The 72089-nt window shown below is 45.9% G+C and overlaps 1 pseudogene; it reads right to left on the bottom strand.

Moving 5' to 3' along the window:
• Positions 1–29330: 29330 nt before the first annotated feature.
• On the bottom strand, positions 29331–61386 carry LOC136611585 (amine sulfotransferase-like; annotated as a pseudogene).
• Between the last annotated feature and the right edge of the window lie 10703 nt (positions 61387–72089).

Here is a 72089-nt window from a genome sequence, read left to right as displayed (position 1 = left end):
CACCTCATCGTCCAGCAGCTCTTCCTCCGAAGACTCTGTGCGCTCCTCCCTCGGACTTACTAGCCTTACTACTACCTCACTGACAGACATCTGTGTCTCATCATCCTCACCCAGAAAAAGCTCTTGAGACAGTTGCCGGAAGTCCCCAGTCTCATCACCCGGACTCCAGGAACTTTCAAAAGGTTGGGCATCAGTCACAACAAACTCCTCAGGTGGGAGAGGAACCGTTTTTTCCCACTAAGGGCAGGGACCCGAGAACAGTTCCTGGGAGTCTGCCTGCTCAGAATCTGTCATTTTCCAGGAGTGACGAGGCTGGGAGAAAGGAGGAGCAGCCAGAGGATTCAGAGGTGCAGTCCCTAGGCCGGGAGAAGTGAACTGCATAGAAGACTGGGGGTTCGATACATTGCTGGACACGTTATCCGTAGAGATGAGCGAGCACCAAAATGCTCGGGTGGTCGTTACTCGGGACAAACTTTTCGCGATGCTCGAGGGTTCGTTTAGAGTAACGAACCCCATTGAAGTCAATGGGCGACCCGAGCATTTTTGTATTTCGCCGATGCTCGCTAAGGTTTCCTTGTGTGAAAATCTGGGCAATTCAAGAAAGTGATGGGAACGACACAGCAACGGATAGGGCAGGCGAGGGGCTACATGTTGGGCTGCATCTCAAGTTCACAGGTCCCACTATTAAGCCACAATAGCGGCAAGAGTGGGGCCCCTCCCCCTCCCAAAAACTTTTACTTCTGAAAAGCCCTCATTAGCATGGCATACCTTAGCTAAGCACCACACTACCTCCAACAAAGCACAATCACTGCCTGCATGACACTCCACTGCCACTTTTCCTGGCTTACATGCTGCCCAACCGCCCCCCCTCCCCCCACAGCGCACACCAAACTGTCCCTGCGCAGCCTTCAGCGGCCCTCATGCCACACCACCCTCATGTCTATTTAGAAGTGCGTCTGCCATGACGAGGAACCGCAGGCACACACTGCAGAGGTTGGCATGGCTAGGCAGCGACCCTCTTTAAAAGGGGCGGGGCGATAGCCCACAATGCTGTACAGAAGCAATGAGAAATAGAATCCTGTGCCACCGCCATCAGGAGCTGCACACGTGGGCATAGCAATGGGGAACCTATGTGCCACACACTATTCATTCTGTCAAGGTGTCTCTGCATGCCCCAGTCAGACCGGGCTTTTTAATTCATAGACACAGGCAGGTACAACTCCCTATTGTGAAGTCCCTGTCGACCGACAGCATGGGTGGCTCCCTGGAACCCACCGGCGATACACAAAAATATCCCATTGCATTGCCCAACACAGCTGAGGTAGTAATGTCGTGCTTAATGCAGGTGGGCTTCAGCCCACACTGCATTCCCCAGTCAGACTGGGGTTCTTTACAAGTGGAAACAGATGCATTTATAATTCCCTGTGGACCCACAGCATGGGTGGGTGCCAGGAAGCCACCGGCGGTACATAGAAATATCCCATTGCATTGCCCAACACAGCTGAGGTAGTAATGTCGTGCTTAATGCAGGTGGGCTTCGGCCCACACTGCATGCCCCAGTCTGACTGGGGTTGTTTACAAGTGGAAACAGATGCATTTACAACTCCCTGTGGACCCACAGCATGGGTGGCTCCCTGGAACCCACCGGCGGTACATAAAAATATCCCATTGCATTGCCCAACACAGCTGAGGTAGTAATGTCGTGCTTAATGCAGGTGGGCTTCGGCCCACACTGCATGCCCCAGTCAGACTGGGGTTCTTTACAAGTGGAAACAGATGCATTTATAATTCCCTGTGGACCCACAGCATGGGTGGGTGCCAAGAAGCCACCGGCGGTACATAGAAATATCCCATTGCATTGCCCAACACAGCTGAGGTAGTAATGTCGTGCTTAATGCAGGTGGGCTTCGGCCCACACTGCATGCCCCAGTCTGACTGGGGTTGTTTACAAGTGGAAACAGATGCATTTATAATTCCCTGTGGACCCACAGCATGGGTGGGTGCCAGGAAGCCACCGGCGGTACATAGAAATATCCCATTGCATTGCCCAACACAGCTGAGGTAGTAATGTCGTGCTTAATGCAGGTGGGCTTCGGCCCACACTGCATGCCCCAGTCAGACTGGGGTTCTTTACAAGTGGACACATGTAGGTTAAACTCCGTGTGCACCTACAGCATGGGTGGCTCCCTGGAACCCACCGGCGGTACATAAAAATATCCCATTGCATTGCCCAACACAGCGGATGTAACGTCAGCTATAATGCAGGTGGGCTAAAAATTCATTTGATTACACTGTAGGCGAGGGCCCACAAAAATTGCTGTATCAACAGTACTAATGTACATCCAGAAAATTGGCCATGGCCAACCAAGAGGGCAGGTGAAACCCATTAATCGCTTTGGTTAATGTGGCTTAAGTGGTAACTAGGCCTGGAGGCAGCCCAGTTTAACTAAAAATTGGTTCAAGTTAAAGTTTCAACGCTTTTAAGAGCATTGAAACATATAAAAATTGTTTAGAAAAATTATATGAGTGAGCCTTGTGGCCCGAAGAAAAATTGCCCGTTCGGCGTGATTACGTGAGGTTTCAGGAGGAGGAGCAGGAGGAGGAGGAATATTATACACAGATTGATGAAGCAGAAATGTCCCCGTTTTGGATGGTGAGAGAGAACGATGCTTCCATTCGCGGGTGCAGCCTACGTATTGCTTAGGTATCGCTGCTGTCCGCTGGTGGAGAAGAGAAGTCTGGGGAAATCCAGGCTTTGTTCATCTTGATGAGTGTAAGCCTGTCGGCACTGTCGGTTGACAGGTGGGTACGCTTATCCGTGATGATTCCCCCAGCCACACTAAACACACTCTCTGACAAGACGCTAGCCGCAGGACAAGCAAGCACCTCCAGGGCATACAGCGCGAGTTCAGGCCACGTGTCCAGCTTCGACACCCAGTAGTTGTAGGGGCCAGAGGCGTCACGGAGGACGGTCGTGCGATCGGCTACGTACTCCCTCACCATCCTTTTACAGTGCTCCCGCCGACTCAGCCTTGACTGGGGAGCGGTGACACAGTCTTGCTGGGGAGCCATAAAGCTGGCAAAGGCCTTGGAGAATGTTCCCCTGCCTGCGCTGTACATGCTGCCTGATCTCTGCGCTTCCCCTGCTACCTGGCCCTCGGAACTGCGCCTTCTGCCACTAGCGCTGTCGGATGGGAAGTTTACCATCAGTTTGTCCACCAGCATCCTGTGGTATAGCATCATTCTCGAACCCCTTTCCTCTTCGGGAATGAGAGTGCAAAGGCTCTCCTTATAGCGTGGGTCGAGCAGTGTGTACACCCAGTAATCCGTAGTGGCCAGAATGCGTGTAACGCGAGGGTCACGAGAAAGGCATCCTAACATGAAGTCAGCCATGTGTGCCAGGGTACCTGTACGCAACACATGGCTGTCTTCACTAGGAAGATCACTTTCAGGATCCTCCTCCTCCTTTTCTTCCTCCTCCTCAGGCCATACACGCTGAAAGGATGACAGGCAAGCAGCATGGGTACCGTCAGCAGTGGGCCAAGCTGTCTCTTCCCCCTCCTCCTCATCCTCCTCATGCTCCTCCTCCTCCTCCTCCTGAACGCGCTGAGATATAGACAGGAGGGTGCTCTGACTATCCAGCGACATACTGTCTTCCCCCAGCTCTGTTTCCGAGCGCAAAGCGTCTGCCTTTATGCTTTGCAGGGAACTTCTCAAGATGCATAGCAGAGGAATGGTGACACTAATGATTGCAGCATCGCCGCTCACCACCTGGGTAGACTCCTCAAATTTTCCAAGGACCTGGCAGATGGCTGCCAACCAGGGCCACTCTTCTGTAAATAATTGAGGAGGCTGACTCCCACTGCGCCGCGCAAGTTGGAGTTGGTATTCCACTATAGCTCTACGCTGCTCATAGAGTCTGGCCAACATGTGGAGCGTAGAGTTCCACTGTGTGGGCACGTCGCACAGCAGTCGGTGCACTGGCAGATTAAACCGATGTTGCAGGGTCCGCAGGGTGGCAGCGTGCGTGTGGGATTTGCGGAAATGTGCGCAGAGCTGGCGCACCTTTCCGAGCAGGTATGACAAGTGGGGGTAGCTTTTCAGAAAGCGCTGAACCACCAAATTAAAGACATGGGCCAGGCATGGCACGTGCGTGAGGCTGCCGAGCTGCAGAGCCGCCACCAGCTTACGGCCGTTGTCACACACGACCATGCCCGGTTGGAGGCTCAGCGGCGCAAGCCAGTGGTCGGTCTGCTCTGTCAGACCCTGCAGCAGTTCGCGGGCCGTGTGCCTCTTCTCTCCTAAGCTGAGTAGTTTCAGCACGGCCTGCTGACGCTTGCCCACCGCTGTGCTGTCACGCCGCGTGACACCGACTGCTGGCGACGTGCTGCTGACACATCTTGATTGCGAGACAGAGGTTGCGTTGGAGGAGGAGGAGGAGGAAGGTGCTTTAGTGGAGGAAGCATACACCGCCGCAGATACCACCACCGAGCTGTGGCCCGCAATTCTGGGGGTGGGTAGGACGTGAGCGGTCCCAGGCTCTGACTCTGTCCCAGCCTCCACTAAATTCACCCAATGTGCCGTCAGGGAGATATAGTGGCCCTGCCCGCCTGTGCTTGTCCACGTGTCCGTTGTTAAGTGGACCTTGGCAGTAACCGCGTTGATGAGGGCGCGTACAATGTTGCGGGAGACGTGGTCGTGCAGGCCTGGGACGGCACATCGGGAAAAGTAGTGGCGACTGGGAACCGAGTAGCGCGGGGCAGCCGCCGCCATCATGCTTTTGAAAGCCTCCGTTTCCACAAGCCTATACGGCAGCATCTCTAGGCTGATCAATTTTGCAATGTGCACGGTTAACGCTTGAGCGTGCGGGTGCGTGGCGTCGTACTTGCGCTTGCGCTCAAACTGTGGCACTAGCGACGTCTGGACGCTACGCTGAGAGACATTGCTGGATGGGGCCGAGGACAGCGGAGGTGATGGTGTGGGTGCAGGCCAGGAGACGGTAGTGCCTGTGTCCTCAGAGGGGGGTTGGATCTCAGTGGCAGGTTGGGGCACAGGGGGAGAGGCAGTGGTGCAAACCGGAGGCGGTGAACGGGCATCGTCCCACCTTGTGGGGTGCTTGGCCATCATATGCCTGCGCATGCTGTTGGTGGTGCCTCCCCAGCTGATCTTGGCGCGACAAAGGTTGCACACCACAGTTCGTCGGTCGTCAGGCGTCTCTGTGAAAAACTGCCACACCGTAGAGCACCTTGACCTGTGCAGGGTGGCATGGCGTGAGGGGGCGCTTTGGGAAACAGTTGGTGGATTATTCGGTCTGGCCCTGCCTCTACCCCTGGACACCGCACTGGCTCAGCCTGTGCCCACACCCTCACTTGGCCCTCCGCGTCCTCGGCCGCGTCCACGTCCTCTAGGCCTACCCCTACCCCTCAGCATGCTGTATTAGCAGTGATTTGATTTCACAGGCAGGAAAGAAATTGGCGCAAGGCTGCACTCAACCGTAGCTGGTTGCGTCTGATTTTTTTACGTTCTCCACGCAGCACACACGTACCCAGAGCCCTTAGGACTGACAGAGGCAGGGCAAATATACTTTCTTCCCTTTTGTTTAAAAGGATAGGCCCACTGCGTCTATTCACTGAATAATAAGTTTAATAACTGACACTGTGTTGCGGCCCTGCAAAAGTGTCACAGAACTTTACTGTTGCAGAGTTATTAACTGTGGCAGAGCAGATATTTCCCAGGCAGGAAAGAAATTGGCGCAAGGCTGCACTCAACCGTAGCTGGTTGCGTCTGATTTTTTTACGTTCTCCACGCAGCACACACGTACCCAGAGCCCTTAGGACTGACAGAGGCAGGGCAAATATAATTTCTTCCCTTTTGTTAAAAAAGAAAAGGCCCACTGCGTCTATTCAATGACTAATATAACTGTGTTGCGGCCCTGCAAAAGTGTCACAGAACTTTACTGTTGCAGAGTTATTAACTGTGGCAGAGCAGGTATTTCCCAGGCAGGAAAGAAATTGGCGCAAGGCTGCACTCAACCGTAGCTGGTTGCGTCTGATTTTTTTACGTTCTCCACGCAGCACACACGTACCCAGAGCCCTTAGGACTGACAGAGGCAGGGCAAATATACTTTCTTCCCTTTTGTTTAAAAGGATAGGCCCACTGCGTCTATTCACTGAATAATAAGTTTAATAACTGACACTGTGTTGCGGCCCTGCAAAAGTGTCACAGAACTTTACTGTTGCAGAGTTATTAACTGTGGCAGAGCAGATATTTCCCAGGCAGGAAAGAAATTGGCGCAAGGCTGCACTCAACCGTAGCTGGTTGCGTCTGATTTTTTTACGTTCTCCACGCAGCACACACGTACCCAGAGCCCTTAGGACTGACAGAGGCAGGGCAAATATACTTTCTTCCCTTTTGTTAAAAAAGAAAAGGCCCACTGCGTCTATTCAATGACTAATATAACTGTGTTGCGGCCCTGCAAAAGTGTCACAGAACTTTACTGTTGCAGAGTTATTAACTGTGGCAGAGCAGGTATTTCCCAGGCAGGAAAGAAATTGGCGCAAGGCTGCACTCAACCGTAGCTGGTTGCGTCTGATTTTTTTACGTTCTCCACGCAGCACACACGTACCCAGAGCCCTTAGGACTGACAGAGGCAGGGCAAATATACTTTCTTCCCTTTTGTTTAAAAGGATAGTCCCCCTGCGTCTATTCAATGACTAATAACTGTGTTGTGGCCCTGCCTACACAATTCTGTGCCTGTAGTATCAATGGAGGGTGCAATGCTCTGCACCGCCGATTTTGAGAAAAAAACAAAAAAACAACACAGCTAACAGCAGCCTGCACAGTACTCCACACAGTTAAATGTGGCCCTAGAAAGGACCGTTGTGGTTCTTGAAGGCTACACTCACTCCTAACACTTTCCCTGCCTAAGCACCACTTCTGTCCCTAATTCCGGGTGCAATGCTCTGCACTGCCGATTTTGAGAAAAAAAAAAAATTAGCAACACAGCTAACAGCAGCCTGCACACACGTAGATGTGGCCCTAAGAAGGACCGTTGGGGTTCTTGAAGCCTACACTCACTACAAACACTCTCCCTACAGCAACTCCAATAGAACAGCACTTTCCCTCAGCTAACTCACAAGACATCTGAGCCGAGCCGCGGGAGGGGCCGACTTCTATACTCGGGTGACATCTGATCGCCCCAGCCACTCACAGCAGGGGGGTGGTATAGAGCTTGAACGTCACAGGGGGAAGTTGTAATGCCTTCCCTGTCTTTCATTTGGCCAGAAAAGCGCGCTAACGTCTCAGAGAGGAAACTGAAAGTAACCGGAACACCGCGTGGTACTCGTTACGAGTAACGAGCATCCCGAACACCGTAATATTCGCACGAATATCAAGCTCGGACGAGTACGTTCGCTCATCTCTAGTTATCCGCAATCCACGACAAGACCTGCTCGTACTGCTCTGCTTGCAATAAAGGTCTACCATGCGGACCCGCAAATTGTGGTATGAAGCTGGGGAGCCTAGAAACTTGCCTCTCTCCTAATCCCTCAGCAGCTGGCTGTGATTCACCCAGCCCAGGACCTTGGCCTGTGCCCACACCCTCACTTGAACGCCCGCATCCTAAACCCTTTCCCCTACTCCTCATCATGGCGGATTAAGGATAGAGCAGGGCCCAAATGAATTACCCCACTGTACAGCGCTGACAACTGTGCCTAATTCAACGCACACAGAGACTTGTAGATAGCGGAGGCTCCATGCTGGGACTCGAAAAAGTAAACCGCTGTCTTGTGCTGATACCTAGGGGTAATTTACAGATCAGAGAGACTTGTAAACAGGACAGGCTATATGGAGTGGGAGAAAACTCTAAAGCCAGTCAATACTGCTGGTAACTACAGCTACTTGACCGCACCCAAGGAAAGGGTATTGTGCGACGCTCTGCACAGAGGGGCAGAAAACTATACAGCCAGTGGACAGTGCTAAAAACTGCGGCTACATCACCACACCCAAGGAAAGGGTATTGTGCGACGCTCTGCAGAGGGACAGAAAACTATACAGCCAGTGGACAAAACAAATTACTGCCGCTACATGACTGCACCTAAGGAAAGGGTTTTGTGTGATGCTCTGCAGAGGGGCAGAAAACTATACAGCCAGTGGACAGTGCTAATAACTGCAGCTACTAGACCGCACCCAAGGAAAGGGTATTGTGCGATGCTCTGCAGAGGAGCAGAAAACTATGCAGCCAGTGGACAGTGCTAATAACTGCGGCAACTTCCCCGCACCCAGGGAAAGTGTATTGTGCGACGCTCTGCACAGAGGCAGAAAACTATACAGCCAGTGGACACATCTAATAACTGCGGCTACTTGACCACACTCAAGGAAAGGGTTTTGTGCGACGCTTTGCACATAGGGGCAGAAAACTATACAGCCAGTGGACAGTGCTAATAACTGTGGCTACTTGACAGCACCAAGGGAAAGGGTATTGTGCGATGCTCTGCACTCAGCAGCAGAAAACTATACAGCCAGTGCACAGTGCTAATAACTGCGTCAACTTCACCACAGCCAAGGAAAGGGTATTGTGCGACGTTCTGCACAGAGGCAGAAAACTATACAGCCAGTGGACAGTGCTAATAACTGCGTCTACTTGACCGCATCCACGGAAAAAGTGTATTGTGAGACGCTCTGCAGAGGGGCAGAAACCTATACAGTCAGAGGACAGTGCTAATAACTGCATCTACTTGACCGCACCCAAGGAATTGCTATTGTGAGACGTTCTGCACAGAGGGGCAGAAAACTATACAGCCAGTGGACAGTGCTAATAACTGCGGCTAGTTGACCGCACCCAAGAAAAGGGTCTTGTGCGATGCTCTGCAGAGAGGCAGAAAACTATACAGCCTGTGGACAGTGCTAATAACTGCGGCAACTTAACCGCACTCAAGGAAAAGGTATTGTGCGACGCTCTGCACAGAGGTGCAGTAAACTATACAGCCAGTGGGCAGTGCTAAGAATTGCGGCAACTTCACCGCACCAAAGGAAACGGTATTATGAGATGCTCTGCACAGAGGCAGAGCTGAAATGGTATTATCGATGAGACCTCTGCCTAATGCACTGCACACATAGAACGGTATAACTGAAATGGTTTGCAGGGTCCCAGGACATATTAGAGAACTGTTTCCCAGTGAGACCTCTGCCTAATGCACTGCAGACTGAGAATGCTATAGTTGTAATGGTCTGCACAGGGCTAGATGCTGGGCGGGTCCACTTTAAGTACTCGGTGGTCACCTGATCGGCCCAGCCACTCACTACTGTGGGGTGGGATAGGGCTGGCACGTCACAGCAGGAAGTGGTAATGCCTTCCAGCATGTTTATTGGCTAGAAGATGGCGCTAAACAAGGGGGGAAGGGAAATGAAATTGACTCGAGTACCGCGTGGTGTTCGTCTCGAGCATCTCGAGTACCCTAATACTCGAACGAGTAGCAAGCTCAGACGAGTGTGCTCGCTCATCTCTAGTCGGAACCCCTTTCCGTTTGTTACACACACAGTCAGTATCCATCTTTTGCTGCCACACGGTTTGGTTTTCCACCGATGATTCAGAGTAAATGGAGATGCGCCCCCCGCTGTTAACCCCTTCCCTGCCGCGATCTACGTAGATCGCGGCAGGGAAAGAGATCACAGAGGAAGCGCGCTCTCTCTGTGTCTCCGGCCGGCTCTCGCGATGTTATCGTGAGAGCCCGGCCTGTCGCCATGGTAACAAGGATATTATCCTGTAATCAAACTGGGTTTTGTCTAGACTAGGCCAGGCTTTTATTTTGTGACCAGCCAGCACTTAACCTACTCTGGATATCATAGCGGAGGGGAGGGTCTGGTTCACAAATATTATGACAACACGGCGTGATTAACATCAGGGACTTTATCTTTGACTATATCAGTCCTATCTGATTGAGAGGGAGATTGATTTGACTCCTTTCAGCATTCAGCTGCATCTGATTGTGATCTGTTGTAGGATCTATCAGTTGATACATACATATATTTTTTTTATCAATCTTCTAAGCCACTATTCGGTCTATCATGACTGGAACTATCTAAACTATTTGTCGCCCCTGAAGAACCCATACGTGGGGGAAACGCGTAGGGATAAAATCCATCGCTCAGGTCTTTTTGTAGTAGTCACCCAGTTACAGGGGTGACACCTGTGCTATTATCACTGTAACTACCTCTTTCAATTGAGGTATTCGTTATGTTCTAGACCGAAACAAATTGGATGAGCATCCATTATTGGAGCTCTGCCAAATCAGTCTAAATCTTTGCACTCTAGTGGTTCTAACAGAATTATTCGTTATCTTTCATTCTATTTATATTTGTTTGTCCTTCTAGACTCTTTTTAAAATTGAAAAAATAAAAGTTATATTTTAGAATTTTTGAAAGTCCAATTTAGTAAGCCTCTCGAGATATATAATTTTGGACTTATACTGCCGCTGTGATACTTTATTCACAAAAGCAATTGCTTCATAAGTGCCTCTACATATTTTATAAACTGCCATTCCTGCCGTGTATTTAGCCTCCTGCACAGAAAATTAGATCACGTGGGCAATATATGTAGGAGAGAGAACACTCCACTCTCCAACCACATGTGGGCAGTACATGATGGCAACTCAGAACTAATTAAGTTCCATGGTATAGAGCAGATCAGGACACAGAACCGTAGAGGAGATGTTGACCAAAGGCTGCTCCAAAAAGAATCCCTGTGGATTTATCATCTGAATTGTCTGAAAGCTTATCTTTCACTTCCTTTCCTTAATTCGATTCATGATATTGCTGACTCTGACCATTGCTCTTTTCCTGTATAATCAAATATGGAGGTTTTTGCCCCCTCTTGAGGAGAGGTAGCCATGACCCCTATCACACCCATGGAAAGATTGATTTCAATTCTATAATTATATAGTTCTAATTGATAGAATTTGTCTCCAATCCAAAAGAAGAGATACTTCTCATCTAGTATATTTTCTAATGTTACTTATCCTTGGGATCCTACGTACATCTTATTATATGGACAATGACATTGTTTTTCTGATAATGTATGGATGTATAACTTATCCATAATTAATTCCTGCTAAAAACAAAAACAATGAGTAATAAAAAATAGTGGCCTGAGATGTGACCAGGTCTTTTCATAAATAAGAAACTATTAATAAAAATATGGACTTTGGTCTCAGATAATTGTCAAGTCTGATGAGACCGGAAGAGTTATGGTGTTATACAAACCAGTTTGTCCTATCCAATAGTGCGGCCAAATGACGCTATATGAGGTTGCTGTTAATCATCATGCAGCCCACTGATTACAATATTAATAAATAACGCCGTGATAGAGTAAGGGCACCTGCACACGAGCGGAAATTCTGCCGCTGGAAGCCTGCATAGGATTGCGTTAACAAAAGCAATCCAATGCAGACGCCCGCGGTTTAGCCGCGCGAAATCTCGCGTGGCAAACAAACCGCGGCAATGTTGTATTTCTGTGCGGGACTCTGCCACTCACCCGCCGCCGCCTCCGGTCTGCGCATGCGCCGGCTGCCCGGCAAGCCGGAAATCAAACCGCCGGAGCCTCGGCCGCGGGTGAGTACGCGCTGCTCTCTGCAGGCGCTTGGGTCAGGTCCCGCTGTGAGAATCCTCGCCCCCGGATCCGACCCGCCCATCTGCAGGCGGCCTAAAACAATGATATTGCATTCTGTAACCTTATTTATTGGACACTGCTAAGCATCATGCAGTCTACCAGATACAATAAGAATAAAAGATGCCCTGACATTCTGTAACTTTATTGCATGGACACCGCTAAGCATCATGTAGTTGACCTGATACAGCAAGAATTAAAGATGCCATTAAATAGGAACAGCGAGACCGTATCCCGCAACTCCACTCCCCCTGTTGTAAGCTGCGACATAAGCATGCCACCTTCAATTGTTAGTATCTGTGGAACGCTGCCCACATGTGTGACGAGGTTGAAGATCCTGGTCACATGAGGGCGGGGACGACGTGATGATGTGGATGTGTAGAGCATGCCCCTCTAACGTACAAGATAGACTCGCTGTCATATGGGCTCCAGGACAACGAGACGCTACTTGAAGGTGATATCACAACACCCCCCTTGCTCACCACCAATGCAATGAAAGGTGAAGGAAGGCTATAAACATGAACTACGGTAGGTGTAGATATAGGGCAACCATAGTGCTTTAGATATCAGGATAAGATATAAACAGAACGAGATGAAGATATTTGCTGAAATGGAGGAGGTATGGATTAACATGACACCTAGAGCACTCCCATGTATGGTTTGGATTGCACAAGAGCACTTGGATCCTCCCGTTGGGAAGGGCTGGGTGTACCATATAAGCAGAGCTCACATACCTGACGTGCATATGCCTGTGGTCTACCATCAAGGCCACGGGTCACATCTCACTGTTTGGTATTTTGAATATCTTTATCAAAAATCACATTGGCAGCGCTACCGGGCTCTACTACGGCTGAAAGGGATTAGGAATAGGGATGGATATTTACTTAAGAAACCTACATAGGATCTCCTCAAAAGAGCACTGGGGCCACAAGAACAGCTTTTTGCCTCTTTATCGGTTGCAGAAAACTGAACAGGGACTGGTGCAGCTCTAAGGCAGAATCAAGATATTTAGCAAGAATCGTGAACGTGAATAATCTAAACTATGGGAATAGATATGTGTCTTTACAGTGAAAATTAGAAGACTGCAATTAGCCCTCTTGGATTCCTAATATGATACTGACAGATATCTAATCATTTAGTATAGGACTATAGCCAGTCTTCCTTTATCTAACAGGGACTTTGAGTAAGAGCACAGAACCTTTGATATTTGTGTACATGCACTATTAGAGAGATTCAACAATTCAAAAAGAATAAGCTAATATGTAATAAGAATTTGATAGTCCGTAGGCCTATGATATTAGGTAATCAGACTAATACGTATGTGTCCAGAATTGACACTCATACTGATCAGTCCTTTTCACCTCATTGGCGCAGTACATGTCCTGTATATTGATCTAGGATAAGTTCATAGGGTTCCTGAGGAACTACTTTAAGGAGTGGAGAAAGCCGTCGAGCCGTGAACTACATTATTGGATAAACTCACCATTTGAATAGATCAATTGAAGTGAGAAAAAAAATTATATACCTACTTATTTGAAGCTGAACAATAAAATACATTTTGAATTCATTTGTGTAAATAAAAAGGACCCGGAGGATTGAGAATAAAGAAGAAAACTGTGAATCAATCGTTTTATAAACTACATTTATAAGGACTGGAATTTAAGGTCTCTAAATTCAAAGAAATTCACAGTGGGCCTGAACATAGTATAGCGGTGAAATCACTGCACACTGCTTACTATAGTCCCACTATTGATCTTGCATTCCCCTGTGCCTTCTAATCATGGACCAAGGGGACTGCCGAGGAATACTGTAAATGATTCCTTTTTTTGTATGTCTGAGTTTTTTATGTTTGATGTTTAGTCACTTGCGGTTCCACACTCACTACACAATATACGAGTGAGATATATGTCTATACTGTGAAAGGGCCTTCAGTTTTTGGTTATAGACTTCTTCCTGCCACGGTGAAAAAGCATTCCATAGGATAAAATGGCCTGCAGCGGATTTAAAATTCTCACTGGTCAGTTTTTGCAGCATGTGGGTAAGATTTAATTAAATCTGATCCGGTCTGTTGGTAGTATAAGGGCTCACTCACATGGGCGTATGGGGCCGTTGTATTACGCACATATTTTTCACACACGTAATACACTGTCCTAAAAGCCTACTGGTTTACATTGGGCCATTCAGACATCCATATTTTCATGCATGTGGTATTTTGGTAATATGCCCAATTGCCCATTATAGGATATGAGGGTTAAAGGATCAGTATATATGCATATTACATAAGTATTTAACTGTGTACTGTATATTAGGAGCGCATAATACGCAGCCCCATATGCTTGTGTGAGTGAGCCCTAAAACACTACAAGTTTTCCTCAGCAAATTAGGGTATGTCCACATGTAGAGTATATGCCGGGTATTTTCCAACATGGATTTGTACGCAGAAATCCACAGTGTGTTATTGTTCAAGCAATGTGGATGAGATTTTAATAAATCTTAGGGCTTATTCACACAGGCGCATTTTTCCTCAGTATTTTGAGAGCCAAAACCAGGAGTGAATATGAAAAGAGAACGTATAATGGAAAGTTTTGCATTTCTTCTGTATTTTGGACCCGCTTCTGGTTTTAGCCCACAAAATACTAAGGAAAAATACACCTGTGTGAATACGCCCTTATCCACACGCCGTGGAAACAATCTGCAGCGGACACTAACCTTTAGTGAGGATTTTAATTCCAAAGCAAGTCAATGTATGCTGTGGATTTTCACTGCAGCTTTCACTCCTTCAAATAAAGGGATGAAATTTGCTGAGAAAGTACACCAAAATCTGCAGCACATGTAAGGTGGATTTTGTGCAGAATTGTGGAAATAGTATTCCATGTGTGGATGTAGCCTTCTGGTGCATTCACATGTCTCTGATTTGCTGCTGATTTTGTTGCAGATCTGCAGCAGATATCACATCTTCAATTTCAATTCTATTGTGGGGATAAGATCTGCTGCAGATTTTGCACCAAAGTCCACTACAAAATGCACAGGAAATCAGCGACCAGTGAACACACCCTTAGACCAGGTTCATACGGGCGAGAAGCTGGCCAAAGGGCGTGAGATTTGTGTGTTAGGAGAAGCATGAGGTCATGCACTTGAGCAATGTTTTCCTGCATTGCAGTGGGATGTTATGCTATGCATGAAACAAATGGCTTCATGTCCTATCTTTCTGAGTGCTCTCGCATTGCAGCGGCCATTGTTTTCAATGGGGCTGACAGCAGCATCACCCCCACGTGAAGAGTCTGTAATAATTTAAAAGGAATGCTACATTTTTTTTTTTACTACTTAAAACCATTTTTCTAATCTATTTTTATTTTCTGTACATAGATGGGGCTTCCATTTTGCCTGAGTTGCAGTTAACAGCATTTAGAATTATGCTTAACGGGATAGATAACCAATTTATTATTATTATTACTTAAAACCTGAAAAGAAACATTCAATTTTTTCTATTGTGTTTATTTTCTGATTGTAGAATTATATATTCTGTTGTCTATTTGTAACTATTGGAACTGCCCTCTTGCCTAAGCTGCATTTAAGAGCATTTAGAAGATTTAGAAGAGACGCCTGTGATATAAAGAGATTAATAGTGTCCCCCTTGCTGCCCAGTATCAATCAGCTGCTGTTCAGGACACTAGAAAAGTTGAGCTGACATCCTTCCCCCTTGAATTCCCACTTACTAGGTGATAGGGAAGTGATTTGTAGAGCTTAAGAACCATTGCCCATCTAAAAAGGGAAAATGTGATAATAGATAGATAGTAGAGATGAGCGAACGTGTTCGTCCGAACTTGATATCCGTGCGGATATTAGGGTGTTCGGGATGTTCGTTATTCGTAACGAACACCATGCGGTGTTCGGGTTACTTTCACTTCCTTCCCTGAGACGTTAGCGCGCTTTTCTGGCCAATTGAAAGACAGGGAAGGCATTACAACTTCCCCCTGCAATGTTTAAGCCCTATACCACCCCCCTGCTGTGAGTGGCTGGCGAGATCAGGTGTCCGCCTAATATAAAAGTCGGCCCCTCCCGCGGCTCGCCTCAGATGCCTTGTGAGTTAGATGAGGGACAGTGCTGTTTGTACCGGAGCTGCTGTAGGGAAAGAATTGGTAGTTAGTGTAGGCTTCAAGAAGCCCAAAGGTCCTTATTAGGGCCACTGATAGCTGTGTGTTGGCTGCTGTTAGCAGTGGCAATTTTTTTTTTCCTCAAAATCGCCTCTGCAGAGCGTTGCACCCGGCATTAGGGACAGAAGTGTTGCATAGGCAGGGAGAGTGTTAGGAGTGAGTGTAGCCTTCAAGAACCTCAACGGTCCTTTCTAGGGCCATATTTAACCGTGTGCAGTACTGTGCTGGCTGCTGTTAGCTGTGCTGCATATTTTTTTTCTTCTCAAAATCGCCTCTGCAGAGCATTGCACCCTCCATTGATACTGCAGGGAAAGAATTGTGTAGGCAGGGCCACAACACAGTTATTATTCATTGAATATACGCAGTGCGGCCTTTTGCTTGTAAAACAAGTGAAAAAAATTCTATTTGACCTGCCTCTGTCCGTCCTGTGGAGTGTGGACACGTGTGAGCTGCGTGTACAACGTTAAAAAATCAGACGCACCCAGCTACGGTTTACTACTGGCTTCGCCATTTGCTTTCCTTAATTGGGAAAAAAATACCTGCTCTGCCAGAGTTATAATAACTCTGCTACCCTCACGTTCTGTGACACATTAGCAGGGCCACAGCACAGTTATTAAACTTCTCATGTTCATTGAATATACGCAGTGCTGCCTTTTGGTGGAAAAAAACTGAAAAAAAAACTATTTGTCCTGCCTCTGTCCGTCCTAAGGGCTGTGTGTACGTGTCGGCTGCGTGTGCAACGTTTAAAAATCAGACGCACCCAGCTACGTTTTACTGCTGGCTTCGCCATTTGCTTTCCTTAATTGGGAAAAAAATACCTGCTCTGCCAGAGTTATAATAACTCTGCTACCCTCACGTTCTGTGACACATTAGCAGGGCCACAGCACAGTTATTAAACTTCTCATGTTCATTGAATATACGCAGTGCTGCCTTTTGGTGGAAAAAAACTGAAAAAAAAACTATTTGTCCTGCCTCTGTCCGTCCTAAGGGCTGTGTGTACGTGTCGGCTGCGTGTGCAACGTTTAAAAATCAGACGCACCCAGCTACGTTTTACTGCTGGCTTCGCCATTTGCTTTCCTTAATTGGGAAAAAAATACCTGCTCTGCCAGAGTTATAATAACTCTGCTACCCTCACGTTCTGTGACACATTAGCAGGGCCACAGCACAGTTATTAAACTTCTCATATTCATTGAATATACGCAGTGCTGCCTTTTGGTGGAAAAAAACTGAAAAAAAAACTATTTGTCCTGCCTCTGTCCGTCCTAAGGGCTGTGTGTACGTGTCGGCAGCGTGTGCAACGTTTAAAAATCAGACGCACCCAGCTACGTTTTACTGCTGGCTTCGCCATTTGCTTTCCTTAATTGGGAAAAAAATACCTGCTCTGCCAGAGTTATAATAACTCTGCTACCCTCACGTTCTGTGACACATTAGCAGGGCCACAGCACAGTTATTAAACTTCTCATGTTCATTGAATATACGCAGTGCTGCCTTTTGGTGGAAAAAAACTGAAAAAAAAACTATTTGTCCTGCCTCTGTCCGTCCTAAGGGCTGTGTGTACGTGTCGGCTGCGTGTGCAACGTTTAAAAATCAGACGCACCCAGCTACGTTTTACTGCTGGCTTCGCCATTTGCTTTCCTTAATTGGGAAAAAAATACCTGCTCTGCCAGAGTTATAATAACTCTGCTACCCTCACGTTCTGTGACACATTAGCAGGGCCACAGCACAGTTATTAAACTTCTCATGTTCATTGAATATACGCAGTGCTGCCTTTTGGTGGAAAAAAACTGAAAAAAAAACTATTTGTCCTGCCTCTGTCCGTCCTAAGGGCTGTGTGTACGTGTCGGCTGCGTGTGCAACGTTTAAAAATCAGACGCACCCAGCTACGTTTTACTGCTGGCTTCGCCATTTGCTTTCCTTAATTGGGAAAAAAATACCTGCTCTGCCAGAGTTATAATAACTCTGCTACCCTCACGTTCTGTGACACATTAGCAGGGCCACAGCACAGTTATTAAACTTAGATTATTCATTCACTAGAGGCAGTGGGGCCTTTCGTTTTCAAAAAAGGGAAAAAATTATATTTGGCCTGCAGTCTTGCGCCAATTTATTTCCTGCCTGTGAAATCAAATCACTGGTAATACAGCATGCTGAGGGGTAGGGGTAGGCCTAGAGGACGTGGACGCGGCCGAGGACGCGGAGGGCCAAGTCAGGGTGTGGGCACAGGCCGAGCTCCTGATCCAGGTGTGTCGCAGCCGACTGCTGCGCGATTAGGAGAGAGGCACGTTTCTGGCGTCCCCACATTCATCGCCCAATTAATGGGTCCACGCGGGAGACGGTTATTAGAAAATGAGCAGTGTGAGCAGGTCCTGTCCTGGATGGCAGAAAGTGCTTCGAGCAACCTATCGTCAACACGCAGTTCTGCGCCGTCCACTGCTGCAAATCCGAATCCTCTGTCTGCTGCTCCTCCTTCCTCCCAGCCTCCTCACTCCACTACAATGACACCTGCTCAGGAGCGGGAACACTCCCAGGAACTGTTCTCGGGCCCCTGCTTAGATTGGGCAGCAGCGGTTCCTCTCCCACCAGAGGAGTTTATCGTGACTGATGTCCAACCATTCGAAAGTTCCCGGGGTCCGGGGGAAGAGGCTGGGGACTTCCGCCAACTGTCTCAACAACTTTCTGTGGGTGAGGAGGACGATGACGATCAGACACAGTTGTCTTGCAGTGAGGTAGTAGTAAGGGCAGTAAGTCCGAGGGAGCAGCGCACAGAGGATTCGGAGGAAGAGCAGCAGGACGATGAGGTGACTGACCCCACCTGGTGTGCAACGCTTACTCAGGAGGACAGGTCTTCAGAGGGGGAGTCAAGGGCATCAGCAGGGCAGGTTGCAAGAGGCAGTGCGGTGGCCAGGGTTAGAGGCAGGGCCAGACCGAATAATCCACCAACTGTTTCCCAAAGCGCCCCCTCGCGCCATGCCACCCTGCAGAGGCCGAGGTGCTCTAAGGTCTGGAAGTTTTTCACAGAGACGCCTGACGACCGACGAACAGTGGTGTGCAACCTTTGTCGCGCAAAGCTCAGCCGGGGAGCCAACACCAACAGCCTCACCACCACCACCATGCGCAGACATATGATGGCCAAGCACCCCACAAGGTGGGACGAAGGCCGTTCAGCGCCTCCGGTTTGCACCCCTGCCTCTCCCCCTGTGCCCCAACCTGCCACTGAGATGCAACCCCCCTCTCAGGACACAGGCACTACCGCCTCATGGCCTGCACCCACACCCTCATCTCCGCTGTCCTCGGCCCCATCCAGCAGTGTAGTTCAGCGCACCATCCAGCCGTCGTTTGCGCAACTGTTGGAGCGCAAGTACGCCGCCACGCACCCGCACGCTCAAACGTTAACCGTCCGCATAGCAAAATTCATCAGCCTTGAGATGCTGCCGTATAGGGTTGTGGAAACTGAGTCCTTCAAAAGTATCATGGAGGCGGCGGCCCCGCACTACTCAGTTCCCAGTCGCCACTACTTTTCCCGATGTGCCGTCCCAGCCCTGCACGACCACGTCTCCCGCAACATTGTACGCGCCCTCACCAACGCGGTTACTGCCACGGTCCACTTAAGAACGGACACGTGGACAAGCACAGGCGGGCAGGGCCACTACATCTCCCTGACGGCACATTGGGTGAATTTAGTGGAGGCTGGGACAGAGTCAGAGCCTGGGACCGCTCACGTCCTACCCACCCCCAGAATTGCGGGCCCCAGCTCGGTGCTGGTATCTGCGGAGGTGTATGCTTCCTCCACTAAAGCACCCTCCTCCTCCTCCTCTGTCTCGCAATCAAGATGTGTTAGCAGCAGCATGTCGCCAGCAGTCGTTGTGGCGCGGTGTGGCAGCACAGCGGTGGGCAAGCGTCAGCAGGCCATGCTGAAACTACTCAGCTTAGGCGATAAGAGGCACACGGCCCACGAACTGCTGCAGGGTCTGACACAGCAGACCGACCGCTGGCTTGCGCCGCTGAGCCTCCAACCGGGCATGGTCGTGTGTGACAACGGCCGTAACCTGGTGGCGGCTCTGCAGCTCGGCAGCCTCACACACGTGCCATGCCTGGCCCACGTCTTTAATTTGGTGGTTCAGCGCTTTCTGAAAAGCTACCCACGCTTGTCAGACCTGCTCGTAAAGGCGCGCCGGCTCTGCGCACATTTCCGCAAGTCCCACACGGACGCTGCCACCCTGCGCACCCTGCAACATCACTTTAAGCTGCCAGTGCACCGACTGCTGTGCGACGTGCCCACACGGTGGAACTCTACGCTCCACATGTTGGCCAGGCTCTATGAACAGCGTAGAGCTATAGTCGAATACCAACTCCAACATGGGCGGCGCAGTGGGAGTCAGCCTCCTCAATTCCTTTCAGAAAAGTGGGCCTGGTTGGCTGACATCTGCCATGTCCTTGGTAATTTTGAGGAGTCTACCCAGGTGGTGAGCGGCGATGCTACAATCATTAGCGTCACCATTCCTCTGCTATGCATCTTGAGAAATTCCCTGCAAACCATAAAGGCAGCTGCTTTGCGCTCGGAAACGGGGGCGGTGGAAGACAGTATGCCGCTGGATAGTCAGGGCACCCTCCTGTCTATTTCTCAGCGCGTACAGGAGGAGGAGGAGGAGCATGAGGAGGATGAGGAGGAGGGGGAAGAGACAGCTTGGCCCGCTGCTGACGGTACACCGGCTGATTGCCTGTCATCCTTTCAGCGTGTATGGCCTGAGGAGGAGGAGGAGGAGGATCCTGGCAGTGATCTTCCAAGTGAAGACAGCCATGTGTTGCGTACAGGTACCCTGGCACACATGGCTGACTTCATGTTAGGATGCCTTTCTCGTGACCCTCGCGTTGCACGCATTCTGGCCACAACGGATTACTGGGTGTACACACTGCTCGACCCACGCTATAAGGAGAACCTGCCCACTCTCATTCCCGAAGAGGAAAGGGGTTCGAGAGTGTTGCTATACCACAGGACCCTTGCGGACAAGCTGATGGTAAAATTCCCATCCGACAGCGCTAGTGGCAGAAGGCGCAGTACCGAGGGCAAGGTAGCAGGGGAGGTGCGGAGATCGAGCAGCATGTACATCCCAGGCAGTGCAACAGTCTTTAAGGGCCTGGACAGCTTTATGGCTCCCCACCAAGACTGTGTCACCGCTCCCCAGTCAAGGCTGAGTCGGCGGGAGCACTGTAAAAGGATGGTGAGGGAGTACGTAGCCGATCGCACGACCGTCCTCCGTGACGCCTCTGGCCCCTACAACTACTGGATGTCGAAGCTGGACACGTGGCCTGAACTCGCGCTGTATGCCCTGGAGGTGCTTGCTTGTCCTGCGGCTAGCGTCTTGTCAGAGAGTGTGTTTAGTGTGGCTGGGGGAATCATCACGGATAAGCGTACCCGCCTGTCAACCGACAGTGCCGACAGGCTAACACTCATCAAGATGAACAAAGCCTGGATTTCCCCAGACTTCTCTTCTCCACCAGCGGACAGCAGCGATACGTAAGCATTACGTAGGCTGCACCCGCGGATGGAAGCTACGTTCTCTCTCACCATCCAAAACGGTGCTTCATCAATCTGTGTCTAATATTCCTCCTCCTCCTCCTGCTCCTCCTCCTGAAACCTCACGTAATCACGCTGAACGGGCAATTTTTCTTAGGGCCACAAGGCTCACTCATCTAATTTTTCGAAACAATTTTTATATGTTTCAATGCTCTTAAAAGCGTTGAAACTTTAACTTGAACCAATTTTTCATTAAACTGGGCTGCCTCCAGGCCTAGTTACCACTTAAGCCACATTAACCAAAGCGATTAATGGGTTTCACCTGCCATCTTGGTTGGGCATGGCCAATGTTTACTGAGGTACATTAGTACTGTTGGTACACCAATTTTTTGGGGCCCTCACCTACAGTGTAATCATAGCAATTTGTATGTTCTTCGCCTGTACTCATGGTACAGAAGTGTGTGTGGGGTTGGCCTACACTTTAGCTACATAAATGTAACTTGGGCCTTGGCTATACTAAGGCTACTGAAATGGAACTAAGGCTGCGCTCCCACTATACTGCTGCTTCAGAATTGTTACTGGGGCCTGTCTTGAGTGCTACTATTGCTGACATGGAACGAAGACTGCGCTCCCGCTATACTGCTGCTTCGGAATTGTTACTGGGGCCTGTCTTGAGTGCTACTATTGCTGACATGGAACGAAGACTGCGCTCCCGCTATACTGCTGCTTCGGAATTGTTACTGGGGCCTGTCTTGAGTGCTACTATTGCTGACATGGAACGAAGACTGTGCTCCCGCTATACTGCTGCTTCGGAATTGTTACTGGGGCCTGTCTTGAGTGCTACTATTGCTGACATGGAACGAAGACTGCGCTCCCGCTATACTGCTGCTTCGGAATTATTACTGGGGCCTGTCTTGAGTGCTACTATTGCTGACATGGAACGAAGACTGCGCTCCCGCTATACTGCTGCTTCGGAATTGTTACTGGGGCCTGTCTTGAGTGCTACTATTGCTGACATGGAACGAAGACTGCGCTCCCGCTATACTGCTGCTTCGGAATTGGTACTGGGGCCTGTCTTGAGTGCTACTATTGCTGACATGGAACGAAGACTGCGCTCCCGCTATACTGCTGCTTCGGAATTGTTACTGGGGCCTGTCTTGAGTGCTACTATTGCTGACATGGAACGAAGACTGCGCTCCTCCTATAATGCTGCTAGTGATATGTTAGTGGGGCCTGTCCTAATGCTACGGCTGAAATGTTACGAATTATGGGCTCTGCCTATACCGCTGCTAATGGTATGTCTCTGGGGTGTGGAAACAGAGGCTTCCCAAAGACATGATGGCGGCGAGGCCATTTCCCACCAACGCGGTTACTGTTAAGGTGCATATAACCACAGACACGTGGAGAGGACACGTAGTGCCTCAAAAACATCCCCCTCCTCCTCCAACAGGGAAAACATTCTTGGCAAATGCCTTTGCATTGGTTCGTCTGGTGGCAGTCCAAGAATTTCACCTTTACCGACACTACAAGAGAGCCCCCCCACCATCCCCCCGCCACGGCCCACTTAATCCTGGCCACATTCCGAAAACCAACAAAATAAAACCGCGCTACTAGGTCCGCAGTCACCACCACATTACCACCAACGCGGTTACTGTTAAGGTGCATATAACCACGGACACGTGGAGAGGACACATAGTGCCTCAAAAACATCCCCCTCCTCCTCCAACAGGGAAAACATTCTTGGCAAATGCCTTTGCATTGGTTCGTCTGGTGGCAGTCCAAGAATTTCACCTTTACCGACACTACAAGAGAGCCCCCCCACCATCCCCCCGCCACGGCCCACTTAATCCTGGCCACATTCCGAAAACCAACAAAATAAAACCGCGCTACTAGGTCCGCAGTCACCACCACATTACCACCAACGCGGTTACTGTTAAGGTGCATATAACCACGGACACGTGGAGAGGACACGTAGTGCCTCAAAAACATCCCCCTCCTCCTCCAACAGGGAAAACATTCTTGGCAAATGCCTTTGCATTGGTTCGTCTGGTGGCAGTCCAAGAATTTCACCTTTACCGACACTACAAGAGAGCCCCCCCACCATCCCCCCGCCACGGCCCACTTAATCCTGGCCACATTCCGAAAACCAACAAAATAAAACCGCGCTACTAGGTCCGCAGTCACCACCACATTACCACCAACGCGGTTACTGTTAAGGTACTTATTACCAGTCTGACTGGGGCATGCAGACACCTTGACAGAATGAATAGTGTGTGGCACATAGGTTCCCCATTGCTATGCCCACGTGTGCAGCTCCTGATGGCGGTGGCACAGGATTCTATTTCTCATTGCTTCTGTACAGCATTGTGGGCTATCGCCCCGCCCCTTTTAAAGAGGGTCGCTGCCTAGCCGTGCCAACCCTCTGCAGTGTGTGCCTGCGGTTCCTCCTCATGGCAGACGCACTTCTAAATAGACATGAGCGTGGTGTGGCATGAGGGCAGCTGAAGGCTGCGCAGGGACACTTTGGTGTGCGCTGTGGGGGGGAGGGGGGGCAGTTGGTCAGCATGTAACCCAGGAGAAGTGGCAGCGGAGTGTCATCCAGGCAGTGATTGTGCTTTGTTGTAGCTAGTGTGGTGCTTAGCAAAGGTATGCCATGCTAATGAGGGCTTTTCAGAAGTAAAAGTTTTTGGGAGGGGGGGGGGCCCCACTCTTGCCGCTATTGTGGCTTAATAGTGGGACCTGTGAACTTGAGATGCAGCCCAACACGTAGCCCCTCGCCTGCCCTATCCGTTGCTGTGTCGTTCCCATCACTTTGTTGAATTGCCCAGATTTTCACACATGAAAACCTTAGCGAGCATCGGCGAAATACAAAAATGCTCTGGTCGCCCATTGACTTCAATGGGGTTCGTTATTCGAAACGAACCCTCGAACATCGCGGGAAGTTCGTTTCGAATAACGAACACCCGAACATTTTGGTGTTCGCTCATCTCTAATAGATAGATAGATAGATAGATAGATAGATAGATAGATAGATAGATAGATAGATAGATAGATAGATAGATAGATAGATAGATGTTATAGATTGGTATAACTTATATAATTGTTATACCTAATATACCTAATGATAAATATCTGCCCCCCTTCCTGATTAGAAGGTCCAAGGCCTGAGGATTGTGCATGCACGGAAGAATCACACTGAAACCTGCTGTTCAGCTAAATGAAACTTCTTTATTCTAATCAAGCTGCATTAGGTTTTATAGACAGTGTGCATGGTTAATACGTCATGAAGTACGAATCTGTAGCTGATTGGTTATTGCTTTGAAGGGGTTTCTCCCTCCAGGGAACTAAGGTCATCATCTCGAAATTCCTGTAGTAGGAAGTCACCATACTGAGTAAATTGTTAGGAACATGGTGGGAGGGGAGCGAGTAGTCAGCACTTTCAGACAGGAAGCTGTGTTAGTAGTAGAGGAGAGGCACATATTTGCAATAGGCATTTTACTTAGTTTATTACAATCCTCCCTTAAAATGACTATTTTATCTGTCCCTAATTCTAAAGACCTATCCACCTCCCCCGATATGCCTTTCTTGAACACTTCTGCGGCCCTTTTGACAACCCATGGCTTATCCATGGGCTCGCAGAATCACTGTCTTGGCATATCAAATGATCAGGTGCTTTCCTTAAGGTTTAAATGTATTATAATTGCTTAGGGGAAAGAGTTTTTAGGATTTCTCATGATCCTCTGGACTCTCCATGTTCATCAGTGTCGGCGAAGCATTGTCCACAGCCTTCTCAAGGAGTTTCTTTAGGCAGAGTAGTACACAGCAGACTATGATGGCAAGGACAATCAGAATTACAAGTATGGTTATACCTACCTGAGCCAGCATTCTCTGCCACCAACTCATCCAACTAAAGTATTGGTCCCGTGGGTCATTTACACCTCAGTTTTTCTTTAGCTCCACTGACACGTCCTTTAGCTTTCTGATGGCTAAAGTTACTTTACCGTTTGGTTCTGTGTTGTTGGGAATGTATGTGCAGCAGGAACCCCCTATCATTTTACATACCCCTCCTTTCTCTGCTATGATCATCTCTAAGGCCATTCTACATTGGAAAATCATGGAGGAGGTCGGTCCTATCTGGTTCACTAGTCCCTGTAGGGCATCTTTGGTGACCTCAAAGGTAGGGTCAGCTATAACTATCATGCTATTCGAAGTCTGCATCCTACTGCGTAGGGTGTTGGCTACAGGTGTAGCACTGGGGGAAGGTTTCCACTCGGGGGTGTCCGTCATGTTCCCTAGTTTTCATTTCCTGAGGGGATAGTCTGAGCCCACCCCTATATTGGTTCCAAACAAATATATTCCGGGATCCCCAAGGCTCGAAATTTCTATTGTTAGAGTGAGGGGCATGCTGAAGTCGGATCTTCCGATGTGGAGGCATCTGACAGTCTTGAGTAGGGTCATGCGACTAATTAAGGATTTCCCATTTCTGTCTTTCTTGTTAAGGCACCTTGTGGTTTGTAGCCCCAGTCTGTCCCAAATAGCTACAGTCCTGTCCCCAGTAAGAATCCATGATGCATATGCATATTATACCAGCATATCCGTTATACTGTCACGAAGCATGAGGACAGGGGCTAGGTCACAATAATCAAAGGAGAATGTGGCTACATGGGTGTTGGATGAATTGTACCAGAATGTAACCGTACCCTCGTATGCCATCGACCAGGTGTTCCAGTTCCTATCCTTTTCTCTTGTGACACCTGGTCACAAGAGAAAAGGATAGGTCGATGGCATACTCCCTGAACAGCCCCAGTAGTAGAAGGTAATATAGCATAATTATGCTTGCTCTTCAGGAGGCAGAACCTTCTTGCAATGGGAGGCGTGGATCCAGGAGCTCTTTCCGTCTAGTTTCACTGACATGGCTGTTCCCTACCAGGTGCTACTCACTAGAGATGAGCAAGCACGCTCGGGAAAGTCAGTTACTCAAGCGAGCAACGCTCTTCTCGAGTAACTGCCTTCTCCTCTGAGCATGCTCAGGGGGTGAGCGGGGGGGGGGGGGGGTAGCGGGGGAGAAAGAGAGAGCTCTCTCACTCTCCCCCCCGCTCCCCTCCTGCCCCCCGCTGCCCCTCAAGCACGCTCAGAGGAGAAGGCAGTTACTTGAGAAGGGCGATGCTCGCTTGAGTAACTGACCTTCCCGAGCATGCTTGCTCATCTCTAGTTGCTAGCACCTGGTAGGGAACATCGTATTTAGGTTCAAGGGAGTGCTTTCTAACAAATTTCTTCACATAGACCCAATCGCTGGGGAGCAAGTCATGGGTCCCCGTGTCAGTCTCTGGATCTGGAAGGGAAGTAAACACTCCAAAATATACATTAGTTAAGTGTTTTCTGAGAGCAATAACAGAGTTTGTCAAGCTACCATGCTGCATCTGGAGTTATCACGGTAATTCTAACCTTGGAGCTGAGTGACCCAAAAAGTACCTCATATGGGCTGAGGCCTATTCTGTCAGGTCTGTACCTTACAGAGAAGAGTACCAGGGGGAGGCACTCGGTCTATGGTCTATTCAGCTCTGCCTTGGCCTTCTGGATCGTGGTTTCTAAGGTATTATTTAAACTTTTCTGCTTTACCACTGCTTTGTGGATGGTACGGAGCATAAAAGGCCAGTTCTACCCCCAAAACCTTCATTATGTTCTGTATCACTTCTCCCGTGGAGGGATTACCTCTGTCACTCTCAGTTGTCTCCAGTACTCTGTACCTGTTTACCACCTCAAAGATCAGTTTTTGGTGGTGGCGCTTGTGAGCGGGTATGCCAGTCTGGCTACCCTGAGAACGGGTCTAGGCAGACCAGAACAAACTCGTACCTGCGCACCGTTGACAGTTGGAAGTAGTTTACTTGGAGACGCTGAAAAGGGTAGTCAGCATGAAAGGTGAACTGCATCAGAGCCTATACAGACCTACCTACGTTGTTCTGTGCACAAATCAGGCAGCCCTGTGTGTGTTTGGCTGTTGTGACGCTAAATCCTGGTGCAGACGAGTGACTAGCAACCACATCTGTCATAGCTGTTTTTGACCGGTGTGTATTTTCATGGGGCTTGGACCCATGATAGGATTGGTGCCTGTGGGAGACAAAGCTTGCTGGATACCATCCATTTATCTCCAGTTGTCTCTCTGCCCCTCTTGCTGGTTCCCATTGTTCCTTTTCCCCCCTTAAATTGCCTGCTTTATAACTGCATCAAAAGGTCATAATCCACCAGGAGTGTCGCCTGAGGGGGTACCTGTACCTCCCCAACCCCTGAAGGATCAAGTCTGGGCTGTCTTCACAGCCTGATCAGCCAGGTGATTTACGATTGCCTCTTTTGTGCCATCCTTGGAATGGCCTTTTGTTGCAATTTCCGGCTACTCTCTCAGGCAGTAAGAGGGCTTCCAGTGCTAATCAGTGCTGGAACACATTTTCTGTTTTTAATTGCCTTTTTCAAGAATGACCTTGCTCTCCAGATGGGTCCATAGTCATAAGCAATGCCATTGGCATAGCGGGAGTCTGTGAAGACGTTAGCCGCGTTCTCGTGAGCATGAGGTTCGGATTTGACTACATCATGTATGGAGAGTACAACATAACCTGTCTAGAACCTGCCTTCTTTACCATACCTCGATCCATCCACAAAAAGTCCAAAATCAGGGTTATCTAATAACTGAGTAACATGCGGGCCATTGCCAGCCATCCAGTCTGTGGAATACGGTTGGAGGGGGGTGGTTGTGCGAGTAGTTAATCAGCACTTTCAGACAGGAAGCTGTGTTAGTAGAAGTAGAGAAGAGACACATATTTGCAATAGACATTTTACTTAGTTTATTACAATCATAGATAGATAGATATTCTGATGTAAATATTTTAGGCTGTCAGACATTTTTTGTGTGTCTCAGCATCCATTTTTATATTAGCCCTTTCGGTATGCTGGCTGTATGGTGGCTATTGTATGTAGTTAGCTAGCATTGGTAATTTGTCAGGACCCTGGGAAAGCTGAATTAATTCAATGTTCTAAGCTGCCCCTTCCTCCCTTGCAGCTGTACAGGTCTTGTGATGTACAGGAAACTCTTTGTTCCACTGGCCATAAATCTAGCTAATGACAAGGTAATGCTAATTTGAAGGTGGAGTGACACCTTCGTCAGTTCACACAGACAAAGTAGTGCCAAGATTTTTAGTAAGAGAATCTTTTACTAAAGGTTATTGGGTCATCCGAAGGTCCTAGCCCAATATGAAATATATTTTCAGAATTAGGCAGCCCAGCCAATTAAAACACATTGTCTGTACTTGTGCTCGAGTCAGCAGCTCTCTTCCCTGGGCCATCCAGAATTTGGGCAGTTCCTTGCTGAAACCCAGCCTTATTCTATGTTTTCCTGCTCCTGCTAAATCCACTTCTTGTTTTCCTGTTCTGGCTCCACCCTGATACTAATAAGGGCTTCCTATAAAAGCCTGACTGTGCCTAAGATCTAGTGTGTCATTATTGTGCTCCACCACCTTGATCAAGCTTCTTTTCCTCCTGCTCCTCTCCGATTGTACTGATAGCTCCCTGCTGCTGACCTCTGGCTTCCATTTGACCATGCTTTTGTCTCATCCCATTGTACTGCATGCCATAACTTTCCAATAATGACTCCCGCTGCGGGGAGCAGGGGGGAGAGCTGTCAGTTCTCTGCGGTGAGCCTATCTGACTGATAGGCTCACCGTGGAGAATCAAGGCATGTTGAGATTTGAATCACGTGAGCAGATAATTGCTACGATTCTCCGCTCGTGGACAGCGGGGTTGTGCTTTCCAATGCTATGGAAAGTGTTCACTGTGTTACACCCGGCCGGATTATCGCCGCGGGTAATGCAATGAACTATCACCCATGCATAGGCAGCATTACAAGGAGGCTCTAATTGTAAAATAGCAGGTGTCCTAATAAAGTGTCCATTTAGTGTATGATATTAAGTAGTGGCAACAAGTGCAGCACCAACCACTTCAAGAGATATTAAGAAATTAAATATCACAGAATTTGGATATATTTAGACTAAAAACGAAAAATTATGTTTGAGGACCATTCACTTTAGGCTTAATATGAAGATAACAGAACTCTAGGATGCATCTTCTTCTTTGAGGTCCCACAAAACGTTGATTGGCAGATCTCCTATCTTCGCTTTGTAGACTTTATCAAACATCTCGCTTTGTGCCACCGTCATCATATTTTTCCAGTCACCAACAGCCCCTAGTAAAGAGTATAAAGAAGCTGAGCCAGTGGATTTCTGTATGAGTAATACAGTTAAGAAAATCAGATTAAAGTACACATTCTTACCAGCATCTTATGAAACAGATTCCAGTGACATTTTTTTTAGCAAGGGTACTTACAGCTATTATATTTTCCTTCAATAGATGTAATGAATGCTAATACAGATATCCAGCGGTAATTGATAGACACTTAACACACAGCAAAGGAGAGCATTCCCAGGAAATATGTATGTATACTTCTATGTATCAGTTTAAAATGGAGCATTTGGACATATTTCCCTTTAATATCGTATAAATACTGTTTACACAATCCGGCAACTAACCAGCATGGTTCCTTATTAGAGATGAGCGAACGTACTCGTTACGAGTACTTACGCACCCGAGTACCGCCATTTTCGAGTACTTCAGTACTCGCGCGCAAAGATTCGGGGGGCGCCGGGGGGCAGGGAGAGGTGTGGCGGTGCGGGGGGTAGCAGCGGGGAACAGGGGGGAGCCCTCTCTCTCTCCCTCTCCCCCCCACTCCCCACTGCTACCCCCCGTGCCGCCACGGCGCCCCCCGAATTTTTTCGCCCGAGTACGGAAGTACTCGGAATTCGCGGTATTCGGGCGAAAAAGGGGCGTGGCTGAGCACGTTCGCTCATCTCTATTCCTTATATCAGTGCTGGGATGCCAACTGCCAGGTTGGTAAAGGAAGTGACTGCTGTCAATATTGTTGTATTTTTTTCCCACCAAGCCTGTCTGTCATTAGAAATGAGTAGGGCCACATTCAGACGGCCATATGTGAGTTGCTCCTGAGATTCTCAGGCTCAACTTGCATTAAACTGCACTCCGAGAACAGTAAGCATGGATGTGCAGTCTCCTGCACTTTGGACAGCACACAAATAGAATCTAGTGCGCAAGCTTTTACTCATCCTTATGCAAGTAGCCTGATTCTCAGGCACAACTCACATCAGTCAGCACATGGATAGCTCATCCCTGTGCTGTTTAATGCGCGGGAGATCGCACGTTGACATGTACTATTGTCATATGAAAATCGGACAAAAATTGCCCATGCTGGGATTTTTTTTACTGGGACTATAAGTACAAAAAAAACTGTCTTTTTGCATACACCTATTTAAATACTATTTCTGCTTGATTTTCTGGTCCAAAAATTTTATGGAAAAAAAGGCCATGCAAGAGACACCGATCACAAACTAAAATGTTTCTACACAAATACACTGAGCATGGGAAACAAACAAGGAGAATTGGAGCTCCTAACACAGTGAGAGCAATATGATGTCATAGACATCACGGAAACTTGGTGGAATGAGACACATGATTGGAATACAAGGCTTGAAGGATACAACTTATCTATAAGAAAAAGGCCTAATAAAAAGGGAGGGGGTATTGCGTTGTATGTTAGGAAAACATACCTCTCTACGGAGATTCAAGCTTCAGAGCATGATAGCTCTGTAGAAACTGTTTGAGTAAGAATACAAGTAGAGATCAACAGAAAGGACACTCTTTCTACATCAGATGGCCAAGTTCTCAAAAACGTATGACATAGTGGTCATGGGAGATTATAACTATCCAGAAATTTGTTGGGAATCTCTGTCAGAAAAAATTCTAATATTCTTTTGTGGACAACTTTATCTTCTAAAAGGTAGAAGATAAAACAAGGGGATCTGTGACCTTGGACCTAATTCTTACCAACAAGAATGAAATGGCTGAGGAAGTAAGCGTGGTTGGGACCTTAGGAGGCAGTGATCTTGCTATCCTTGAATTTTGGATAAGAAGGGGAGGAAGACCTGAAAAGACTCACCCCTCAGGGTTGAATCTCAGAAAGAGGGTAGGAAGGATCCAATGGCTGGATGTTCTTAAGGACAGAAAGGACAAAAAGGTTGGGAAATATTGTGAAATGAGATTCTCAAGCACAATTGTTAACAATTAGAGATGAGCGAGCATACTCGATAAGGCAAACTACTCGAGCGAGTAGTGCCTTATTCGAGTACCTGCCCGCTCGTCTCTAAAGATTCAGCTGCCGACGCGGGTGACTGGTGAGTTGTGACGGTGAGCAGGGGGGAGCGAGGGAGAGAGAGAGATCTCCACGCCCCCTGCCGGCACCCAAATCTTTAGAGACGACCGGGCAGGTACTCGAATAAGGCACTACTCGCTCGAATAGTTTGCCTTATCGAGTATGCTCGCTCATCTCTATTAACAATCCCTAAAAGAAGAAGGAAGAATGGGAAGCATTTAAACAGACCAATATGGATAAGCATAGAACTTACACACATGTTAAAAAGGAAGAAAAATATGTTTAGCAAATAGCAAGAAGGGGAAATATCTAAAGAAGAATATAATTCAATCTGCAGAAACTGTAGGGCAAATGTCAGAAAAGCTAAAGCTAAAAATGAATTGAGGCTTGCAACACAGGTTAAAATCAATGAAAGCAATTTTGGGATATGTCAAAAGCAAAAGAAAAGTCAAAGATGCTGTAGGATGTTTAGGATGTTTACAGGATGAAAATGGTGAATTGGTTAAAAATTATGTTGAGAAGGACGAACTTTTAAATTGCTATTTTGGATCTGTTTTCTCTCAGAAAGTAGATGTAACATCAACTGATCTTTCCTGTGATATTAGGGGAATAAAAGAATGCAGGCTATATATAAGCAGAGAGATGGTGGGGGAACACTTAACTAACTTAAATAAATTCAATTATTGAGGTCCAGATGAATTACATCCTAGATACTAAAAGAAACAGCAGAGGTAATTGCTGAACCACTTGCTATAATCTTTAAAAATTCCTGGAGAACAGGAGAAGTCCCAGAAGATTGGCTGCAGGCAAAAGAAGGTGGAACCAGGAAACTACAGATCTGTGAGCCTGACTCTATATACAAGGAAAGATCTTTGAACAAATTATAATTTGTAATAATTATTAAACAGCATATATGCAAGTACTTGGATGAAAATGGAGTAATTACCAAGAGCCAGCATGGTAGACTAATCTAATTTCCTTCCATGACAGAATCACCGACTGGGTTGATCAGGTAAATGCAGTAGATATAGTATATCTTGACTTTAGTAAAGCTTTTGACAAAGTATCTCATACCATCCTTATTGAAAAAATGACCGAACATGGGATTGACAAGGAAACTCTTAGATGGATTCACAACTGGCTGAGTGATACTCAAAGAGTAGTCATAATTGGCTGCACATCCATTTGGAAGAATGTGTCAAGTGGAGTACCACAAGGTTCAGATATCATGTGAGGTAATGATCCCTCTCTTAGTATTCCAAATGAGGTCTGACTAAGGAATAGGTGTCCAGTTCTGGGAACCCCACTTAAAAAGAGACATAGACAAACTGGAGCAGGTTCAGAGAAGAGCTACCAGAATGCTGAGCGGTCTGTAAACCATGTCCTATAAGGAATGGTTAAAAGCTCTGGTAATGTTTAGCTTGCAAAAAAGAAGGCTGAGAAGAGACTTAATAGCTGTCTACAAATATGTGAAGGCCTGTCACAGTGCCTGAAAAGAAGGAGACACAGATTAAATATTAGAAGAAAAAAAATTGACAGTGAGGGTGATCAATCAGCGGAACAAGTTGCCACCGGAGGTGGCGAGTTTTCCTTCAATTGAGTTCTTCAAAAAGAGACTGGGCAGACATCTGTCTGGGATGATTTTGTGATCCTGCATTGACTAGGGGGATGATTCTTCAGAGGAAAGTGTGGACTTCATTCACCTAGGAGATAAGCCATTGTCAGAGTTTTCTGGAAACAGTTTATACCACACTAGCCAGCTGTGATCCAACCTATATAGAAACATTGACAGGCGACCACGTCAGCTTAAGTCCTAGATTGGTGGAGATTTAAAAGGTAAGTGCTGTTTTTTTATTTTTTATATTTTCAGATTTTTTTTTTAATTCTCAAACAATCCCTTCCATTTAAATTTACCTTTACGTAGAAAATTTCCTTTAGTATGGTCTAATAAATCATTTGGAAAAAAAAGTATAATTAGCAAGAGGATCTTCTTTCATGTTCTTAAAAGTTGCTTTTTCCACCACAGTGTCTATGTCTTTCTCATTGAGCTTTATATCCACAAATTTGCATATTTTCAGTACAGCAGATCGAAGGTCCTGAAACAGACATTATATATTAACCACAAAACACGCAGGTATAAGAATAAGAAATGTAGTTCTATAATTGCCAGCACCATCATTAACCCCTTAAGGACATGGCCTATTTTGGGCTTAAAGACGCAACGATTTTTGGCGGATTTTCATCTCAATTTTTCAAAAGCCATAACTTTTTTACTTTCCGTCGACGTGGCGATATAAGGGCTTGTTTTTTGCGTGGCGAACTATAGTTTTTATCGGCGGCATTTTTGGGTACATAGACTATATCGTAAAACGTTTATTTTTTTTTTTATGATAACAGGGAGAGAAAACGCATCAATTCAACCATAGATTTTTTTTTTACAGCATTAATTATGCAGCATAAATTACACAATCCATTTTTTATGCAGGTCGGTACGGTTACAACGATACCAAAATTCTTATATTTTTTTAGTTTTCTTCACTTTTCTGCAATAAAAACCCTTTTTTTGTAAATCTTTTTTTTTTTCTAAATCGCTGAATTCAAAGTCCTGAAACTTTTTTATTTTTCTATGTGCGGAGCTCTATGAGGGCTTATTTTTTGCAAGATGAGCTGTAGTTTTTATTGGTACCATTTTGGGCAACATACAGCTTTTTTGATCACTTTTATCGCATTTTTTGGGAGGCAAAATGCTAAAAATTTGCATTTTGCCTGTTTTTTTTTACGCTTTTTGCAGTGCAGAATAAAAAGTATATTCAACTTATTGGACACGTCGTTACGGACGCGTCGATACCAAATATGTACCGTTTAAATTTTTTTTACCTTTTTTTATGCTAATATGAGAAAAAGCATATAAAAGGTTTTTTGTAACATTTTTCTTTTTTTTACACTTTTATTATTTTTTTTTACACCATCTATGTCCCTCTGGAGGACGTAAAGCACAGCACCGATGAGCGCTGTGATATGGCATGGCAGGGGTTCTGTTCTGCCATGCCTTATCGCTTATACAGCGATCATAGGCTCTGGCAACACAGGATGCCGGTATCTGGCGTCCTGTTGCCATGGCAACAGGCCGGGCTCTCTGCGATTATATCGCGAGAGCCTAGCAACTTCAGAGAGAGAGCGCGCTCCCTCTGTGAACCCTTCCCATGCCGCGATCTACATAGATCGTGGCAGTGAGGTGTTAACAGCGGGGGGGCGCATCTCTGATGCACCCCCGCTGTTGCAGCGGGAGGCCGGCTGTGACTGACAGCCGGCTGCCGCTGCGGGATAGCGCGAGAGCAGTCATGATCTTTCGCTATGCCTATGACATAAGTGTATGTCATTTTGCGGGAAGTAACCCACTCCCATGACATACCCTTACGTCATGGGGAAGGAAGGAGTTAAAGGGGTTGTCCCGCGAAAGCAAGTGGGGTTATACACTTATGTATGGCCATATTAATGCACTTTGTAATGTACATTGTGCATTAATTATGAGCCATACAGAAGTTATTCACTTACCTGTTCCGTTGCTAGCGTCCCCGTCTCCATGGTGCCGTCTAATTTCAGCGTCTAATCGCTCGATTAGACGCGCTTGCGCAGTCCGGTCTTCTTTCTTCTGAATGGGGCCGCTCGTGCCGGAGAGCGGCTCCTCGTAGCTCCGCCCCGTCACGTGTGCCGATTCCAGCTAATCAGGAGGCTGGAATCGGCAATGGAACGCACAGAGCCCACGGTGCACCATGGGAGAAGACCTGCGGTCCACCGTGGGTGAAGATCCCGGCGGCCATCTTCGCAAGGTAAGTAAGAAGTCACCGGAGCGCGGGGATTCAGGTAAGCACTATCCGTTTTTTTTTTTTAAACCCCTGCATCGGGTTTGTCTCGCGCCGAACGGGGGGCTATTGAAAAAAAAACAAACCCGTTTCGGCGCCGGACAACCCCTTTAAATATTGAGACATCTTCCAAGCCGGTTTTGTATCTATGCTAATTATAAGTCTTCTGTAATTACACCTTCTATGGCCAGTGCTGCAGCTATGAGAACAAGCATCAAGAGCCTGACTATTATCCCATCCACCCATCACTGTGCATGCAAAGATAGCTGTTAATCACTAAGTAGAAAAGCCCGGCAAGGAAATAAATGAATAAAATACAAATTATTCTAAATTTTTTCCTATTAAACTACATATCTATCAGCTCCCCAAATGTATAACAGGCTTCCCAGAGATATGCCTGCATGTACAATGATACAAGTTTCCATTAAAGCTTATGATCACATTTTGGCACCCTTTTACTGTTTATATTAAATCTATCCTTTGCTTTTAGAAGAAAAGTTGTCTTGGCACCAGAGAGGTGAAGTAATCTTACCTACCCTCCTTTGTTTTTTTTTGTTGGTGGTGTCTCCATCAATATGCCCGACACACCTTTCTAACTATCCGTGTTATGCCTTACTGATGTTGGATTGGAGCTGCTAGTGTAGGTCACTGGAGAATAGTCAAGACAGCCAGGAGTCGTTATCGGCAAGTCACGTATGCAGTACAAAGGGATGAGAGAGAAGTGTAGTCTAATGGAAGCCAGAGGTCAGCAGCAGGAGGTATTGGTACACAGTACAATGGGAGGAGATGGAAGTATGGTCAAACAGAAGCCAGACATCAGCAGCAGGAGGTATCGGTAGGCAGTACAATGGGAGGAGATGGAAGCATGGTCAAATAGAAGCCAGAGGTTAGCAGCAGGAGGTATCGGTACAATCATAGAGGAGCAGGAGGAAGAGGAGCTTGATCAGGTGGTGGATCACAATAATTACGTACTGGATCTGAGTCATGGTTAGGCTTTTATAGGAAGTCCTAATTAGTAGCAGTGTGGAGCCAGAACAGGGAGACAGGAAGTGGATTTAGCAGGAGCAAGGAAACATTAAACAAGGCTGTGTTTAAGCAAGAAACTATACAAATCCTGGATAGCCCAGGGGAGAGAGCTGCCCTGCTCTGACTAGAGCACAAAAGGTCCCTGGTTTGAGTGATGTGCACATTGCATTGGTAGTATTTCAATTGATGAGCTACACCTCATGTGATCATTTTGGTTAATCTGAAAGCAGCATGAAGTGCCTCAGATTACCAATATGCAATGTACTCCCAACAGTGAGTGAAGAGATATGGCTGCATCTTGGAAGAATGGAGAGGGGCCAGGAAGTGGCAAATATGCGAAGGAACAGTAAAAAGGCAAAGACAATTCTGGGATGTATTAATACAAGCATAGTCTAGATCATGTGAGGTTATTATCCCTCTCCACTCTTCCTTAGTCAGATCTCATTTGGAATACGGTGTCCAGTTCTGGGCACCCCAATTTAAAAAAGTAAAGAGAAGAAGCATTATTAATTATGAGGTAACATAGAAGCAGTACTTATGGTGGGGCACATAGAGGGGGCATTATTTATTGTGGAGGCACAGAAGGGCATTATTTCTTGTGGGCACTATTATCACTGTTTTGGGACACTATTAATATGAGGGGCACTAAGAGCAGCATTAGGGGTAGTGGCAAGATGGGTAGAGTGAACATAGGTTATTCATAACTGAAAGAAGAACTTATAGGGCCTAAATACAGCAGAAATGGGAAAGTGAACAACTGCAATCAGAGAGGATTCCATATGTGATCATTGAAGGTAACTGAACTACATTTGTAGTGGCCTCCAGAATAGTCACATTCATTTGTTCTGTCACACCTGTCTATGTGCTTGCAGAAGGCATAGAAGGTGCCATACATCAGAGAAACCTTGTTTCCCCCTTCTTCCTAAGCTAGAAGCATAGAGCTGGCAACAGCTTTCTGCATATTGGCTATATGTCATGCTCCACCAGTGCGGGAAGAGAGAGGGAGTGGAGGAGGAGTTAGAAGGGAGTTTTGAGGAAAGTTTGCAGTGAGCCATCGTCGGAGGTCATGTAACAGGAGTGCAGCAGAGAATACAGTGATAGATCAAGTCTTCAAGGGAAGCTAGGTCCTTTCTGCTCCCAAGCCTTACCAGCAGCGAGGAGAAAGAGTTTGAGGTCATCTTTCCACTAAAATAGTGAGTTAAACTAACCCGGTGAAATCAAAGCCAGGAATAATTCAGAGGCCATCTTAAACTCAAATCCAACACCTGCATCTTTCACTTCCAGTAAGCCCATTAGTTCGCAAGTACTGTGGGGATTTATTGCTGAGTAACCTCTAGGAACGCAGAGAGAGCGTTGAAGAAAAGTGTATGTTATTTCAAGTTTACTGCTTTCAACGTGTTCATCAATCGCATCATTGTCAGCACTGCTATAACTTCTGTATTGCAGCATTACTGTAGAAAGGGAATCTTGTTGATTGCAAAGCTTAAGTAAAACTGCGTGCCCCCAGTTTACTAAGAAAAGCTAACTGAACTCGTGCCAAGTTATTTCACCATCGTTCAACTTGGAGTTCAGATTGGAGTGCTGGCGTCACAAGTGACTAAACACAGTTCAGTTTAAACATATTCTTATACGTCATTTGTGCCACTGTGCAACAGCTAAGTAGAGCACCATTGCCACCATTGTTGGGAGAGATTGCACAGCCACCCGTGACAAACAACTTGCAATCCCTGTGGTCTCCCCCAATTTGGCACGCTTCGCTCAGCCGTTGCACATTCACTTTTCACTGCGTATAGCTGGAAATATTATTTGGTGACTGCATTATGTATAGGTATAGTAAAGCTGAGCCACTGTATCAGATCCCACCATGTTATAAAAGTTGTCTTACACTGTGTCCGATATGTATGGATCTATATGTAGGAATATATGTATACTTACTATCTAACCATCTTTTTTCTGGGGGTGGGGGAAGCATATGTGTTGTGCCCCTGATCTTTTAAGACTAGCAAAAACCTATGCCACTAGTGCTACATCAGTGGGTCACGTAAAAGGAATTTATAACCACCTTTATACTGCCTTCTCAGCATAAGGTAGTGACTGGCACAACAATGTTCATAATAAGTTTGTTACATATATCTAGGAAGTAATTTGTCAGAAACTTACATTTTATCAGAAGCAGCACACAGAGGACTACAGGAAGTAGTCCTTGATATTCATGAGCTTCAGACTAGCCCTACGCAACCCATCCTCCAGCCCCTGATTGATAGCTGCATGCTATTACTGTGCATAGAGATGCAGCTGTCAATCAGTGGCTGAAGGCTGGAGGATGCCTTGGATGAGGCAGATGGATGTTTCCTGCATTTCCGGTTGTTGCTGCTGAGATGTGAGTTTCGGACAAAATACTTTACTGATATAACAAATATATTGCTGCAATCAGCATGTCTGTCACTACCTTATGCTGCAGTCAGAGAGGGCAACGTAAAGGTGGTGACAGATTCCCTTTAAGAGAACCCGTGATGGAGCTGAGCGCTATGGCAGAACCACAGCCAGTGGACATGAAGAAAAGCTGAACTTTTTCACCAGGGTCCACGAGACTATAGCTAGACCCCACAATGCAACCTAAAGAAAACAATGCAGCTGGCCACAATCACATTGTAACTATAAAGGTATCTTCACATGGGGGGTGATTATCACATGAATCATCACTGGAAACCACTATGTAGAGCGATAGTCATCCCATGTGCACACAGACGCTGACAGGATATCGAGTGAGAAATCGCTTGCATGTTGGAGTTGCTTGGTTTTCAGCTTACCTACAATCCCAGCGACTGTCAGCATGTGTAACCAGGCAGTCATTCATCTATGAACGACTGCCTGTTGCAGTGAATGGAGGCAGTCGCCCAGACGAGATCTCCGACCGATCTGCCTCCATTCTGTGAACAACTATCACTCCTGTGTGAGAGCTTGGAGTGACAGTCGGTAGGACAGCTGTCAGGGCTTATGTGCCTGACCATCATCCCATTTAAAGCTATGGATACACTGCAGATTGAGAAAACTGTTATGGCAAGGGGGAGGAGCTCAAGGCAGATCATGAATAAGTGTCACTCATCATGTTAGGGTTGTGTAGGTCACACACTGGACGACTGTACAACCAGAACTATGAACGTAATTCTATGCTGGAAGAAAGGCTAACTACAAAAATGTATTATATTTACAAAATAATTTTATACACATTACATCCATATTTTAGTTGTAAAATGTAGTTTAAAGATGGATATAACCTTTAACATGCTTGTTGGACTGAGGAAATGGAATTAGGAATGACAACTGAGACAGATTTGCTGTGTTTGGCCATGAAGTCCTAACATAGATGTAAATTCCAAGTGGATGCCATAGTTGTCAAATTCACTTTATATACTGCACAGCTTGTTATTATCTAATAAACCAATAATTACCTTTTTCATTTCCTCATATGTCAAAAATAGTATGTTGAAATCTTCTTTGTGCGCGTACCAGCCGCTAATATGATCAAACCACGAGCCACCTATGACTGTAAAATAAGATTAAATGTATCATTATAAATGCAGAAAGTTTTCTAAACTTTGTGAATCCCTTTTACTTTAGAGCACTGTATGGTTTTAAGGGCCTAATGTGTTTGATTTTCAAAGTGCAGATTCACTTTTGCGGTTTCTGTCATTTGAGTGATAAGTGACAAACTTCAGATTGTCTGTTTGTCTGCAAGTACTATTACTGATACTGCAGGTATGCAGACGTCTGGTCTGAATGAATCCCCTTCTGTCGATCGTGTGCGGACACGTGAATCCAGGTCTTGTTTGCTGTTGAGCGTTATCCTTATCTGTGGTGTATGAGGAGTATATGTGGACATCTGTATGTTGAGTACCTATGTGGCTTATCTTACATCTGTCTAGTTCGGATGTACTCTTTCCTGCTTTCCAACTAGGGACACACTAGGCCCTTAGGTGCGAGGCGCAGGGCTGTTCTGTTGGGATGATCAGCCTAGCTGTAAATACGATCTACTCCCAGTTATATGTCTTGGTGTGACCCTTTTAGTAGTTCATTCGTTCAGGCCAGGTGGATGAGCTTTATATGAACATAACGCCACAAACGTCGATAGAGAGTGATTTACTGTCTCACTTTTACTGGAATCACATGTACACTGCTCAGTCCTGCTGTACAATATTCTTTTATGATGATGGTACTTCTCTGTCTGCTACAGAGAGTTAGGGCAAAGGATCTGCTGGTTTCTCCATGTGCAGTCCATATAGAAATACCGTAGCAGCAGTTTTTCCTTCAAGTGTAGAGAAAACTGAAAATTAGAGATACAGCCTGAAGAGGGGAAAACTGCTGATAAATACATCCCATTTAATGGCCATAATAGTGTTATAGCTTATGAAAACACGGCAGCTTATTCTGAAATGTCACCCATAAAGCTGGGCATGCTTTAAGGAGAAAGTGAGAGAGCTCAGTGATTGTGGTCATGCAGTGGATGGGCATCTGCTGTGCCACAGGGTACTGGTGTATTATTTTGCCACCGGAAATTAGGGCTGGCTAAATAATATAGCAAACTTGACATTTAGTAGTGCCCCCAGCTTCTGATTGGCTGGGGGCGTGTTTAATGCCCCAAGTGCTGTTGTCCTTCTGGGAGGACAGCAGCAAGAATGTGAGTGGCGGCGCTGGTACTACGAGCAGGAGGAAAGGCGGCAGAGCGTGAAGGAGGAGAGAACATTCCTTACTTTACATTAAAACTACTGTTGGGTCCAAAAGTTAATATAATTTAGTCTTTGTACACCACAGCATTGAATTGAAAAGCCATCAAGATGTGATTTAAGTGTAGACTTTCAGTATTAATTAAAAAGTGTTTAACATACATATAGAATTAAGTGTTTAGGAATTCTAACAATTTTTTACGTAGTTCCTCCATTTTCACAGACTCAAAATTAATTAGACAAAGTAACATAACAACTATAAATATGCCTGAATGCAAATAATTTACAGCCTGAAGTTTGGATCACAGGCACATCACCAAATGCTGAGTTTCCTCTCTTGAGATGCTGTAACAGGTGGGATGTTGTGATGGTGCCATGGTGACAGACCCTTCTCAATGATTTATGATCAATATACATGCAGGGCTCTAACCATAATTTCAAGAACTCCCACTCAGACTGGCAGCTGCTGGGATTCCACATCCTGCCTAATTCTGCCAGTATAGAAGTTGGTTAGTTTCACACAGTCAACACACCATACTGGGGCTTTACATCCTTTTAGGCCACAATAAAGGCACGGGGCAAAAGGTAAGTTTTCACTGTATAAGACCAGAGCAAATTAAATCATTTGACTTCCCTGGAAGGTCCTTAAATACAAATACAATATTATCCATTAAAAGGACAGGGTATCAATTAGGTTAACCCCTTACATTGCTTTGCTAGTCCTTTACTGCAGCGGTCTTCAGTTTTCTGCTTGTTTGTGGGTCTCTTTTCTGATTTTTTTAGCCAGTGAAAAGCCTGCTAAATCAGGTTGAGGTCAGAAGACTAAGTAATTGGAGAATTTTTTATTTATGGTTTTTCAGCCTAGTTGTGGTCTCCTATGTTTCCACTGACACCACTTTGGACCAGATATTTTTTTAGAGCACTACGATATAACGGGATATACCTTATTGTTTGTTTTTTTGCCTTCCTCTTGATCAACAAGGGGGAATAGGAGGTGGAAACAGGCTGAACTGGATGGACATTGTCTCCCTTCAGCCCAACATGCTTTGTCCTAAGTGAAAAGCCTGCTTAATCAGTCAGGGAATTTACTTTTTTTGATTTTTCAGCCTAGTTGTGGCCTCCTTCACTTGCATTGACACCACTTTGGCCCAGATATTGAGAGTTCTCATTAAAGGAGATGTCCCGAGGCAGCAAGTGGGGTTATACACTTCTGTATGGCCATAATAATGCACTTTGTAATATACATTGTGCATTAATTATGAGCCATACAGAAGTTATAAAAAGTTTTTTACTTACCTGCTCCGTTGCTAGCGTCCTCGTTCCCATGGAGCCGACTAATTTTCGCCCTCCGATGGCCAAATTAGCCGCGCTTGCGCAGTCCGGGTCTTCTCCTCTTCTCTATGGGGCTCCGTGTAGCTCCGTGTAGCTCCGCCCCGTCACGTGCCGATTCCAGCCAATCAGGAGGCTGGAATCGGCAATGGACCGCAGAGAAGCCCTGCGGTCCATGAAGACAGAGGATCCCGGCGGCCATCTTCAGCAGGTGAGTATGAAGACGCCGGACCGCCGGGATTCAGGTAAGCGCTGTGCGGGTGGTTTTTTTAACCCCTGCATCGGGGTTGTCTCGCGCCGAACGGGGGGGGGGGTTTAAAAAAAAAAAAACCCGTTTCGGCGCGGGACATCTCCTTTAACAGCTACCTAATGCAAATTCCACATCTTGACCTTTTATCTCTTTTAATCTCCTGTCTTCACCTGTTCCTGGAAGGAATATGCTACACCGGGCCATGAAAGTGTTCATTGCTCAAGTTTGTGAAAGAAACTATATAAAATACTGTAATGGTAATGCAATTTTTACTTAAATTGCTTGAAATAAAACTGAAAGTCTGCATTTCAATCATGTTGATGGCTGTGTTACTAATACATTGCAGTGGTGTACAGAGGTAAAGCTACGAAAATTGTGTTCTGTTCAAGTACTTCTGTATTTTTAATTTTGATGTTGTGCAGTATGGCTGAAAAATACGGAAATTTGAAAATGAAGCTTACAATATATTGTAATAGTAACGATGCTTCTCAGATTTAGTTTATATGATCATAAATCCCCATGGAATATAAAAATGAATGTAGAACTGAAGCTAACGTCACTACAGGTTGTAACCCCATGCAGTGAGCGATAGACATCATATTTTTGTGCCACTAAGTGCTGAGGGATTATATTGGAAACTAAAAAGATTTGATTGCTTTACATTGAGGAGTTTTACTTTGTACCTCATACTTTCAACAAAGGTCAAAATTTTCCTACTGAAATCCCCTTTTAAATGTATTTAGCTGCCCATGGTTTTACTTCAGATGACATCAGAGACTCCATTCAGGTGTTGTTGGCATCCATCATTTGATGGATCCATTGGAGCATTATGGGGTTCCTACATAAATAGAAACTGCAAAATAGAAGTGAACAGAGTCTGAAGGTTACTTGTAGGCTACATTGATATGTTTTTTTTTTTCCGCATATGTAATAGGAAATTGTATCTGTGTGATCAAGAACTGTAGTTTCCAGGAGTGAAACTCCAGCCCCACAGAATTCATTGTTTTTATAATGTTTTATAGAATGTGCTTATGCCTTTGTATTGTTTACAATATGACTATAAACATAGTAACATAGTATGTTAGGTTGAATGAAGACAATGTCCATCTAGTTTAGCCTGCATCGACCCCTTCCTTGTTGATCCAGAGGAAGGCAAAAAAAAAAACAAAAAACAGCGAGGCAGAGGGCAATTTAACTCATTTGGAGGAAAAAAATCCTTTCTGACTCCATAATGGCAGTCAGAATAATCAACATTTGGGTTCCTACCTAATTCCAGCCCCGCTGATCACCTAATGTTTATATTCTATAATATCATAAGCGCTCTAAAAAGAAGTCTAGTCCCCTCCTAAACTCCTCTATTGATTTTGCCATCAGCACCTCCTTAGGCAGAGTTCCACAGTTTCACTGCTCTTACAGTTAAGAACCCCCTTCTGTGTTGGTGATGAAACCTGCTTTCTTCTAGACGTAGAGGATGCCCTCTTGTTACAGTCCCAGTCCTGGGTATAAACAGATCATGGGAGAGATCCTTGTATCGTCCCCTCATGTATTTATACATAGTTATTTGATCGCCCCTTAGCCATCTTTTTTCCAGGGTAAATAATCCCAATTTGGATAGCCTCTCTGGGTAGTAAAGTCCTCCCATTCCATTTATTAATTTAGCTGCCCTTCTTTGGACCCCCTCAAGCACTGTAGCATCTTTCCTGAGCAGCGGTACCCAGAACTGTACACAGTATTCCATGTGAGGCCTGACAAGTGCCTTATATAGCAGAAGAATAATGTTCTCGTCCCTCGCCCCTATACCTCTTTTAATGCACCCTAAGATTTTATTTACATTTGCAGTGGCTGACTGGCATTGATTGCTGCAGTTAAATCTACAATCCTCTTGTACCCCCAGGTCTTTTCCCATATCATTTTTCCCTAGCAGTACCCCATTTAGTGTATGTTGGTGGCATCTATTACTCCTGCCCATGTGCAGAACCTTAGATTTAACAATATTGAACTTCATTTGCCATTTTCAGCCCAAACCCCCAACTTATCTAAATCAATTTATGCAAAGTATGCATCCTGCCCCTGGATCGCTTCATGTAGGAACTGATTTATAGCTGATGGTAAAAGGCTCTCACAGAGACTAGAAAAACTCTAGGGCTATGGTGAAACATTGAAAGTAGTGCAGGATGGTGTTCTAAAAAGAGTTTAAGAAGTATTCAAGCCACCACTATCAGTGTTCGAACTGCTAACTTTTAAGGAATCTGCCTTTACCTTCTGGATGTTGTACTATTATTAAGCCTTTGGAACAAGTATTGCTCTAGCCCAAAAATAAGACCTACCCCAATAAAAAGCCTTACCCTGATTTTCAGGGATGGGCGGGGGCTTGAAATATAAGCCCTCCCCTAAAAATAAACCCTGGCTACACTACATGAAAAAACAAACAATACTCACCTAGCAGCCGCCGTGCAGGTCCCTCATGCCGGGCTGCGGCGCTCCGGCAGTCTTCCATGTAGTCCTCGGCGCTGAGAGAGCATTCTCTTCCTGGTAACGGGGCTTGAATACCCCGCCTCCAGCAAGAGATTGAATCACAGCCATCCAGTGAATTACATCATTTTACTTGTGTGCGACTGAGCAGATTGGGATACAACACACTGTGACAAGTGTAACGCTTACCATCCCTCACACAGTCAACCTGATCTTTCAGGTCACCACAGCACAGAACTACTTTAAAAACTGAAAAAAAAAAAACTACAATTGAGTTCCTTATCAAAAAAATAATTCTATGCCTACTTCTGTATTACCTTTCCCTGATATGAACAGGTTGAAAAATGTTTCCCAACTTATTGTACATTTTAAGTTTGGAAACATTTTGTAGAAGTGGTAAAAGGACACCATGACATCTTTTGGCTTTCGACACACATATATAATCTGAAAAAATAGAAATAATGAACATTTATTAAAATTTTGGTCCAAAGAGGTTGTCCCATCACATTCTATGACATCTATATACCACTAACAGGACGTATAAACAGGGGCACAACACATTTATCAATTGGCTAATAATATTCAGAAATAATGTTATTTATTAATCAATAACTACAAATCTAAAGAGGATCAATAATGATAACAATGACGATGAAAACAACAACATTCACTTATGTACACCTCTTTTAGTCTCTTTTTTTCCTCTTGGGTTGCAATGGCAGAATCAACCAAGATCTTAAGGGCAGGGACTTGACATTTGATCTTCACTTATAAGAACACGCTCAAAAGACTCATTAAATGTTCATCCAAAGAAGAGTTAGGGTACTTTCACATCTGATTTTGGGAGTTCTGTTTTTTTGCCGTTATTGGAGCAGGAAATGAGAATTCCATGGCGGAACAGATCCATCTTATGACGGAAACAAACAGCGCCGAACGGATCCCGTTAACTGTAATGAGCTCTGTTTGGTTTCTGCTCAGCTGTCTGGGATACACAAGTGTATGCACCAATGCGCTCGCTTCAGCATAACGTATTTGCACTATGAATGAGGTTTATTTGCGCAATATCAATAAGTTCTATTCTCTGTACATTGCGTGTGAAAATACGCCTGTGTGAATCCGCCCTAAGATCTTTTAAGGTTTCAAGGCTATAAATGTGTGTGCATAAATACACAAACACAGGTACTTGCATGACATAGCTAGTCCCCTACTGGTACTCATAAACCAGAGTGCAGGGCAGTTCTACATTATATTACTACATAAGACACTGCATGAGAGCCAACATTACTAGAAAGCAGGATTACACTTCATCAGCAGATGCACCTAATTTACTACCGAAGAGAGCTGCTATTTTCCGAGAGTATAGCAACTGAAAATAATGTATCTGGCCCAGAAACGTAACTTGAAGCTGCTGAGCCCCAGTGCAAAATCTGGAACTGGGCCCCCAACTATAAAGCTTCATTGATAGTATTGGTTTGCAATATGGCGAAGAGAGACTTTATGGGCCCTCTAGGGCTCCTGGGCCAAGGCGCAATCGCACCCTTTGCACCCCCTATACGTACATCAGTGACTTGGCCAACATTTTATGGATATCTGTTTTTCACCCCATGCTTCTGCCCCTGCTGGCTGGCAGCCAAGACCCCAGGGATTAGCACTGAGGGTTGGAGCACATGTGCTGGTAGAGGGAGCTGCTGCTGTTGTATGATTACTCAGCTGAGATATCAATATATGAGGCAAATGATCTATCTAGTTCCTACAGCTGGAGTGAGGATATATATATATATATATATATATATATATATATATATATATATATATATATATATATATATATATCCGTTGCTAGTAAAACTGCGTCAATGTAGCACAGGTATTACTGCCTGACTCTCCTTAGCTTTCCTACACAGAGTCAGTAGACTCTGCTTACTTATACATATATGTCTAACAGGTCTAGTGATACCTTCTGCGTATGACACAGACATGACTTGTTACTTAAGTTCTAAGCTATAAAGGGGTTTCTGTCATAAAAAAACAAAACAATACTTACCTATTCCACCCCAGACAGATTCTTTAACACATGTTCTCCTCCCCGATCTTCTCCAGTCCGCTGGGTTACCTCACCACAAGTCAGGCAGGTCCTCTCCTTCTTGGTATGATGCATCCATTCCTTGCATTCTTCTTCCTGTGGGCAATGTACACTACATCACTAGCGACGTATCGTTCACAGCCTAGCATGGAGTCCCGATCTATTGCTGAGGCTGTGTGCATGAGCAGTCTCTGCAATAGCTCGGCACTCCCTGTTAGGCTGTGAACGCTACATCAGGGATGTAACTATAGGGGATGCAGAGCATGCAGTTGCACCCAGGCCCAAGAGCCTTAGGGGGCCCATAAGGCCTCTCTTCTCCATATAAGGAGCTCAGTAATATAAATAAAGCACTATAGTAGGGGTTCCGTTATAGATTTAGCATTGGGGCCCAGAAGCTTAAAGTTACGCATCTACGCTACGTCACTAGTGACGTAATGTTCAAATTAACTTTTCAATGGTCTTGGCTGCTGCTTGCAGGGTACAATGGCACAGCCAATGGTTGAGCACTGGATGGGCGTGTTAAAATCGAAGCTTTGTTCTTCCGACAGCCAATCGCTCTGCCTTTAGCCCGCTGAATGTACGCCCCTCCAAACGATTAAACAGTCCCATCAAATCGCTTAGCGAATGTCATTTAAACCAAATGAAAAGCGATCTGCCAAACTACGGATTTTAAGTGGATTGAAAGACAACGATGAACTAAGAGGTAACAAAAATGCTCGATGGGCATGTGTTTACACACAACGATTATCGCCCAAAAGATGGGTTTGAGCGAATCTTTACGATAATCGTTGTGTCTAAATGGGCCTTAAGGGAAAGCACCTAAAAGGTGTGAGGAGAGTTATAAGGCCGTTCATGTTCCACTGGGGAATATGCAAATGGAAGATGGAACAATACCTCTATATGCCACCTATTGAAAGACAGCATTCTTGCAAGTTATTATCAGACTTTAACAAGCCTTCCAACAATAACCATGCACAGACAGCTGTTTTGGGGTGGTTGCCCCTCATCAGTGTGTAACAGGTCTCTGGTTTGGCAAGTGAGAGGCCTATAGACGTGTTACAAGGCTTGTTAAAAAGTCTGATATTGACATGTGGGAATACTGCCTTCTAATAGGTTATAGTGAAAACAGTTGCCAAAGGCATTAACCCTTCTGCCAAGTTCCCTAAAATATAACTTTTATTAGATATAAATTTAAATTCACTTGCTAAAGGTTAAAAATCCAGATTGCAGACTGCCTGAAACAAGTAAACACTCATTGGGTAAATCTCCCATATGAGAGTACAGATTTACCCTATTTCCCAGGCACATGAGTTGAAGCATCAAGGGGAATCATTAAACAAGCACTCATGGCAGATAGCAAGACACAGCCAAGCACTACACAGCAGTACTGATAGTCAGCATTAATGACAGTATTAACCTTGAAAACCACAATGCTGATTAGAGATGACATCATGTGTGAGTCAGTGTCATTGTTTATTCTGCCACTGGCTGCCTCTGATCAGTTCTGTAAATACTGTATAGTCTGTAGAGTAATGATTGTTAGTAGGATTTTTGTTTGTGAACTGACAGCTTTCATGGTACAGGTCATACTATGACGCACAAACTTGAATAGCAGGGGCTGATGTAGTGGCCCAGTACATCAGAGGGGGCTTTCCTGGACCCCTCCATAAATGTCATACATGTATGTCTTATGTAGATGCTTTGTGCAAAACTGTCTTGTCATTCTGTTATGCATATTGCACAGCTGCAGTTAATGAGAGATTAATGTCTGCAAAGTATGAGCTGACTGTCTATAAATGCATCAATTCATGTCCTGTTGCATGGTATGAGTGAGCTTATAAATGTGAGTGCTTGAGAGCGGGAAAAGGTCTTTCATCTTGAGTTCCATCTGAGAGAGTAAAGCAAAGAGGCACATGGGGGCACCTTCAGTCCTCATGTGTTGAAGATAGAAGAGGAGGAGAGATTCACGTGATCAGTGAGTGAGCCTACCCCAGTGAGAGAGAGCATTAGCCAATCCTAAGTTTTCTTACTCAAGGCCCAGTGCAGAGGTACTCTTTCATTTCTTCAATTGTTCATGCCCAAGCATCCTGAAGTCTGGGACCACTGGGTGGAGCTGCGTGTCTACAACTGTCACACACACAGGCGTCCTCAAGTCTGGGATCACTGTGGAGGTACTCAGCTTCAAGTGTGTTTGTATATATCCATTTCTATCTGCACTTGGAATACTGTCTATTGCCTTGCATCATTGGAGTTGTTACCCAGTTATATTATTCTAGGCCCTGACCGTTCCCAGGGGCCTGATGTACTCTGTTCCTGTCTCATTTATTCTCCACTGAGATTCATGCAGGTGGATACTGGAATGATGGCGTCACCCATGACAACCGCAATCCCTGTTCTACCATCTATTCGGCATCCCTATCCTAGGGGCGTCCAAAAGAGGCCCAGGCATTTCATATGCATAATTTAATCACCCAGGTAGGAAATGTAAAAGCACCTCCTCCTGATAGATTTAAGGCCCACTTAGACACAACGATTATCGCACAAAAGATGTCGTGCAAGCAACTTTTGAGCGATAATCATTGTGTTATTTACCGCTCAAGATGATCGCTCGAGCACTCAGAGCGGAGGATGCAGAAGACAAGGGGGCTCTTCACGCTTGTCTTATGCATCCAGAGGTTTTCTGCATCGAGCGCCAACTGTTTAACAGCCTGTCATCAGGGAGCGGGATACAGCTGAAACAATGGTATCAGTAGCACGCTGAAAGACAACGATGAGTGATGGCCTAATGAAAACTGCACAATGTCAGTGCAGTTATACACAACAATTAACGCTCAAAAGATAGCTTTTGAGCGAATTTTAAGTGATAATCGTTGTGTCTAAATGGGCCTTTAGTTTGCTCAGGGGTAAGGACTGGGTGATTTAGTGTGTGGACTAGTTGAGGCGTGGCTTAGAAATTTTGCTGTGATGCGTTTTGTGTGCCTCTTTGTCTGTTGCATTTTCTTTCCCTGTAAAGTTAAGAACGGGACATTTTGTGTGAAACCTGTTCATTGTATCAATTTAGTTGTTTACTAAAAATTCCAATTTATACTGTTCTCCAATTAAACTGTCTTATTTTACAGCTATTACCCGACTCTTCCTCTTACTCAACATCATATCCCGATACCTCATGAGTGAGCCCTCAAAGCCCACTACAGATGCATAAAGGGGTGGTGGTGAGCCCTGCCAACCCTACCTTAGTACTGGTGGATCTAGTCTCCACCGGAACTGTGGGTGGGGTAATGGGTTTGTCCTGGTGGAGTTAAACGCTCACAGCTGGCGATTGGCTGCCTCACATTCCTCCCCAGGCGCAAGGTGAGACCTCTACCCATCGTTCTGCTATGTAGGCTCCTCGCTGGGCTGCTCTATGCACTGCTAGCAACACGGTCAGTGCCCTACCATATATCTCCCCTCCCGATCCCGCTGTCACTTTGGTCCCTCCTGTCGGTGTCCCCAACACTCTCCCTTCTCCCCTCTCGGTTCTGGCACTGTAATTCTATTTAATAACGATTAAAAGATTGATATTATGCACTGTGAAATGAAATGCCATGCATGTATTATAAATTAATCAACTTATCAATGCAAAAAGCATTGTAGGACAATACCTTTCCCATCCTGAACCTCAGCTCTCTTGGCATTAGATAGTAAGGCAGGTGAGATGAGAAGAGACGAGGAGATGGACGACTCTTAAAGTCAGAATTATGAATGTAATATTCTATCCATGGCATTCTTGCTACATTTTCAACATGTTCTGTTCCGTTTCGATGTCCTTCGTTAAATATTAGACTCAGAATTTGTTGTGTCCAAATTGTACCTGCAAAATAGGTTATAGCTCTTATTATTTACAGCATCTACTGTAACTGACAAGCTGGAAGTTTTCACAAAGCAGGGCTGTTGATCCCAGGGTGCTGTATATATGAGAAGAGGGGAGTAAATACATTATATCATGACAGGAACAATAAACATCTACCAAATGACTAACAGATCGATACAGAGGGATAGAAGACCCCGGCACAAGGGCTTTCTCTATGAAAAATACTTTTATTGTGCAAAAGTAAAAAACTATTGAGAAAACTATATACATTTGTACTGCAGCAATCATGCTGATCCACAGAATGGAGGTAACATGTTATTAGAGATGAGCGAGCGTACTCGTCCGAGCTTGATACTCGATATACCGAGTTTGAGTATTAGGGTGTTCGAGATGCTCGTTACTCGTGACGAGTACCACGCGATGTTCGAGTTACTTTCACTTTCATCTCTGAGACATTAGTGCGCTTTTCTGGCCAATAGAAAGACAGGGAAGGCATTACAACTTCCTCCTGTGATGTTCCAGCCCTATACCACCCCCCTGCAGTGAGTGGCTGGCGAGATCAGGTGTCACCCGAGTATTAAAATCTGCCCGCCCGCGGCTCGCCACAGATGCATTCTGACAGAGATCAGGGACAGTGCTGCTGATGCCGGAGCTGCTATAGGGAGAGCGTTAGGAGTTATTTTAGGCTTCAAGAAACCCAACGGTCCTTTTTAGGCCATAGTCAGAAATCGCAGATCGCACCTATCTGCGATCTGCGATTCCTGTTCTCTTCTCTATATGTGCTCAATGGGGCCAACGGCAGCAGCGCCGACCCCATTGAGAACATATAGTAGACAAATCATTCTTCTCTGCCACAGCTGTAACAACTGTGGCAGAGAAGAACGATGTTTGCCCATTGAATTCAATGGAGCCGGCAACACAGCAGGTTCCACTGAAAGCAATGGGCTGCCGGCGTGCGCGGGATGAATTGTCGGGAAGGGCTTAAATATAGAAGCCCTTCCCTGCAATTCATCCAGAAATGTGTTAAAATAATAAAATATATATATATATATACTTACCTTGTCCTGGCAGACGGAGTTCAGCGCGGCCGGCCTACAGTGGGTGTGAAGGGGGTGTGAGTCAGACCTGCCCCCTGATTGGCTCAGCCGGGCGTTAAATTCCAGCCGATATACGTCCATGTGAATAAGCCCTAAGAATCAAGCTAAACAAAGACCCATCTGTATTTCCAAATCTGATGGAGAAACTTTAACATATTCTCAAACTTGGAAAAATTAATAAATATTGAATTGGAAAATTTAAAATAAATAGAAATGTCTTCCATTACTGTGTTCTTCCATGAATGTACATACCGTATTTTTCTCTTTATAAGATGCACTTTTTCCACCTCCAAAGCGGGGGGGGAAAAGTTGTGTGTCTTATAGAGTGAATGTACCAAAAAAGTTGTTCCGATCGCCATTTTTAGCGCGATCGCGAATTTAACGCACGAACGCGATTTAGTTAGCGCGATTGCGTGTTAAACTCGCGATCGCACGAACAAATGTGCGACCAGTCTCCTCCCCACTGCTGCCCATACATACTTCTGATTGGTCGTGAGCGCCGGCGGGTACTACTGCTGCTCCCCGCCTCCACCAAACGGCTTCCTTCCTCCTGCTGCACACAAGCGCCGCTGTGATATGGAGCGCCGGTTTTTCAGACCTCTGCTGCTCTCTCTGCTCCGTCACCCGACACTAACCCTGCGGTGTCTCAGGGTGAGTTCAATTTTTTTTCCCCTATTTTCCCGCTCTAAAATGGGGGTGCGTCCTATAGACCGGTGCGTCTAATAGAACAAAAAATACTTTATGCAGCATGTGTGCTTCTCTTTAATAATCTACTCCAATAGAATGAGAATTTCTACCTGTAAACTTACCTGATTTTGGGTAGGTAACAAGAAACACATCACTGTCCCTAATTTCCATATGTTCTACAGCATCTACAGCTTCAGGTGATGAAAAGGCCTCAAAGTATACTCCTTTATGTTTAAACATTAGGGCATTCAGGGCTTCATCAAGTGCATCTTGGTCCATTGTTGCTTCTTCAAACCTAAAATGGATCATTTGTATTTATTTGCCAGAAAATATAACAGCAAAACACAATATATATTTCAATTACCTTTGAGAAATATGCAGTTTCTCCATTCAGAAGACGCAGTGATAGTAGATTGAGTACAGAAGGTCAGATTATGCTTATTTATATATGACTGCTTTAACCTTTAAACTTTTGGAACCACTGGATGGTGCGCTGCTCCTTGTCATATGATTTTGCGGTATAGTTGAAGGTAGATCTATTAATTATTAACCACACTTGAACTAAAATGAACTTATAAACAGTTAAAGGAGGTACCTCCCCACAACTGATATTAGGGCATATTAACATCCTAAAAGGAAAGGTCCTCTGTATGTGGCAGACCAGAAAACAAAGGTTTGGCACGGTGTTAACCAATATAGCAAAATGTGATTGTTCCCAGCAAGAGAAACCAAGTAATTTTGTAGATATGATACCTTTTAATGGCTAACAAAAATACATGATGTAATAACGAGCTTGCGAACCTCTCGGGTTCTTCGTCAGGTTAAAAAAGTATTTACCTTTTATTAAGTGTTATTACCTTTCATTTTTTTAATGATCTGTAAAACTTTTTTGAGCTTCTTTAAAAAAATGTTTTAGTCCCCAGAGGGGACATGAACTTGCAATGCTTTGATCACTCCTGCAATATAATGTAATGCCATAGCATTACATCATATCGCAATCTGACAGGCGATCTTCTATTGCACTCTGCAATGGCAGCCCTGGGGCCTTTCAGAATGGCCTTGTCAGGAAACCAGGGAAAGTAGGAGTCAGGGGTCCCTGCAACATAGCCCACAACCCCTGTCCCTGCCTACTTGCCTTCACTCCTGGCTAACCCCAGGCGGGCAACTGGGCGACGGTCCCTACACTGGCTAGTGGAATGCTGGGGAAAGCCACAATCCCTGGAAACAGAAAACAAATGGACAAACAAAGAACCAGAGCGAAGCACAAAGGGAAAACCGCAAACCAGTCCAGGAGCAAGCCAGTGATCTGGATTATGGTTTTCTCCAGCAGATTTCGGGGTATTTTGTAGCTTCCAAATTGTATAGTGTGCACACATCATCGACCAGATCAGACACAAATGCTGGTCTAAAACCGGGAGAGTCTCTACACTGTGTAGAGGCTCAGGCTTTTTATTATAACACATGATAACCGCCCTTTAATGGGCGTGCAACAGATTACATCAGTAACATATAAGATTCTCATTTGTCGGATGATATAGAATCTCCCGCCTCTCTGCCCACCCTTCCTCAAGTCTTGATGTAGCGTGGACTTTGTCCTAGCTGAAGGCATTTCTGTGTGCGTATCAACTTATTATTTAACTAACTTCAGTATGGGGGGGTGGAAGAGGGCTAGGTAAACACTCAGTATTGGATACAGGTATGCATATAACACTATGACCCTTAACTCTTAGAGGCTTCTTGTGCAACTTTATGTACTCAGCTAACATTACATCACACATTTCACCATCCCATTGTCTAGCAAATACCATGATAAGATTGTGTGGCCATTACCCTCCACTAAGTTAAAAGTCATTACAGGTGCATAATACATTTGGTTTATACAAATCAATAGACATTTTACACTGACTAATCATCATGTCTATCACACCAGGGTCAAGTACAAAAAGTCAGTCCGGAGAAACGCAGTACAGAAGGAGGAGACGAAGTCCGGTCAGGGGAAAAGCCGAGGTCACAATACTAATAATCAGGACTACAAGGAAATGCTGGTGAGTGCAAGGAAGCCTATACAAACACTGGCAGTGTCAGAAAGCAACTGAGGGGTTTAAATGCTGTCAGAGCTCCCGCCCCAGCAGCTGATTGGGGCAGAGCACCTGACAGCAGCAGGATAATCAGAAAGTGCTGGGAGAACCTCCCTCAGCACTAGCAGACCAGACTAGGTCAGTGAGGATGCAGCAGGCTGCCATGGAAACAGGAACACGGCGCCGAGCAGCAGCCGCCATGCTCCTAGCACCTCTGCGTCGTGTAGGAGCTGGGCGGCCAAGAGTAATGACCAGCATAGGAGTCCATCTGCGATGCACACTCACAGCAGGGGCGACAGCGTCTGCCGTGCAGGCATGGCGGCCCCGATAGCCGCCCATCCTGACAGTACCCCCCCCCTCTTACGGGGGTACTCTGGACCCCCATGACCCGGCGCTGGCTTGAGGGGGTAGGTCCTATGAAAGTGAGGGACTAGCCGTGCAGCATGGACATCCTTGGCTGGAACCCATGACCGCTCCTCGGGTCCAAACCCCTTCCAGTGCACTAAATACTGGTAAGCACCCTGTACCCACCTGGAGTCCAGAATTCAGTTTATCTCAAATTCCATCTCTCCTTGGACAAGGGTGGGAGGAGGAGGTTTGCGGGTGGGCAATACCGGGGGGAATGAACCTTTCAAGAGCGACTTGTGGAAGACGTTATGCACCTTCCAGGAGTCAGGTAAGGTTAGTTCATAGAACACCGGAGTTAATAATCTTGAAAATAGGGAATGGCCCGACAAAACGAGGAGCTAACTTGAGAGATGGTACCTTCAACTTTAAATTTCTTGTGGACAGATAGACTAGGTCACCAATTACAAAGGGGTGCGTTTACCAGCACCTTGTTTCTGCAACTTCTCCTGCGATTCCAGTAAGTTCTTGCGAACCTGGACCCAGACTGCGTCCAGCTCCCCCGTAAAGGAATCCGCCGACAGGTTATCCAACGGCAAGGAGACAGATACAGTAAAGCAGGGATGGAACCCGTAAGTGAGTAAAAAAGGGGAAAACTGAGATGATGAGCTGGTATGGTTATTTATAGCGAATTCCGCCAAAAGCAAAAACTTCACCCATTGTTCCTGGTTGTCCGAGACAAACAGACGAAGGTACTGAATGAGTTCCTGATTCATACGCTCCATCTGTCCGTTGGACTCAGGGTGAAAGGCGGAAGAGAACGACAGGTTAACATCGATACGCTTACAGAACCCCTGCCAGAACCATGCCACGAACTGTACCCCCTGATCAGAAACAATATTTTCTGGAACACCGTGTAAACGGACTATCTCCTTAATAAACAGGTCAGCTAGGTCCCTAGCTGAGGGTAATTTACTTAACGGGACAAAATGGGTCATCTTAGAAAACCTATCAACCACTACCCAGATGACAATATGACTCTGACGGGGGTAAATCCGTAATGAAATCCATGGATATGTGCGACCAAGGTTTACATGGAGCTGGTAGGGGAAGAATAGGACCTTCACGGCATCTCCTAACATTCTTCCCCCGAGCACAAACAGCGCAGCCCTTGACAAAACCCCTGACATCTCTGGACATCTGGGGCCACCAGTATAACAGGGAGCATAAATCCAATGTTCCCCTAATGCCAGGATGACCGGTCAGAACCGAAGAGTGTATCTCTTCGAGAACCCGTAGTCTCAGGGAGACAGGAACAAACAGTTTGCCCTCCGGAAGGGCCTCCGGGGCACCTTGCTGGGCGGCATGTAGCAGAGATGAGAGATCGGAGGTTAAGGCCGCTAGAATCACTCCAGGAGAGAAGCTCCCCTCTGGCTGAGAATCCACGGGTTCAGGCACATCGAAGCTACGCGACAACACGTCGGCTCTAATGTCCTTCGACCCAGGCCAGAAGGTGACGACAAAATTGGAACGGGGAAAAAATAAGGCCCAGCGCGCCTGCCGGGGCATTTAGTCGTTTAGCTGACTCAAGATACACCAAGTTTTTGTGGTCAGTGAGGACGGTAATTTGGTGTCTGGCTCCCTCAAGGAAATGCCGCCATTCCTCAAAAGCCCACTTGATGGCCAACAATTCCCTATTACCTATATCATAGTTACGTTCAGAGGACGAGAATTTTCTTGAGAAGAACGTGCAGGGTTGGAGGTTAGAGAGGGTTGCTGGTCCCTGAGACAGGACGGCGCCCACTCCAAATTCAGAAGCATCTACCTCCACAATGAAGGGGCTGTTCAAGTCGGGTTGAACAAGGACAGGCATGGAGGAGAAGGCTTCTTTAAGATTCAAAAAGGCGGTGACCGCCTCCGGCGTCCAGCTGCCAACCTCAGCCCCTTTCTTGGTTAAATCAGTTAATGGTTTGGCGATGACTGAGAAACCCTTAATAAATTTGCGGTAGAAGTTGGCAAATCCCAGAAAATGCTGCAAAGCCTTCAGGTTAGTAGGTTGCGCTCAGTCTGTTATTGCCCTAACCTTCCGTGGATCCATCTTGATAACAGATGGGGTATTTAGGTACCCTAAAAATGAGATCTCCTGGACCCCAAACAAACACTTCGAGTTTCGCAAACAGCTGGTTAGCCGAAGTCGGTTGAGGACTATCCGTAGGTGACAAAGGTGTGACTCCCAGTCGGCAGAGAACACCAGGATGTCGTCTAAGTAGACCACCAAGAATATGCCCATGACATCCTGGAATATAGCATTCATGAAACCTTGGAAAACGGCCGGGGGATTGCATAAACCGAAAGGCATCACCAAATACTCAAAATGCCCCAATGGCGTATTGAACGCAGTCTTCCATTCGTCTCCCTCTCTTATTCTGATCAGATTATAAGCTCCCCTCAGATCAAGCTTGGAGAACCATTTAGCTTCTGATACTTGATTCAGGAGATCAGGTATCAGAGGAAAAGAGTACTGGTTACGGACAGTGATCTTATTCAACCCTCTATAATCGATGCATGGCCGCAGGCTGCCATCCTTCTTTACGAAGAAGAACCCTGCCCCAGCAGGAGACTCAGATGGGCGGATATAGCCCTTGGCCAAACTCTCAGAAACGTATTCCTTCATGGCTTCTTGCTCTGGTACAGTGATGTTATATATACCCCCCTTCGGAAGTTTAGCCCCGGGAATAATGTCGGTTTTACAATCCCACTCCCGATGAGGTGGTAATGTATCGGACAGCCGTTTAGAAAATACATCAGAAAATTCGGTCAAATAATGCGGCAGGGTCAGTTCCTTGCATTCAGTGGTATGGACCTGAACAGCAGGCATGTGGTCACTGCACCCTGCCCCCCATCGAACTAACTCCAGAGTCTCCCAGTTGATGACTGGGCTATGTACCTTTAACCACGGCAGGCCGAGCACCACGTCCACCGATAAGTTTTCCATGACCAAAAAGGTACAAGGTTCTGTGTGCAAGGCCCCCACAGAAAACTTCAGCTCTGGAGTGACCCGACTGACATGTCCAGCTAATAAGGGTGTAGAATCAATTCCAGACACCTGGACAGGAGGATCAAGGTTTCTTAACACCTTGGCTATGGGAACAATGAAATCAAAATTAATGAAATTGGCGGCTGCCCCAGAATCTATGAAGGCTTGACCCGAAACATGGAAGGAATCAAACACAATAGAGCATGGTAATAACAACTTGGAACATTCTGGGGGTACCTGGGCTCCTAAGTGATCCTCCCGGACATCACTTAGGAGCGGACGTCTTCCAGGTTGCGGCCTCCTCTCGCAGGATGCGACCCGGTGTCCTGGTTCTCCACAGTGCAAGCAAAGTCGGTTCTTGAAACGCATCTCCTTGCGTTGTCTGGGAGACATGGACCCCAGTTCCATGGGTTCTGAGGAAACAGCTGGTGAACCCTGGACATCGATCCTACGGGCTGATAACCCAAAACTGGTCTTGGGGAAGCATCTTGCCCTCAGGCGGCGGTCAGCTCTAATGGCTAGCGTCATGGCTTGCTCCAAACTGTCAGGCTCAGGATACGAAACAAGGAGGTCTCTCAGAGCATCCGAGAGACCCGACAGAAATAAGTCCTTAAGGGCTCGGTCATTCCAACCAGACTCAGCCCAATACTGTCAAACCTGAGAGCAATATTCCTCCGCTGCCAGTCTACCGTGTCGCAGTTCTAATAACCTGGAAACCGCATACCCGGCCCCATCTGGCTCGTCATAGATCTGGCCTAACGTGGTAAAGAAAGAGTCCACGGACTGCCTGATGGGCGAGTCGGCGGGCAAGGAAAAAGCCCAATTCTGCGGGTCACCTCTCAAGCGGGATATGACAACTCCCACTCTTTGGAACTCGGTTCCAGAGGAGTACGGATGCAAAGTGAAATACAGCTTACACCCCTCCCGGAAAGAAAAAAAAAACTGTCTCTGGTTCCCAGAAAAGAAATCAGGGAGGGTAGCCTTGGGCTCAAGCTTATCTGTATGAGCAGGAGGCGGCACCGCTGGTGCACTGGCCTGCTGGAGGAATCGTGTGGTTAAATCTTGCACCCTACCTGTCAGGCTCTGCACCTAATTAGCTAGGGCTGAAACAGCCTCCATGGATGGACTAGTTTGGCTGGACGTATGTAGGAACCCGAAAACGTTTAGGGCCAGTGTTTCGGTCAAGAAACCAGGGAAAGCAGGAGTCAGGGGTCCCTGCAACATGGCCCACAACCCCTGTCCCTGCCTACTTGCCTCCACTCCTGGCTAACCCCAGGCGGGCAACTGGGCGACGGTCCCTACACTGGCTAGGGGAATGCTGGGGAAAGCCACAATCCCTGGAAACAGAAAACAAATGGACAAACAGACAACTAGAGCGAAGCACAAAGGGAAAACCGCAAACCAGTCCAGGAGCAAGCCGGGGTCAAGTACAAAAAGTCAGTCCGGAGAAACGCAGTACAGAAGGAGGAGACGAAGTCAGGTCAGGGGAAAAGCCGAGGTCACAATACTAATAATCAGGACTACAAGGAAATGCTGGTGAGTGCAAGGAAGCCTATACAAACACTGGCAGTGTCAGGAAGCAACTGAGGGGTTTAAATGCTGTCAGAGCTCCCGCCCCAGCAGCTGATTGGGGCGGAGCACCTGACAGCAGCAGGATAATCAGAAAGTGCTGGGAGAACCTCCCTCAGCACTAGCAGACCAGACTAGGTCAGTGAGGATGCAGCAGGCTGCCATGGAAACAGGAACACGGCACCGGGCAGCAGCCGCCATGCTCCTAGCACCTCTGCGCCATGTAGGAGTGATGACCAGCGTAGGAGTCCCCCTGCGACGTGCACTCGCAGCAGGGGCGACAGCGTCCACCTTGTGGGCACGGCGACCCCGATAGCCGCCCATCCTGACAGGCCTTATCGTGGGGGGCAGTATGGGACCCCCGTACATTAGTCAGGGCATTTAAATGCCACTGTCAGAAGTGTAATTCTCTGGTTGTCAGAGAAGCAGTTCAGCCATTTTTGTTTTTCATGACTGGAGGGTCGCTTTAAGGATCTGGACACTTTGTTGTTTTTGGATTGTCGCATTCCGAAAGCCAAACTTTTTGCTTGCCAACGCAGTAATATGAGGACTTTATTTGTATAGGGAGCTGTATTTTTCAATGGCACTATTTTGCAGCTCATATAACCTATTGCTTAACTTTGGTTAACACTATGGGGCAAATGGAGAAAACAAGAATTTTTCCTTTCATTTTTATGTATTAAATATTACACCATTTACCATGTGGCATAAATAACATGTCACCTCCGTTCTGTGGATCAGCCTGATTGCCGCAATACAAATGTATATAGTTTTTCACTTTTGCACAATAAAAGTATTTTTCATAGAGAAAGCCCTTGTGCCGGGGTCTTCTCTCCCTCTGTATCGATCAGTTGGACATTTAGTAGATCTTTATTGTTCCTGTCATAATACTGTATAATGTATTTACTCCCCTTTTCTCATATATACAGCACCCTGGGATCAACAGCCCTGTTTTGTAATAAATTATCTGAAAACTCCCAGCTTGTCAGTTACAGTAGACACTGTAAATAATAAGAGCTATAACCTATTTTACAGGCACAATTTGGACACAACAAATTCTAAGCCTAATATTTAGGTAAAAAAGTATTTTTTTAGCCTGATGAAAAACCTGAGAAGTTCGCAAGCTCGCTGTAACATCATGTATTTTTGTTAGCCATTAAAAGGTATCATATCTACAAGATTACGTGGTTTCTCTTGCTGAGAACAATCACATTTGGCAGAACAGAGAAACACTTTGATAGATCCGGCACATCCATGCACTACTCTGAATTCCTGTTAGGAGGAAACGTACCAGCAGCGTGGTCGGGTCTCGGCCGCATGCCAGTTCAGCTGCAGGGGTCTAGGCTCGGCGTCCTTCCTCCCGGGTCCGGCGCCGGTTTCCTTAGGGCGGCAGCGCGGCTCTGAGAGCCTTTTCTGATGTGAGTGGGTGGGTCTTCTTTCTCCACCCACTAGCATGTCATTGGCTCCGCCCCTTTGCTAGGGATAAGAGGCAGCAGCTGGCAAGTTTCATTGCCAGTGTTTGTTTGCATCTAGTGAGGTTAACTAGGTCTCTCTGCTCCTCTTAACCCTTGCTTTAACTCTTGCTGTAACCCTTGCTGGAGGTTTATTCAGCCTTTGTGTTTCTCCTTGGTAGTTTCTTCCTTAGTTTTTGTGCTCCTTTTCCCCTTTAGTATCAGGTTATCCCTAGACAGTATAGGGAGCGCCGCCCAATTGTCCACCTGGGTTTAGCCAGGGCGAGGCAAGTAGGTAGGGTCAGAGGGGTGGGTGGTTTTTAGGGACTCCCAGTCTTTTCACTGCAGCAACCGCTACATGGGGAGTTAGTGGCTGGCTGTAGCCTTCTCCAACAATAACAGCTGATTGCTGAGGGATAGGGAGCTTAATTTTATAATGGACAGACACTTATTAAGGAATGCATATAGACTTGTAATAGTATCTCATAAACAAATAAAGAAACTCCACCAAAATGTAATTTTAAACTATCTGATTAATAATGCAAGCTGGAATGGGAATGGCATGACTTGACTGTTTTAAAGAAGCTCTTCCCCTGAGTGTATTTTTACAACAATAAGGTTGAAATCTCTTTAAGCATAAAAAGGGCTGAATAAAGAGTACAGAGGCTGAAAGCATTAAGGCCCATTTACACTGGAAGATTATTGCTAAAAATTCGCTAATCGGCGATCATTTTAGCGCTAATCGGTGCGTGTAAATGGACATGGGGCACCTGCATTTCGGGCACTTTTTGCTGATCCTTAAAATCAAGCTCACTTGATTTTGACAATCACTTTTATCAGTCTTCTCCGGGAGGGGGAGGGGGGGGGGATTGTTCTGATAGGATTGTTTCCTCTGTAGAGAACAAACGATCTGAGCTCAGATAATAGCCTCTGAGCGATCTTTGAGCGATTATCTGCTCGTGTAAATGGCCTTAATTAGTCGATATGGATAATACTGCCATTTTACATCATATCTAGAGATGAGCGAACGTACTCGTCCGAGCTTGATACTCGTTCGAGTATTAGCGTGTTCGAGATGCTCGTTACTAGAGGCGAGCACCACGTGATGTTCGAGTTACTTTCACTTTCATCTCTGAGACGTTAGCGCGCTTTTCTGGCCAATAGAAAGACAGGGAAGGCATTACAACTTCCCCCTGCGACGTTCAAGCCCTATACCACCCCCCTGTAGTGAGTGGCTGGCGAGATCAGGTGTCACCCGAGTATATAAATCGGCCCCTCCCGCGGCTCGCCACAGATGCATTCTGACATAGTTCAGGGAAAGTGCTGTCTTGCTGAATTTGCTATAGTACACAATCCGGTATTATCCAGCGTATCTTAAAGAAAAATTGGGTTATCGTGAAGGAAGACCCTTTTTTAGAAGATAGCCTTCCAAAGGCACCTCCTTGCATATTTAGGAGAAACAAAACCCTAAAAAATCTTATCACACCATCATGCCCCAAAAGAGAGAGGAAAAATAGTAGAGCAATAGAACTACAAGCACATCCAGAAGGGCGGGGGGGGGGGGGTGGGGGGGGGGGGGGGGTTGCAAGTGTAGGGAAAAGAGGTGCAAATGTTGTACAAATATTAGTCACGGAGCCAAGAGTATAAAACTAACAAACGGAGAGAACATCATAATAAAACAAAAAATGTCTTGTAATGTTAAAGGGGTCATTTATATGCTCGAATGTCCCTGCGGACTTAGATTTGTAGGGAGGACGGTGAATACTCTACGGGAAAGGCTAAACCAGCACCGTAGTAACATACATAAAGGTTATATAAAACATAGCATATCGCGACATTTCGCTACAGCACATGCAAAAAATTCTACGGGCTTGCGAGTGACTCCAATTGAATACATCCAGAACATCTCCACCCAGAAACTCAGGGAAAAGGAGATGTTCTGGATTTTTAGGATAAATACATTGGTCCCAAAGGGACTAAACGAAATTTTAGAAAAATTATAGTTACATATTCATGATTATAAGGGAAGATTTTTATTGAGATAAATATATACTGTTGGTATATGCATTTGCAGGATATGACATGATACATATATATATACCTAAAATATTAGCTGGAATTTCTAAAGTTTATATTTATAAATAAAATAATTTAAGGTTTTTAAGGTACACACAGGTATTAATAGGTATATGATATGCGGGAGATATATATATGTATCAAATCTAATGAAATTCTGTGCATAAGCAAAGGTTCATAATGTGCTTATATGTATATATAGAAATACTTTTTTTAGGATATTGGGGCTGTTTTATTGTTCACTAATTATATCTTTATAAAGGATACTGCAATAGAAGGAAGAGAGAGCAGAAATGCGGGTTACACAGCAACGGCATGAATAGTATACGGTGGAGGCTAGAGACACCGTTTACATGTGTAACCATGGAAACTCTCTTCCCATAGATGCCGCGGCTTAACCCGTCTTCACTCCTCCCCGCACAGGGGGCGGCGCCCAACGTAGCGACGTCAGGATCACATGTTCCCTCAACACAGGTACGCAGTGTATGGGGGCGGGACGCCGCAGGACGCCGGAGGAGGACGGGAGCCACGAGAATGCAATCAGTTAAGGTAATACCAATAATGCTTGTTATGTATATATAGATGCAGTGTTTTAAATGATTACCATGTACTTGAAAAAGTCGTTAGACGAAACGCGTTGTACAGGATTAAAGGGAGTGGAACACAAAACTTGCTGACCGGGGTGTGCATTTCCTAAGGAGCGCGATATCCAGTTTTACCTATACAGTTTTACTTGGTTGTTCAGCGGCTCTCTGGACAGAGAGACGGCAGGATTCGCACAGCTCTCCCACAGTCTAGCCCAGTGGGATACAGAGGACCTCCGGCAGGACTTATTTTGCTACAGGCTCAACTGGATCTAGGGTGGTAGTGGAGATCTTAGCTAAGGTCTCCGCTATACACCGGGTAAGTGGAAACACCACCATAGAGTGCACCTATAACAAGCTGTATATATAAGCCTAATTCTCAGGAGCGCCACCCTAATTTTTTCTATTTTATTATCTTGTTTATCACGGACTTCTTTGGAGTTCCGGAGTAACAATATAGGAGTGGGCGCACCGAATAAAGGCAAACCAATGGAGAAATTAAAAGACTATTGGTCAACCATGGATGTTAGGATAATTTATGCGATTGAAGAAATGCAGAGGAATCTGAAAGATGTGGATGCTAATAAAGTTCCTCATTTGAATGATGATGATCTGATATGGGAAACCACTTCAGACCCCATTGAAGTGGGGAAAGAGGTATATTATATGAAAAGAACGATGCAGGATATCTGGAAACATTCCCTAGATATTATATTCCTCAAAATTTATGATTTGAACAAATTGGTACCTAGAGGGTTACGAGTGAATATTCTTCCGGCCTTTCCGCAAGATGGGGACTTTTCTGGACAGTGGGTATTGATGCTACATACGTTTGCCACCCTGATGATGTCTAAATTGATAAGTAAACGTCTGTCATTATTGTCCCTTAAAATGAAGGAGATCATACCATGTAATGATGTTAAGGCTTACGAAGAAATTTATAAACATATAGAGAAATATGAAAAGGAAATTATATCCCGGAAAATTAGGAAATTTATAAGGGATTATAAGGATTATGAACTAAAGGTATTCTTCCCTAAGGATTATAAGAAGAAAAGAAATGTTCAGATTGAAGATATAGACAAACTACATGAAGAAGCCACACATAAAGAGCCAATACAGAACATAAGGGGGATTAGGAGGGAAATAGACAGGCCATATTATAGAGGGCCTCAATATGATCATAATGGGAGATATATATCACAACATATAAACTATGATATACAGAGACATCAGAGAGACGGAGGGACCCAGGGGGGGGTAAGAAGAAGGAATGAAGAATATAACCATAATAGAACAATAAATAAACAAGGATATAATGGCAGGTATGAGACAGGGAGACCATCTCCCAGTATATACAAGAGATATAATAACAACAGGGGGGAACAGTTTCATACAAGAAATAGAAACATTAGCACAAATCAAAGGAATAGGGAGTATAAACGGGTGGTAGATAACAACACACAAACAGACCCGACTATACCCACTAGGGAATATACTAGGAGCACTATTCAACAGACCCCAATGCGATCAAAAAGAACAATGGGTCAATACTTAGACGAACATACTAAGTCATTATATGTAGTTGATTCCACCACATGCAGTGTGTCGGAAAGTAAGGGAAGAAAACAGGGGAACGAACAGAGATTGCGGACACCCACACTTATACCAAGTGAGGTGGAAGAAATACTCTTGAGTTCTCCCATGGCAAACTCCCCCCCAGATATGGAAGGGATTATCGACCTGAGTTTAAGGGGAAGGTTGGGTAGACACTCATTTGAACACAATGATACAATGGAGGTTCCTTTTTTGGGGGGAAGAGGATCATTGACATCCCAGGAACCAGGGTTGACATCGTCCCCTTTGGGTCGGGAGATAGTAAACAGGAAAACAACTACAGAAAAAAACATTGTAGGAATACAATCCGGCAAGAGACCCATGACAATGGGAGCAAGAACAAAGATACATCAATTCTATCAACCTATAAATACAGTATCTATAAAGAAAAAAATAGGAAGAGAAGAAGGAGGGGCAAAAGGGGGGGGGGGGGGCCCGCACTTCCCAAAAGAATAGAAGGACAGAATCACGGGGTGAGGAGATAGTGAGCTTCGATGAAGCAAAAGCAAAAGGTATATTTAACATATCACAATACAAGTTAAAAAGGAATGAAATGGAGGTATTGATTAAAGGATTGTCATTCAGCCCAACTAGGGGTTCTAACCTCTTTGATTTATTTATTGATCTGAATTCCTTTATACGCAAGATAACGCTAAACAGATATTTTGCAATACAGGAAAAGAAAAATGCAGGTATAAAAACCATGGACCAACTGAAAGATAGGGAATTTGATATAGAGGAACCCATAATTACGGATTTAAGACCTAAGAGTAGATTTCACCCCATAGAGGCCAGAGGGGAATACTTAGAAATGTTCTATAATAAGATGATGAAAGACTTCACAATTATGTGTAAGGATAATAAAAATATGAATCATAATTTAACAAAACAGCAGAGGAACACCCTAAAAAAACTGATGGAAGAAGATTCCATCGTGATAAAAAACGCTGATAAAGGGGGAGCCATTGTAATTATGGGGTATGACCAATACCATACAGAAGCCATGAGGATTTTAGGGGACGAGAAATACTATCAAAAAATGAAAAAAGATCCAACGAAAGAAATCATGAAAGAATTTTATTCTTTGATACAAACAGCATACGAAAGAAATAGCATGTCAAAAATGGAATTCAAATATCTAAAGGAAACGCCTACGGGAACGCCTTATTTCTATCATGTACCTAAGGTGCATAAAGACCTACACAACCCCCCAGGGAGGCCTATAATTGCAGGGATGCAGGCCATCACACACAGATTGTCAGAGTATATCGATCGCCAGCTCCAAAAATATGTGGTAAGTCTCCCCTCTCATATTAGAGATTCGGGACACTTATTGGAGCTGGTGGAAGATATAGAGTGGCAACCATCGTTCATTTGGTGTACGATAGATGTCGAGGCTTTATACTCGAATATAGACCATAAAAAGGGAGTAGAGGCCATCGAAAAAATACTCAGTGAAGATCCGTTAATGCCCATTCACCAAAGAGAATTTTTGAAGGAAGGCCTAACATTTATTTTGAAACAGAATATATTCACCTATAACGGCGATTTTTACCGCCAGCGAACTGGGACTGCAATGGGCACTAAATGCGCACCCAGTTTCGCAAACTTAGTTATGGGTATATTCGAGAGGGATAGATTCAGTGATGTTAGAATAGTATTCTACAAACGTTTCATAGATGACTTACTAATCATCTGGAACGGCCAGGAAATAGATCTTAGGAAATACATTGAAAATTTGGCTGAAAATGAATTTCAGCTTAAATTTACATATAACATCAGTGCACATAAGGCGATATACCTGGATTTAGAACTAGAAGGGGAGAATAAGAAAATAGTTTCACGGACGCATTTTAAAAAGGTAGATACTAACAGTTACCTGAGCTATTATAGCTGCCACCAAAAAAACTGGAAAAGAAGCATACCGTATGGCCAATACCAACGGATTAAAAGGAACTGCAGTAAAGAAAGTGACTTTAAGGTACAGGCAAAAGTTTTAGAAGGACGTTTTTTAGAAAAAGGATATCCTAAAGAACTGGTCAACGCAGCCTATGAGAGGGTATTAAAGCAAAAAAGAACCCGACCTTCACAGAAACAGATAGAAACCAGTGATAAAACAATAAAAAAAGAAAAATTCTGTACATCTTTTGTAACAAAATATAGTACACAATCCGGTATTATCCAGCGTATCTTAAAGAAAAATTGGGTTATCGTGAAGGAAGACCCTTTTTTAGAAGATAGCCTTCCAAAGGCACCTCCTTGCATATTTAGGAGAAACAAAACCCTAAAAAATCTTATCGCACCATCATGCCCCAAAAGAGAGAGGAAAAATAATAGAGCAATAGAACTACAAGCACATCCAGAAGGAAGGGGGGGGGGGGGGGGTTTACAAGTGTAGGGAAAAGAGGTGCAAATGTTGTACAAATATTAGTCACGGAGCCAAGAGTATAAAACTAACAAACGGAGAGAACATCATAATAAAACAAAAAATGTCTTGTAATGTTAAAGGGGTCATTTATATGCTCGAATGTCCCTGCGGACTTAGATATGTAGGGAGGACGGTGAATACTGTACGGGAAAGGCTAAACCAGCACCGTAGTAACATACATAAAGGTTATATAAAACATAGCATATCGCGACATTTCGCTACAGCACATGCAAAAAATTCTACGGGCTTGCGAGTGACTCCAATTGAATACATCCAGAACATCTCCACCCAGAAACTCAGGCAAAAGGAGATGTTCTGGATTTTTAGGATAAATACATTGGTCCCAAAGGGACTAAACAAAATTTTAGAAAAATTATAGTTACATATTCATGATTATAAGGGAAGATTTTTATTGAGATAAATATATACTGTTGGTATATGCATTTGCAGGATATGACATGATACATATATATATACCTAAAATATTAGCTGGAATTTCTAAAGTTTATATTTATAAATAAAATAATTTAAGGTTTTTAAGGTACACACAGGTATTAATAGGTATATGATATGCGGGAGATATATATATGTATCAAATCTAATGAAATTCTGTGCATAAGCAAAGGTTCATAATGTGCTTATATGTATATATAGAAATACTTTTTTTAGGATATTGGGGCTGTTTTATTGTTCACTAATTATATCTTTATAAAGGATACTGCAATAGAAGGAAGAGAGAGCAGAAATGCGGGTTACACAGCAACGGCATGAATAGTATACGGTGGAGGCTAGAGACACCGTTTACATGTGTAACCATGGAAACTCTCTTCCCATAGATGCCGCGGCTTAACCCGTCTTCACTCCTCCCCGCACAGGGGGCGGCGCCCAACGTAGCGACGTCAGGATCACATGTTCCCTCAACACAGGTACGCAGTGTATGGGGGCGGGACGCCGCAGGACGCCGGAGGAGGACGGGAGCCACGAGAATGCAATCAGTTAAGGTAATACCAATAATGCTTGTTATGTATATATAGATGCAGTGTTTTAAATGATTACCATGTACTTGAAAAAGTCGTTAGACGAAACGCGTTGTACAGGATTAAAGGGAGTGGAACACAAAACTTGCTGACCGGGGTGTGCATTTCCTAAGGAGCGCGATATCCAGTTTTACCTATACAGTTTTACTTGGTTGTTCAGCGGCTCTCTGGACAGAGAGACGGCAGGATTCGCACAGCTCTCCCACAGTCTAGCCCAGTGGGATACAGAGGACCTCCGGCAGGACTTATTTTGCTACAGGCTCAACTGGATCTAGGGTGGTAGTGGAGATCTTAGCTAAGGTCTCCGCTATACACCGGGTAAGTGGAAACACCACCATAGAGTGCACCTATAACAAGCTGTATATATAAGCCTAATTCTCAGGAGCGCCACCCTAATTTTTTCTATTTTATTATCTTGAATTTGCTATAGGGAGAGTGTTAGGAGTTATTTTAGGCTTCAAGAACCCCAACGGTCCTTCTTAGGGCCACATCTAACCGTGTGCAGTAGTGTGGAGGCTGCTTTTTGCAGTGTTGCACATTTTTTTTTTTTGTATATCGGCCGTGCAGAGCATTGCGTCCTGCAGTAATTTTACATTGTCCAGGGCCAGTAGTGGTGAGGCAGGGACAGAAGACATATTTAGTGTATATGGGCAGTGGGCCTTTCCAAAAACATTTGGGAAAAAAAATCTATTTGGGCTGCCTGTGACCGTCCTCAGTGTACTGGGTCTCTGCTGGGGGTAGTTGTCCTAATTCATACGCAGCCAGCTAAGTGTTACAGCAGGCTTGCGCAAAATTCTTTTCTGCCTCTGTGTTGCCTCTTACATCACCGCCGTATTCCTGTCCACAAGTGTACTGGGTCTCTGCTGGGGGTAGTTGTCCTAATTCATACGCAGCCAGCTAAGTGTTACAGCAGGCTTGCGCAAAATTATTTCCTGCTCTGCTGTGCATTCCGTAAGCGAAGTCAGCCTCCAACCAAGGGCCAATAAGTGGCACATTTAATTACAGCGTTCTGTTTCTGCACTACTGGTAATACAGCATGCTGAGGGGTAGGGGTAGGCCTAGAGGACGTGGACGCGGGCGAGGACGCGGAGGCCCAAGTCAGGGTGTGGGCACAGGCCGAGCCAGTGTGGTGGCCAGGGGTAGAGGCAGGGCCAGACCGAATAATCCACGAACTGTTTCCCAAAGCGCCCCCTCGCGCCATGCCACCCTGCAGAGGCCAAGGTGCTCTAAGGTGTAGCAGTTTTTCACAGAGACGCCTGACGACCGACGAACAGTGGTGTGCAACCTTTGTCGCGCCAAGATCAGCTGGCGAGCCACCACCACTAGCATGCGCAGGCATATGATGGCCAAGCACCCCACAAGGTGGGACGAAGGCCGTTCACCGCCTCCGGTTTGCACCACTGCCTCTCCCCCTGTGCCCCAACCTGCCACTGAGATCCAACCCCCCTCTGAGGACACAGGCACGAGTGCCTACCGGCCTGCACCCACACCCTCACCTCCGCTGTCCTCGGCCCCATCCAGCAATGTCTCTCAGCGCAGCGTCCAGACGTCGCTAGCGCAACTGTTTGAGCGCAAGCGTAAGTACGCCACCACGCACCCGCACACTCAAGCGTTAAACGTGCACATAGCCAAATTGATCAGCCTGGAGATGCTGCCGTATAGGCTTGTGGAAACTGAGGCTTTCAAAAGCATGATGGCGGCGGCGGCCCCGCGCCACTTGGTTCCCAGTCGCCACTACTTTTCCCGATGTGCCGTCCCAGCCCTGCACGACCACGTCTCCCGCAACATTGTACGCGCCCTCACCAACGCGGTTACTGCCAAGGTCCACTTAACAACGGACACGTGGACAAGCACAGGCGGGCAGGGCCACTATATCTCCCTGACGGCACATTGGGTGAATTTAGTGGAGGCTGGGACAGTCAGAGCCTGGGACCGCTCACGTCCTACCCACCCCCAGAATTGCGGGCCCCAGTTCGGTGCTGGTATCTGCGGCAGTGTATGCTTCCTCCACTAAACCACCCTCCTCCTCCTCCTCCTCCTCCAACACAACCTCTGTCTCGCAATCAAGATGTGTCAGCAGCAGCAGCACGTCGCCAGTAGTCGGTGTCGCGCGGCGTGGCAGCACAGCAGTGGGCAAGCGTCAGCAGGCTGTGCTGAAACTACTCAGCTTAGGAGAGAAGAGGCACACGGCCCACGAACTGCTGCAGGGTGTGACAGAGCAGACCGACCGCTGGCTTTCGCCGCTGAGCCTCCAACCGGGCATGGTCGTGTGTGACAACGGCCGTAACCTGGTGGTGGCTCTGCAGCTCGGCAGCCTCACGCACGTGCCATGCCTGGCCCACGTCTTTAATTTGGTGGTTCAGCGCTGTCTGAAAAGCTACCCACACTTGTCATACCTGCTCGGAAAGGTGCGCCGGGTCAGCGCACATTTCCGCAAGTCCAAGACGGACGCTGCCACCCTGCGGACCCTGCAACATCGGTTTAATCTGCCAGTGCACCGACTGCTGTGCGACGTGCCCACATGGTGGAACTCTATGCTCCACATGTTGGCCAGGCGCTATGAGCAGCGTAGAGCTATAGTGGAATACCAACTCCAACATGGGCGGCGCAGTGGGAGTCAGCCTCCTCAATTCTTTACAGAAGAGTGGGCCTGGTTGGCAGACATCTGCCAGGTCCTTAGAAACTTTGAGGAGTCTACCCAGATGGTGAGCGGCGATGCTGCAATCATTAGCGTCACCATTCCTCTGCTATGCCTCTTGAGAAGTTCCCTGCAAATCATAAAGGCAGACGCTTTGCACTCGGAAACGGAGGCGGGGGAAGACAGTATGTCGCTGGATAGTCAGAGCACCCTCATGTCTATATCTCAGCGCGTTGAGGAGGAGGGGGAAGAGACA

Source organism: Eleutherodactylus coqui, chromosome 1 (assembly GCF_035609145.1).
Source record: "Eleutherodactylus coqui strain aEleCoq1 chromosome 1, aEleCoq1.hap1, whole genome shotgun sequence".
NCBI lineage: Eukaryota > Metazoa > Chordata > Amphibia > Anura > Eleutherodactylidae > Eleutherodactylus > Eleutherodactylus coqui.
Note: the sequence above shows the minus strand (reverse complement) of the source record. Positions and strands in the feature narration are given on the sequence as shown.